We start from the raw sequence: 72,089 nt of genomic DNA, 5'->3' as shown, positions 1-72,089 counted from the left end.
AAAATACAAAATGAGAGGTATTTCAGGAATGGAAAGGGGATTTGGCCTGTGGATTGTTTCAGGTGGGGAATTCTCATCTGGAAAACACCAAAGGTGGTGTTGTGGAAGAATAATACTTTAATTAAAAGTTTCAGTTTGTTGGAAATAGAGGTTACATTTTGGGACTTCCCAGTTGAGATTAGTTATGAAGAATATGGTGAACTAGACTCTGTTCACCTAAAGCCAGCAAGTGATGAGGAAACTCAAAGCTGTGGGCTGGTGCTTCACATTTTAAAGATAAATATGGAATCTGGAGACAGAATATTTTAGTAGTCAAGTACAGTCATGCTTAGTATTTCAGGCAAGAGGTAATTCAGGGCACAGCTGAAGGAAAAATATGGGAACAGAGACATTGGGGAGGGGGAAATGTGCTGTTCTAGTGATTGAGAGTTTGGAGAGAAGAGAGAGATGACATAACTTCTTCATTTTATTAATGGTCTGTTTTCTTCTGCTCTCCCTCATGTCCAGGCAGTGGAGGTTATGTGAAGAGGGACGATACATGCAAAAGTCCATCTGGGCACATGCAGGTTTGCTGAGCAGAGAGTGAATGAAGGTCTGTGAAGGTCAGGGGTTGAGTTGATGGTGCTCTAGATGTGCAGTTAGGGTTTCTCAACAGTCTACTGATAGGGGGAGCCCGAAAGCATTCACCGCTAAAGGATAGTATCCTGCCTCCTCTCTTAGAGGGTTTGGAGGACGCAGCTCTCAAAATAAAGGTCTAGTGAATAGTGTTCAATGTTGAGGAGTGAGGAAGAAATGTGAAGGTATAAAAATGCATGTAAAAATAATGCCTCCATCATTGTGCTGCAAATCAAGAAAGGCAGCCAGCCACAAGGCATTTATTTTGAGTAAATATTGAAAGATAGAGAGTAGATGATGTTGAATGAAAGGTAAATAAAGTGTGGGGAACTCAGCTACATGCTAAGATGGCTAACAAAGAGTAGAAGTGGCACTGGACAAGGCTCAGGGTAACCGTTTGTGAACTGCTTTCAGAACAGCTAAGTGAGCTGGGTGCCCTCTCCTCTCACTGCACCTGTGTCTGTGCACATAGGCGATTCATCTTTTGAGAAAAATCTTTAGTATTATTCACGAAAAAATATGTGGATCTTTCTGGAGAAGAGTCCAAGTTGGGGTGACGAGGTCTTAGCACATGATCCAGACCTTTCTAAAAATAACCACAGTGAAGAGCAAAGGGAGGAAGGGAGGAGTTGGTAGATGCATCACCCAGAGTAGGGTGTGGGTACCTGCCTGCCTTTTATACACCAGGTATCCTGCAGGGAAGTCAGGTCCAGCCCATATAGGAAACGCAATCAGACTTTCCTTTCATGTAATGAAATCTCAATCATCTGAGTCAAAGTAACAGAATCAGTAAGGGGGAGGGATGAGGAAGATGAAGGGAAAGTAAGGACAGGTGACGAGACTGTGGAGGGAAGGGGGGAGAGGCGGAGTTTAAAGGGAAGATGGGTGGTAGGGAAGAAGGGCTGTGATAACATGGTCCCTCTTGTGCTTCATAATGTACTGTATCACCTGCACAGCTGGTTGAAACAGCTCTTGCTGGAGCCCACACCCAGGGTGCTTGGGTCACTGGCTTAGAGTTAGGATCTGAGAATAGACTTTTTCAATAAGTTGTCAGATGATGCTGATCCAAGGACCAACTCTGAGTGACAGGAAGTTAGGGGACTGGGAAGTTGTAAGCTGGGAGATGACTGTGAGCCCAAAGCCTGAGACCATGTTTTTTTTTTTTTTTTAATATTTATTTATTTATACAAGTACTGGGTACAGTCAGAAGTACAGGAGGGTGAGAGAATTCACCAGAGCGGGGAACAGAACAGGCAGACTGATGAAATACACTGCTGAGGGGAGCAGCGGGCATGGCAGGAGAGATCTGCGCACCATGTGGGACCCTCGCTGGCGGCCAGTGATCAAGCCAGCGCTGCAGAGGCCGCGGGCAGCTTCGCAGTCCAGTGCTCAACCACTGTGCCACCAGGAGAGGCCCCAGAGACCATGTTATCACAGCTGCTTCTCTACTGCCATCCACCATTGCTGAGCTGACAGGCCTTTGAGGAATGGGCAAAAAGAAGGCTATTGAGCGAAAGGATCTGGTAAAGAATAAAGACTAGACAGTCTCTTAAACATTGTATTAGTTTCCTATTACTGTGTTGTCTAACAAATTACCAAAATTTAAGGTTAAGAACAACACAAATATATTATCTTACTGGTCTGGAGGTCAGAAATCCTGTCATTTTCACTGGGCTAAAACCTAGATGGAGCAGAACTCGCTCCTTCTGGAGGGTCTGAGGGACAAACCCATTTCTTTGCCTTTTCTAACCTGTAGTGACAAGGTGGAAGCATCCCTTGCTTAGTGTGGACTCCTGCTTCATTTCAAATGCATCTCCTTCATCTCTGCTTCTACCGCATGCCATCTCTTCTGATTCTGATTTCTTCTATGTTCCTCTTCTAAGAACTGCTGTGATTACATTGGACTCACCTGCACAATCCAGACTAATCTTCCAATCTCAACATCTTTAACTCAATCACACTGGCAAAGTCTCTCTCTCTCTCTTTTTTTTTTTTTCCCTAGAAGCTAATGCTCTCAGGTTCCATAGACTAAGAAGTAGATATTTGTGTATGTGTGTGGTGGCTGAAGGGGGAGTGGAGGGGGGCTCATTATTCAGCCTTCTCCAAACACATGCAGTGAAATGGCTGCTCCACCATGCCACCCTCTGGTTCTACATGACCATCCTATACTGAGAAGAGGGACAAAATCATGTCAAACTCTAAATATCCAGAAGTTACCTAGTTCTCCTGACATCTTAGCTCAAGGCATGCCTGTCACTATCCAAGTGCCTTTTCTTCTGTTCAGTGTAGCAGTTACCATAGTTTTCAGTTTATTCCAAATACAGTGTGACTTAAATCCTGAGCTCATCTAACTGGAACACAAAAATTTTAGTTAGAAGTTTTAGTTCTCTAAATAAAAGGTAGAGAAACAATAAAACAAACAGTAGCCCCGTTGGATGGATTTTATTAATACCTTTCAGGGTCTAGCTCAAAAAAGAATGACCTGCTATTTCTACAGCCAATCATCATGAGAAAGGAACATGACCAGAAGAACATGCTTAAGTTTGGGTGTTGACAAAAATCTACAAAGAGCTGACAAGACTCAACAAAAACAAAGAAAATAATCCAGTCAAAAATGGGCAGAAGAGATTAAAAGAAACTTCTCCAAAGAGGAAATACAAATGGCCAACATATATATGAAAAAATGTTCAACATCACTCGCAATCAGGGAAATGCAAATAAAAACTGCAATGAGATACCATCTCACACCAGAGAGAATGGCACATACTAAAAAAACTAGCAACAACAAATGTTGGCAAGGATGTGGAGAGAAAGGAACTCTCCTGCATTGCTGGTAGGAGTGCAAACTACTCCAACCACTATGGAAAGCTGTGTGGAGATTCCTCAACCTACTAAAGATAGAGCTTCCATATGATCCAGCAATTCTACTCCTAGGTATTTACCCAAAGGACACAGAAACACTAATTCCAAAGAGCACATGCACCCCTGTGTTTATAGCAGCACTATTTATAATAGCTAAACTTTGGGTACAACCCAAATGCCCAAAAATATATGACCGAATCAAGAAGATGTGGTACATATACACCATGGAATATTACTCAGCATTCAAAAAAGATAAACACATGCAATTTGCAGCAACATGGATGGAGCTGGAAGGTATCATGCTCAGAGAAATAAGCTAGAAAGAAAAAGAAAAATACCGGATGGTCTCACTCATAGCAGGAATCTAGAAAACCTAAATAAGGGACCAGGAAAAAGACTAACTATAAGAAAGAAAAAATCAAAATCAACAAACAACTATGAACCAAAGACACACTATGGGGGGGGCGGGAAAGGGTTTGGGGTCAAAATAAGGGGGTTGCAATTGTATGGGGAATATAAAAATAAAATTTTTAAAAAAAGTTTAGGTGTTGAATTGAACTGTTGGGTTATTGAACTATCAGGATTATTGCATTTTTAAGCCAAGAGTAAGGAGCTCACCTGTAGTCACTAATTCTTCTTCTTATTATTGGATCATTATGTTATAGCCAGTTTGTCTCATGTGCACTCAGACTGGCTTCTCTCAACCCAGAGAAGCATTTGGCCATGGGGTGCTTGTATGCTCCCCTCCCCCTCTTCCATGTCCTGACTCATTCTGGCTTTTACAAACCCACTCCCTGTAATTCTTATTAGCAGATCTTTTCCTGTCTACTCATTTCTTTTTAGTTTTCTGCCCCTTAAAAGATGTTACAGTACCCTGATAAATGTTTGCATAATCTGATCACCTATGTAAATCATCTGACTTTTATACTCTGTCAGTGGGTGAAATCTGGCTGCTCACAAGCAGCCTGTCATACACAGTGTGGAGTCAGAGCTCTGCAGTGTCATGCTGCCTTGATCAAATTCCAATTCATTTCCTTACTGTCACTGCTACTTCAAAGAAGCAATACCTTACAGGCGGGGGCCCATTCTTCTCAGGTAAAATGGGATTAATCACCACAGTTGCTTCAGATAGTTGCTGCAAGGATCCAGTGAAATAAACCGTAAAGGCTGGCCGATGGCAGTTACCTAGTCAATTATTTTGAAGTTGGGAATGCCATCTTTTGAACATTCTCACACCTCTGTAGTAGGTGAGGTGCATAAGTACTTTACTCTGTGATCTCAACCATAGTACTATAATCACTATAGTCATCAGATTTTTTTTTCATCAGAGCACATTTAACATTTGAAAATACTGCTGAGATCTCCCAAAACAAGTTTCCCAGAACAAGTTGCATCATCTAAAATGATGTGATGGGCTCCTTCCATATCTACATATTTTTTCAGAATGATAAAATACAATCTTTGTAAAATAACAGAGTCCTTAATTGCTTCTCCCCACATGTAAAAAGCAGACATATACTCTAATCTCCTCCATAAGAGATGGATTTCATCATGACAGTATAAAGATACAGAAAATCTGGGAGGGGAATTAGAATTTAAATAGTAGCTGTCATCCAGGACTATCAAAGCACACATAATTCCTTGACAGTTTTTTATTATATTTAACTTATGATAATATTTTATTGCTTAAAATAAAACTCCTGAAGACTGTTCTCCCTCAATATAATCAAGAAGAAAAGGAAATAATCACATAAAATTTCCTCTTTTTTTCAGACAAGAAAATTGGTTAAGTTATCCAACCCAAACAAGATAAAAACTTTTCATGGCATAGCAATGCAACTTTAAAATTAGAAATGGGTGTGACAAATGCAAACAGAATGAAAAATGGCTTTGAATGATGCATTTTCTTTCTCTCAATTCATTTCTATATACATGTAACCTTTTATTGAAGGTTATGACTTGTTTTTCCTACAATTTCTAGTTTAAGTTCAAGTGATTTACAAAGGGATTTAACTAGATTTTCATTTTCTTCAGTTTAAGAGTTGCAGAAAAGAAAAAAAAAAGTATTTGATGTTGCTCAAGTCCATTTCTTTGTCTATAAAAAGTTGTCCAGTGACCTGACATATTAAATTAACACAATTATTACTAACAAGGTTTTCTGAAATTGAACTAATTTGGCATCTAAGGAAAACCAAAATGAAGCATCTCCCAATTAAATACCAGAAAGCCATACATTTTTTGAAAGAAAAAAAAATCTGTTATAAAACTACACTGCCTATGATGTTTATTGTTTTGGTAAATGGTTTTATTTTTATTTTTTTTAAATAATAAATTTTATATTCCCCATACAATTGCAACCCCCCATTCTGACCCCAATCCCTCCCCTCCTGCCCCCCACCCCCCAAAAAGTATCTCTGGTTCATAGTTTTTTGTTGATTTTGATTTTCACTTTCTTGTAGTTATTCATTTTCCTGGTCCCTAATTTAAGTTTTCTAGATTCCTGCTATGAGTGAGGCCATCCAGTATTTTCCTTTTTCTTTCTGGCTTATTTCGCTGAGCATGATCCCTTCCAGCGCCATCCATGTTGCTGCAAATCACATGTGTTTATCTTTTTTGAATGCTGAGTAATATTCCATGGTGTATATGTACCACATCTTCTTGATCCATTCATCTATTTTTGGGCATTTGGGCTGTTTCCAAAGCTTAGCTATTGTAAATAGAGCTGCTATAAACATAGGGTTTTAAATGCTGCACAGTTTTGAATGTTAATAGGAAATAATAGGAAATAACTTCAATTTCTTTTGATTCCAGATTAGCTCAATTCCAGAAAAATACCCAGATCCAGTTATGGTCTTTATGATCTGATGCTCAGTTGTCTCCTCCCTGTTCCCATTTCCCTTATTTCTTTCCTTACATCAATCTTTAAGGGAAAATTTGCATGTGAATCTATACTCCTCATATAATAGAAGGACAAACCCATAAAATAATCATTTGAAATGTAGGTGCCACAATGTGTTACCCAAGCAGGGACTCATGATAAATATCAACTGAAGAACACAGTGCTTTTCACAAACTCATGAATGAGAGAGGATCAGTATTAGGCATGTGGTTCAGGACCAGGTAGAGTAGTGGAACATTCAGTGGGGTCAGTTCAGATCCTGGGTCTGTATATTTTATCTCCCAGTAACTGAGTGGCCTGGGGAAGTCATTGAATTAATTCCCCTGATCTTCAGATTTCAATTCTGAAAAATAGACAAACCTAATATGTTGTTCTATTCTCTGTGCATAATAATTTTGAACAAATCCAAAGATAAGTATAGCATTTAATGCATATTTGCATACTTCTAAATGGACATTTTAGGCATGCATGTGCTCTTTAAACATATGTGACTGTTTAGTGCTAACATCCTACTGTAGTCAGTAAAGATGAAAAAATAATAGTGAAATAATTCTGTTATCAAGGCATTTACAGTCTTGAATTATAAAAGACTTCCAATGAAAGATGCTTTGACAAAATAAGAGTGAGATGGATCTAGGCTAAAAGATGAATTCAGGGTAAGAGTTGGGGGGTCAAAATCAAATTATAATAGATTAGTGACTAGTAGAATGTTATTCATTTTAAGTAGACAAAGAATATGAACACAGTACTGAAGCTTCAATGAGGTTGACATTTTGGGGGCATCAAAAAGTCAAATTAGTTTGGGGCCTAGGGGGTGCATGATCAGTCATTCATGTAGAAATCAAAATTATCTAGGTGGGCAATAAAGAAAAATCAGGGAACTCTTCTGTGTTGTGTGTACCTGCAGTGGGGCCATTAGATAGTCTACTGAGGCAGCAATCTGGGATGAGGTAATAGAGACCCACCTGAGACCATACGTGTGGTCCTCCAGGAAGCTCTCACACACCACACTGACTTTTTCTGTGAGAGATTTGGTCAAGCTGAGGTTTAAAATAGGAATCACATTGGGCAGATGCAGATGATGAGTGTTTATTGGCACCTTTGACTGTCTTCTTGGGCAATAATCAATGCTTCCAGCATTCCTTTCCCCCATAATGGATCAGATTGGTGCATATTTTAGGGCAGGTAGCTCATGATGATCCTGAGATTATGATTCATGGCCAAGTGGCTTATTAAGAGGAATTCTCTAGAGAAACCAGGAAGAGAGTAAAGAAAAAAAGACAAGGGATGGGAATAAGCCAAACAATGCAGTAATTTCAGAAAAAGAACCAGCCAAATTTGGATCTTGCAGAGGAACTCTGGACTGAGAACAACACCTGAATTTCTTCTGAACGCATCATGGCAAGGGAGATACATTTTCATTTGTACCAATTAACCATCGGCTAATGGATGTCCTGGGGAAGCATTAAGAAAGTAAATTTCCAGACACTAGTAGCTCTCTGTGCTGACAGACAATATGTAGCCCTCCTCTGAAAAGGATCTGAAGAGAAGAATGAAAGCAACACAGGAGCTGGAGGATGGATGCCCAGAAGTGGGATGAGAAGCAGCAGTAAATGCGTCTGGGGAGGGTCTTGTTGTATAAGATCATTCATTTTCAACCTTCTCTCATATTGGTCTCAAATTTCTATTTTATTGCCATTACACTCTCTCATCTGAGATTCTAACAGAATTTAGAGGCTCCTGATTTTCAAGATATCCACTCCCTCTTACATCCCCTCCAGTAAGAAGTGTTCAGATTTAATCCTACATTGCCAAAAATAATTAGGTCTTTAAAGCCTATAAATTACATTTGTCAGCAGCAGAGAAAACAAATGGACTTTCTGGTTCTTTGGTGGCAATGATGAATGGCAGCATCGAGCTTTTGCTGTAAGAAGATCGTGTGGACCTAGGAGCTTGTTTATTGACTCCTAATGAAAAAACTGTTAATCCAAACTATTTAGGCGGTGGTGGTCAATCTCTGTGTAAAATGGACACAGGGGTTGGGAAGTTCTCTATGGATAACACCCCCCACCCTGCCCCGCTCCATGGCAAGAGAAGATGCCACCAGGACCCAATTTAGAGTAGAATATGGGGCAAAGGCTACAGATTAACTGAGATTTATATGATGCCAGTAGGTATTAATAGGGTTAATAGTATCTGTATAAGACATCGATCCCCCACTAACATTCATGATGTAAAGCTCTTAGCTTCTGACTCCACACAGTGGTTCAAAAACAAAATTTCAAAGTTTAAGGTAAAATGTAATTGATTAAAAAGTGATTCTACAAGTATGGAGAGTGGAGGCTGAGAAGAAAAGCTAGCTTCTCTAATGACTGCTAATAGGGTCCTAAGACCCATCTGTGCTTTTTGCAGTGCTTCAGGAGCTCAGTCTTTGGAAAGGTCCTGTGTGCTCGAGGTTGCACAGATTCAAAGCCTAGGGACATGGTAAATCAGATTATTATGCTGTGCATTTTAAAGCTACTAAAAATAGAATAATCCCCCTCAGCACCCCCCCAACCCAGTCCTGCTCCCAGAGCAGTCATCAACTGTGTGGTTCACACAGAAAGACACTGACGTTGGCCTCGATCAACCACGCCTCCTGTCCTGGGGAAGGAACTTGCAGCAAATGACAGTATTTGGGAATGTGTGTCTGCAAGTTTTCCACCAATGTTGATTTGCATCCTGTAACATCATTAGTAGAATCAGTAGATAAATGCAATCCACAAAAGAAAACAGAACAAAAGAAGCAAAGCCAAAAGAAACACTTAGCTGCAAGTCAGCTTACCTCCTAGCAATGCACAACAGCAATCAACAGAATAAACTAACTCAAACAAGATGCTCTCCTGGCTTAATGTTCATTGAAATGGGGGGATTCAGTGAAGGTCCCCCTTCAGTATGGTTATGTGAAAATGCCTTTCTGAATTCAAGTTTCTACACAATTGAGTTACTGTGTCACCATCTAGAAACCTACATTTGTATTCATAAGTAAGAAATATTATTGTGAAATATAGGTAAAGTCTCCAGACTCTCTGGGCTCTATGAAGAAAAAATAATTCATATCCCTTTGAATCAATAAAAGGTCATGGTAAAGGTATCTAAAAAGCACTGCTAGCTTCCACATAATTTCTCATCACTCTGTTCTCTCCCTGGAGAGAAAACCACCCATGTGTCAAGCAATCACTTAGCCCCCTGGTATGGAAGGCACAGTGCTACATGAAGTTTGCAGATGTGGTTGAGGCTGTTCCTGCTTTTCTCTTGTGGGTGTTACCTGAGGTCCAGAATGCAGACAATACAGAAACAATTGTTCTAATATGTGTTCTGGTAATACTGACCACACTGTTGGAAGGCTATCTTGTATTTAGGGATTGGAGAGCTGGGGGTGATGGCAGCAGTTCAAATTGGCAAAATGCTAGTTGTGACAACAATGCATCCTATGCAAACAAAGCTGGCCCACGCATGTGGCTGGCCAAGCAAGTCAGTCAATAAGTCATCACAATTCATTTCCTAAATATTATTTAAGAAATCAAAATATCATTGCTCGAGGAAGTGACTTTTTTGCCAAAGAAAATTATATTCAGGGCCTCCTAGTGGCACTGAAGTTAAAGTCAGTGCTATGAAGCTATCTCCAGCCACTGCAGCATGAATTAGATCCCAGCCGGCCAGGGAGCTACCCACATGGTGCAGCAGACCTCTCCTGTCTCGCCCACTGTTCCCCTCAGCAGTGTATTTCAGTCAATCAGCCTGTTGTGTTCCCCGCTCTGTCTCTGGTGAATCCTTTCACCCACTGTACCTCTGGCCTATATCCCAGTTCTTATATGCATAAATAAATAAAATAAATCTTTTAAAAAGAAAATTACATTAAAGAATATTGTAAATAGAAGGGGATATCTTCCCACTAATTCACAGCCATTGAGAGAAGGTTCTAAAATCATGAGCAATGTAATTTCTGCTTTTATGCAACTTTTAGCTGAGCTTCAGTTTCCTTTTATGATTTTATCAACTGAATTTCTTGGGAAACATATAATGATAATGATATCTAACATTTAGTGAGTGCCCTTATGGGCCAGGTCCTATGCTAAGTGAGTGAAATTATCCTTTTAAATTTCAGAACAGTCCTATAAATTGAGACCTATCTAGCTTCCTTTAAATTGAGACCTAGCTATCTTCCTTTAATTAGTTTAAAATACAGAAATTAAAATAAATTACTGATTCCCCACAAAGAATATTAAGCCATGTATAAACTGTTTTGAGAATCACAGATGACAATGGATTTATTTAAAAGTTGCTAAAAAATCTCAAAATATAAATATTTGTACACTAAAAGTGAGATTCATTTCTTCGTATTTCTTTGGGAGGATGCTTTCTGCTATGTGGGAAACTTGATGAATTCAGTTCAGTACTCCTTAGAGGCTGGTGAATTGAACTTTAATTTGATATTGATGTCTATAAAAATCCCCCCAGGTCAGATATTTTTATTATTATTTGGAATTAATTAGTATGACTTGTATTTTAGTATTAGTCTCAGTGATGCTTTTTTTTCTCTCTCATAGGTTCATATGACAGTTATAATAATCTTGAGTTCTCAAAGACATAATACTTTTGTTATACTTTTAACCCTAAGGTTCTCTTTTTTTTTAATATTAAATTTTATTTTTATATTCCCCCATACAATTGCAGACGCCCCATTCTGACCCCAATCCTTCCCCTCCCGCCCCCCACCCCCCAAAAAGTGTCTCTGGTTCATAGTTTTTTGTTGATTTTGATTTTCACTTTCTTATATTCATTTTCCTGGTCCCTTATTTAAGTTTTCTAGATTCCTGCTATGAGTGAGACCATCCGGTATTTTTCTTTTTCTTTTTGGCTTATTTCACTGAGCATGATCCCTTCCAGCGCCATCCATGTTGCTGCAAATTGCATGTGTTTATCTTTTTTGAATGCTGAGTAATATTCCATGGTATATATGTACCACATCTTCTTGATCCAGTCATCTATTTTTGGGCATTTGGGTTGTTTCCAAAGCTTAGCTATTGTAAACAGTGCTGCTATAAACATAGGGGTGCAGGTGCTCTTTGGAATTGATGTTTCTGTGTCCTTTGGGTAAATACCTAGGAGTGGAATTGCTGGATCATATGGAAGCTCTATGTTAGGTCCAGAAATCTCCACACAGCTCTCCATAGTGGTTGGACCAGTTTGCACTCCCACCAACAGTGCAGAAGAGTTCCTTTTTCTCTGCACCCTCGCCAACATTTGTTGTTGCTAGTTTTTTTAATATGTGCCATTCTCACTGGTGTGAGATGGTATCTCATGGTAGTTTTGATTTGCATTTCCCTGAGGACAAGTGATGTTGAACATTTTTTCATATGTCTGTTGGCCATTTGCATTTCCTCTTCAGAGAAGTTTCTTTTTAGCTCTTCTGCCCATTTTTTGACTGGATTATTTTCTTTGTTGTTGCTGAGTCTCATCAGCTCTTTGCAGATTTTTGTGATCAGTCCTTTATCATTAGTGTTGGGTGCAAAAATGTTCTCCCAGTTGGTGGGGTTTCTCTTTGTTTTTGTTATTGTCTCTTTTGCTGTGCAGAAGCTCTTTAATTTGACGTAGTCCCAGCTGTTTATCTTTGTCTTCACTATCACTGCTTTGGGTGATGTGTCTGTAAAGATGTCTTTGATGTGCAAATCCCGTAGTGTTTCGCCTATATTTCCTTCTATGTATTTTATGGTTTCAGGTCTTATGTCTAGTTCTTTAATCCATTTTGAGTTGATTTTTGTGTATGGTGTGAGGTAGTGGTCAAGCTTCATTCTTTTGCATGTAGCGACCCAGTTTTCCCAGCACCATTTATTGAACAAACTTTCTTTGCTCCAATGCAGTCTTTGCTCCTTTGTCAAAGATTAGTTGACCATAAATCTGTGGGTTTATTTCTGGATTTTCTATTCGATTCCATTGGTCTGTATGTCTGTTCTTGTTCCAATACCATGCAGTTTTGATGATTATGGCTTTGTAGTATAGTTTGAAGTCTGGGAGTGTGATGCCTCCATTTCCTTCTTTTTTTTTCAGTAGAGCTTTGGCTATTCGGGGTTTTTGGTGATTCCATATGAATTTCATCAATAATTGTTCTATTTCTTTGAAGAATGCCATTGAGATTTTGATTGGAATAGCATTGAATCTGTATATTGCTTTTGGTAGGATGGCCATTTTAATAATGTTTATTCTTCTAATCCATGAGCAGGGGATGTCTTTCCATTTCTTTGTGTCTTCTTCTATTTCTTTTAACAGTGTTTTATAGTTTTCTTTGTATAGGTCCTTTATCTCTTTTGTTAGATTTATTTCCAAATATTTGATTTTTTTTGTTTTGATAATAAAAGGGGTGGTTTTTTTGATTTCTTCTTCTTCAGATTTATTGTTTGTGTATAGGAAGGCTACTGACTTTTGTGTGTTGATTTTGTATCCTGCCACTTTACTGAATTGATTGATGAGTTGAATTAGTTTTTCTGTGGAGATTTTGGGGTTCTCTATGTATAGTATCATATCATCTGCAAATAGTGATAGTTTGACTTCTTCTTTTCCTATTTGGATTCCTTGGATGTCTTTCTCTTGTCTTATTGCTCTGGCTAGGACTTCCAGTATTATATTGAAAAGCAGTGATGAGAGTGGACATCCTTGTCTTGTTCCAGATCTTAATGGAATTGCTTTCATCTTTTCACCATTGAGAATGATACTGGCTGTTGGCTTGTCATAGATGGCCTTTATGATGTTGAGGCATGTTCCTTGTATCCCAATAATTTCAAGGGCTTTTATCATGAATGGGTGTTGCACTTTGTCGAAAGCTTTCTCAGCATCTATTGATATTATCATATGGTTTTTATATTTCTTTTTGTTGATGTGTTGGATAACGTTGATTGATTTTCGGATGTTAAACCATCCTTGTGCCCCTGGAATGAATCCAACTTGGTCGTGGTGAATTATATTATGGATACATTGTTGGATTCTGATAGCTAAAATTTTATTGAGGATTTTTGCATCAGTGTTCATTAGGGAGATTGGCCTGTAGTTTTCCTTTTTTGTGTTGTCCTTATTCGGTTTTGGTATTAGTGTAATATTGGCTTCATAGAACGTGTTTGGTATTGTCCCTTCCTTCTCAATTTTTTGGAAGAGTTTGTGAAGGATAGGCACTATTTCGTCTCTGAATGTTTGGTCGAATTCAATGTAAATCCATCAGGTCCTGGGCTTTTGTTTTTGGGGAGGTTTTTGATTACCATTTCAATTTTGCTGCTTGTAATTGGTCTGTTTAGGTGTTCTATTTCTTCTTTATCTAGCTTTGGGTGATTGTAGAGTTGTAGGAATTTGTCCATCTCCTCTAGATTGTTGAACTTGTTTCCATATAACTGTTCATAGTAGTTACTGATTATTCTTTTGATTTCTGCTGTGTCCGTTGTGATTTCTCCTCTTTCATTTATGATCCTGTGTATTTGTGCTTTCTCCCTTTTTTCCTTTGTGAGCCTGGCTAGGGGTTTGTCTATTTTATTTATTTTTTCAAAGAACCAGCTCTTGGTTTCATTGATCTTTTGGATTGTTTTTTTAGTTTCAATTTCATTTATTTCTGCTTTGGTTTTTATTATTTCTTTTCTTCTACTGGTTTTGGGGTTTTTTTGTTGTTCTTTTTCTAGATCTTTGAGCTTCGAGATTAGGTTGTTTCTTTGAGTTCTTTCTTGTTTTTTGATGTGAGCTTCTATTGCTATATATTTTCCTCTTATTACTGCTTTTGCTGCTTCCCATACATTTAGGATATTGGTGTCCTCCTTGTTATTCAATTCAAATAATTTTTTAATTTCTTCTTTGATCTCCTCGTTAGTCCAGTGGTCTTCCAGTAGTGTGGCTTTTAATCTCCATGAGGTAGGATAGTTCCTTGCCTTCTTTTTATGATTTATTTCTAGTTTGATGCCTTCGTGGTCAGAAAAGATGGTTGGTATGATTTCAATCTTGGTGTATCTGTTGATGTTTGTCTTGTGCCCCAGTATGTGATCGATCCTGGAGAATGATCCGTGTGCGCTTGAGAAAAATGTGTACTCCGTTTTTTTTTGGGTTTAGTGTTCTATAGATGTCTGTTAAGCCCAAATGCTCTAGGTCCTTATTTAGAGCTTTAGTTTCTTTACTTATTTTTTGTCTTGTTGATCTATCCATTGTTGATAGTGGTGTGTTGAAGTCTCCCACTACGTATGTGTTTTCTCTGATGTCTGTTTTCAGAGAGGACAACAGTTGTCTGATATATTTTGGTGCTCTTTCGTTTGGTGAGTATATGTTAATGAGTGTTATTTCTTCTTGAATTATTGTCCCCTTAATCATAATGTAGTGACCATTGGGGTCTCTTTTTATTTTTTTGAGTTTGAAGTCTGTTTTATCTGATATAAGTATAGCTGTTCCTGCTTTCTTTTTTGGCCCATTTGCTTGTAGGATTGTTTTCCATCCTTTGACTTTGAGCCTATTTTTATCTTTTGTAGCTAAATGTGTTTCCTGGAGACAGCAAAAGGTTGGGTTTTGTTTCTTAATCCAGGCTGCAACTCTGTGTCTTTTTATTGAAGAGTTTAGTCCATTTACATTTAGAGTTAATATTGATATGTTAGCATCTGTATTTGCCATTATGTTTGTCTTTCCTTTGATTTTATTTATTCTTTTAATAACTTTTTTTTTTTTTTGGTCTTCTTTCGTTGTTATTCGTCCCTCTGAGGTTCTGGCTTTAGGATTCCTTGTAGTATTTTTTGGAGTGGGGGTTTATTTGTAATGAAATTCCGGAGTTTCTCTTTGTCTGGGAAGGTCCATATTCTTTCTTCATGGAGGAAAGAGAGCTTTGCGGGATAGAGTATTCTTGGTTGGCATCTGTTTTCTTGGAGTCTGTTGACTATGTCCCTCCACTCTCTCCTTGCCCGTAGTGTTTCTTCAGAGAAGTCTGATGTCAGCCTGATTGGTTTTCCTTTGAATGTTATCTGTTTCTTCCCTCTTGTCAGCTTCATTATTTTTTCCTTGTCCTGGATTCTTGGGAGCTTTACTATTATGTGTCTTGCTGTGTTTTTCCTTTCGTCGTGGAAGTTTGGTGTTCTTCTTGCTTCTTGTATATCAATGTTCAGCTCCTTCTTCGCATTTGGGAAGTTCTCTTCAATTATCTCCTGGAATATTTTCTGTGTTCCTACGTCTCTCTCCTCTCCTTCTGGAATTCCTATAACTCTTATATTTCCTTTCCTCATGGAGTCAGATAGTTCCCGAAGTCTTTCTTCATTCTTTTTCCTTCGTACTTCTCTTTCCTTTTCTGTTTTGGTTCTTTTTATTTCTGTGTCTTCAAGAGAACTTATTCGTTCTTCCATTTCATCTATTCTGCTTTCCTTGCTTTTCCCGGAGTTCTTTAGTTCCTCCATTAATTCTTTGATCTCCTGCATTTCTTTTACTTCCCTCTTTAGGGACTCAATTTCCTTCTTCTGATCTATCACTTTTTTAATCATGGCAATTTTAAATTCTCTTTCTGGAAGGCTCAGAAGTTCTTCCAAGTTGCTGTCGTTGCAATCTGGGGAGTGGTTTTCTTTTTGTGCTGTGCTTCTTTCCTGAGGAGTTGTTAGGTTGCGTGTGGTTCTTCTACTCCCTACTGTCTGTTTTCTAATTTGTCGTATGCGTTGGGACACTGTGTTGCTTGGACTGACTGACATCTTGGGTGAACTTCTCCGCTCCCCTCTGGCTCTTCCAGGAGCCATCTCTGTCTTCTGGGGGAGCTTTCTGCTGGTTTTAGGCAGTTTTTACTGAAGAAATGTCCCTGTTCTCAAATGGCAAAGCGGGATGCAGTCCCTGCGCTTCCGGTTTCAGGCACACTCTTCTGCGCACCCGATCTGCCCCGGACGTGGGTGGCTGCTCCCTCTGTGGGCTCAGACTGCTGGTCGGAAGGGGTCTGGTGTGGAATAACTTCCCGGCTGGCCACTGGGTCCTCCAGAAGCCTTCTGCCCTTTTCAAGCAGTCTTAAGAAATTTTCTGTTCTATGGGGTGTTAGTGACTTTTTTTTCCTGGTCGCTAGGTGGTGCCAGAGATCTCTCCTATTGTCCTTGGGGGGCTGTTTTTCGCCTCCCCCCACCCCGTGGGACAGGGAACAGAGCGGGAATAGTAGGGTACACCTCAACAGCTTTGGGGTGCTGTGTCTGCTTTGTGCCCCACCGTAGTGGAGAACCCACGCCCCGAATTTTCGTGCCCCGGGTCTCAGTTCAAAGCCCTCAGGTCCAGGACGCGTACTGTAGCCCAGTTCAGTGGTGCGGGAATGGCGCCTTTTGCACCGCTCCCGTGCCTGGGCACCTGGTTCCTGCTTACTCAGGGAGGGACCTTCACTGAGGACCTCCGCTCGTCTCCCCGCAAGCCTAGGTCTTCTCCCCGCAAGCCCAGGTTGCAGGCACGGGGACCTGGGCAGCCGCAATCCAGGTCTGCACTTGCTTTTCAAGCGCGCCAAGCGCCAGCTTACCAGCAGCCCGGGCTGTGTGCACGTCTCCCGGGGTCTTTGTTCTTCTCTAATGGCGCCCGGAGCCGTTCGCTCACCGCCGCGGCAAATCCTGCAGGGTTCGCCTCAGCTCCCATTCACAGGGTGTGGTGGCTGCAATAGTTCCTTTCCACTCACAGTCCCACTTGCTGTGTCCGTTTTTCTTGTTGGCCGTTTTGGTTTGTTGTTTCCCTCCTCTCTGCCGGTCGGAGAGTGCCGACTTTGTGGGCGGGGGAGTGGAGCAGGGTTCTGCGCTTCCCTCCCTTCTGGTCCTCTTTTATGGCAACTTTCTTCTTTGGGCAGTTTGCTGGAGTCGTCCGTTTATCTTCCGTGTCCCAGTTCTCACTGGGACCTGCCGCTTTTCCTCCCTATTAACTTTTTTTAATGGGAGATCTTACTCGCAGTGTCTCCTCACCGCCATGTTGCTCCCCCCCCCCAAGGTTCTCTTTTTTAAAGACTTATTTATTTATGCAGATGCATACAAGAGCTGGGGTACAGGCCAGAGATGTAGGGGGTGAGAGGATTTACCAGAGATAGAGCAGGGAACAGAACAGGCAGACTGACTGAAATACACTGCTGAGGGGAGCAGCAGGTGAGACAGGCGATGTCTGCCTCGCCATGTGGGTTGCTCCCTGGCCAGCCAGGAATGGAATTCGTGCTGCAGAGGCTGCTGGATTGCTTCACAGTATGGTCCTTAACACCTTGCACCACCAGGAGGCACTTAACCCTAAGGTTCTTAAAAGGGAGAGTGAAATTAAAAATTTTACCCAGATAAGCCAAGTCATTAACTTGCATTCTAACTTATCAAGAGCTGACTTTGAGCTTTTAACACATGGCGTGTTCTTTTTTTTTTTAAGATTTATTTATTTATTTATACAAGAACCAGGGTATAGTTAGAAGTGCGGGAGGGTGAGAGGATTTACCAGAGCCAGAGCGGGAAACAGAACAGGCAAGCCGATGAAATACACTGCTGAGGGGAGCAGCGGGCAGGGCAGGAGAGGTCTGCCACACCATGTGGGACTATCACTGGTGGCCGGGGATCAAACCGGCGCTGCAGAGGCTGCAGGAAGCTTTGCAGCCCAGCCTCAACCGCTGCACCACCAGGGGAGGCCCAACATATGGCATGTTCTTAGGGAAAATTTAATCGCTTTTCAGAACATGGGTAACAAATAGAAACTACACTTAGCAGATTATAACTCTCCACTTTCTACCATACCATACCACTTGCATCTTCCTTCAACCCCCTTTAGCACTCTATGGTCTATGGAGTTTGAATAAATAAGGAAACTGAGGCTTAGAAAGATCGGAATTCACACAGTAAGTGCAGAAGGCATTCATTCAAACATGACTCCACTAAATCATCAGCCATCAGGCCTTCCCTGGTCAATTGCAACCCATGGCAGTTTCATCCTAAGACAGTGAGTCTCTGCACACCAGCCTTGTCATAGGGTATGTAAGGAAAGTCATTCTAAATGCAGGATGACACAGAAAATAGAGGCTCAGGCTAGGAAGCGATCACTGATCCAGAAATTTCTGAACATATGATCTGCCTGAATCAGGACATTTTGTGAACCTGTACAGAATGGGAAATCCAGTTACTCACCTGTGCTCATTCACTGGCTTGGCAAAGAGAATGGACACAGCTAGCCTGTTTCATTACAGCACTTAGCACTCTGATATCTTCTTGTACATTCATTGAGGTATTGCCTCTACCTCCCCAAACCTTTCTACCTAGAATTTAAGCTTCCAGAACGCATTGACCTTTTTCAAAATGTTTACCACCACTGCACTAGCACAGTGTCTAGGAGATTCACTGGTTGGCTGAATAAAAGAGGAAAGGTATTGATCTCAAAGTCCCTGCACAATATAATGGGCTCTTTTATTAATGGAGATTGCTAGGATTCTCATAACACTTCAAGGAGGTTATGCGTAGTCCCCCTGCTCAAAGACAGATCTAGGCTTTGACTGAACAGAGTATTTGGCTCATGGTATAGGGCAGTTTATATACTTCTTTCAGTCAAACACAGATTCACACAATGACACACACTGGCATGAAATTCATCACTATGAAGAAGAACCAGACTTGCTGTCAGGGGCAAACTAGTTGTCTGGGAGATACTGAGACACACAGTGGAAAGTTTGTGGAGGTTTTGTTCTTCATTAATTTTATTTCTGGTAATTGACTACTTCTCCTCCTGAGATGAATTTAACTTCATTGCAGACACTGAGCCTCTAGGCAGCCTGTGGGCAGAGAGCTTAACCGGTAAGGAAGGGAGAGACAATGAAAGTCTTGCCTTTCCCCTTGATGGTTCATCTGTTTCCTTGCTTCCTGAAACTATGTTAAAGCACTTATAAAGCAATTAGTTTGTTGGGCTGCTAGAGCCATCCTAGGTCCAACCTTTTCATCAGGCAATTCATGCTGGGGACCAAACAGTCTGGAACCGGTTTAATAGAACACTATTAAGAATAATCACTATTTGAGTTCCTTACATCCTGGAAATCTCAAAGCATAAACACACAGGTTTTATTTAGATAAGAGCGCTGCCAGCTATAGCAACTTGGGAGAAGATTCTTGTCTCTATTTTCATAGATTCAGGATATCGTAAAGCTGAGATAACCCACATCCCCCCCTCCCCAATTTTTATGTACTTTTCATGAGGATTTACTGCAAGGTTCATTTACAAAATGAATCACCGAATCCTTGAAACACATCCTGAGGCATCCTGGCTGTGCTTGCAGATGAGAATAGGTTTTATTGAAATCACTGTAGGTCTTGCGAAGCCCTGCCTTCACCTCGTACGCACCAACTTCAACTCAAATTCACACTAGGGGAAGGAAGGCATACCATTGCTTCTTTATATTGATAATGCAATAGTATTTTTAAGAAATAGCTTTCAATCATCCACTCGTTCCATTTTACAAATATTCTGTTGGGTAAATTGTTCCGGCATTATCCCCCTACCCCCTCCCCTTTTTCAAGTGGAGAGAACAGTTTATAGCATCTAATTCTTGAATTGATGCTCCAAGTTTGTTTCAGAGATACTATTTCATATCACAGAGTCTAAAATAATTAAATCATATGCTGCTGTCAAATTTTAAACTTTCTAAAACTATAAACAATGACTCAAATTAACAGAAAGCAATCCCCATCTAAACAACCTATTAAATGCAAATTAAATCTTCAGAAATTTGAAATGTCTCATGACTTTAGAGTTTGCAAGGTGCTGTCACATACACTAGCTCTCTGAGGCTTGTTATCACCTTTTGGCAAAGGTTGGGGAAACATTCTCTTCATCTATATTGCAGAGTCCTAATAAGTTTCAGTGGGTTGAAATTACTTAGACTCTAAGTCCCACAGCTGGAAATTGGTCTGGCTGGGACAATCCCTAAAGGTCTTATTTGCTTTTCATAGGATTTATTATAAAGTTCTTTTAAATAATGAACCCCCTTAGTGCCTTTCAAGTAGAATTTGGTATGCAGAGATTTGATTTACATCCCACCTCTCCTAGCCCTGCTTTTGCTTAATACTAAACAGATATTCCAGGAGGCACTTGTGAATATTCAATTTGTGCCCAGTCTCAGAAAGTATCAGCAAGGTTCTTCTAACTCAGGAAAGAAATCAGATTTCTGAAGTTAATGTATAGGCCCCTCATGCTACCGTTGCTGAGTTTCCCAAAGGACCCTTGGGAGTCTTCAGGGTATTCATCTAAGATAATTCAGAATCCGGCAGGGAAACCATTGTGCTTAGTCCTCCATTAGCTCATGCTTCCTTTCTCTCCCTTCTCAACACACCATCTCAGCATTACCTCACCCCTGCCTCCTGGCACTGTTTTTCTAAGTTACTTGGTTTAATGCCCTTGTATTTGTTTGACACCTTCATGCATAAGAAACCTGGAGAGTCAAACTCTCCCTTTATCCCCTTTGTTTCTACTTCTCTCACCAGCATTCCCAAGGTAGGTTTCTTCTTATCCAATAGACTCTTCCCTTTTTGAACCGCTCTGCTGTGTCTTGACTTTACTATTTTGTCTTATTAATTTTCTTATGTTTTATATCCCCAAAATTTAAAAGTCAGATGAGAGCAGAAGTAGTTAACTGCATTATTTTGTTTCTGTGATACTAATTTGTATAGTGACTTCCAGATCAGAAATGCTAGTCAGCTATCTACAAAATGATTAGTAATTTTTGTTTGATTCAACCATCCCTGATGAGGATGCAGTCATTTTTTCTCAATGGAAAAATACTGTTGACCATAGCCTAACATAAAAAAAAATACACAATTAGCATTGTGTATGTATTTGTAGGGATGTCTAGGGGAGACTTCTAATGGATGTCTATTACTCAAAGTACTCCATTTGGGAAGCCACCTATGGTTATTGTATTTTCATATTAAAAGTAAATATTTGACACTTATTGAAAGGTTACTATGTGTATTAATCTAAATATTTTAAGCTTGAATATTAATTTGTGTAATCCTCACAAGAAACAAATCTTTGGAAAAGTAGATAATGAAGCATTTAAAAGTGTATGTGCTTAAAGCTGTCTGGAAGTTCCTCAGTCTGCTGAAAATGGAGCTACCATACAATCTGGCAATTCCCCTCCCAGGGATCTACCCACAGGACACAAAACCAATGATTCAAAAGAGCACCTGTACACCTATGTTTATTGCAGCATAATTTACAATAGATAAAACCTGGAAACAATCCAAATGCCCAAAAATAGATGTCTAGATCAAGAAGATGTGGTACATATACACAATGGAATATTATTCAGCATTCAAAAAAGATAAACTCATGCCATTTGCAGCAATGTGGATGGAGCTAGAAGGAATTATGACCAGATTTAGCTTCAACTGACCTTTGGACTTTTGTATAGTGTCATCCAAATTTCTTCTTGCCAGAAACACCTGTGAATCAGGTTTTCTAAATGGTTGACAATTGAGATTGGATAATTCTTTCTTGTATGGGGTTGTACTGTGCATTGTATGATATTTAGTACCCTCCATGATCTCCATTCATTCATGTCAACAGCATGTTCCTTTTCCCTGCCCTACCTGTGACAACCAGAGCTGTCTCTAATCATTGCTAAATGTCCAAGGGGTGTTGAGATCTTGCACATACTCCTCTCTGATTAAGAACCACTATCTTAAACCATTAAGATGATTTTTTTTTAAAAAAGCACCAGTGTTTGTGTGTTTAGAAGTTCTCTAAAATGATACTCAGGCATGACTTGAGAAATGACAGTGTCATTAGAATACATGGCGTATCTTCCTTAGAGAACTTTTTTTGAAAGGAATCCATAAGTTATTCTTTTGAGTTTGTATATATTTTTCTAACTCCTTATTTCACCATGACATAGCACCTCTTCCACTGCCAAGTCCAGGAGTGGTCCCTAAGGAACCCTCTCCTCCATCATTTGGCCAAATTGGCTGAGTTTCACCATGGCTATCCTGGCTCTGGAGACCTGAGTCTTTCCTTGAATAGTGTTCCTTCTTCTATGGCTCCTTCTACTTTCACTCTAGCCTCTGTCTTCAGCAATGTGATCTCCAAGAATTCAGAGTTTCTCCACCACTGCATCAGCTTTACAGTTCACCTCAGATGCCTCTCTGCCTGTCAGAAAGAGTGAGAACATCTCTCCAAAAGGAGCAGCCGGGTGCTTTTCCAGAGCATAGTCTACCCCACAATTACCAGCAAACACACTGACCATCCATAGTCATGAGAATGATGGGCTGCTGGTCCTGACAGGATGACCAAAATGTCAGGATAAATGTTCTTCCTCCTCTCCCTTGCAGACCTAACTGAAGATCAGATGGCTGAAAAACTCATGGCCTTTAGCTATCAATTTTATTTAGCAACTTCCCAGCAACTCCAACAGCCCAGCAGCCAATTAATGGCTGGGAATCATCAGCATTAATTTGTTCACAGTCCCCCTTGCAAATTGCTAATTGGTTGAACTGTGCAGTAGTTGGGCTAGACTGTGGGGGTGAAGAAGGAAGTTTGAGCTGTATCATTTTCTTGCTGAGTATATTTAGATTAAATGAGATGTTAAAGGACAAACTCCTTCTTCACAACTTAGAATTAATGTCCTTCATAGCAAGATGTTATTCATTCTGTATTTTCTGGATGGTGCTCCAAGTCTTTCAGTTTAACCAGCATCTCATTTGTTAGAATTGCTTGAAGAGTAAAGAGCCTCCTTCATCCATTCTTTTGATGCATTTACATTTTATTCTTGCAATTGAACATTAAAATATCAGAGATTGTTTTTTAATAGCATCAGTTTGTTGACTAATCTTTATCACCGACATCTTTCCTGCTTCCCAAAGCAAAGTTCTCTGCCTGGTTTGGTACCTTGGAGGACTGACTCCTGTTAAGTGTGTTCCTCATACTTCTGGTTTACCACTGGGTTTTGCCAACGTAAGTCTCAAGAAGGAGACTTGTGTAATTCAGGAAGATTGCCTTGCTCACTTCTCCCTTAGGTGGTACACATCTCTAATACTGGTGCCTGTCTTCCTCACCTGCCTTTCTTTTTGAAGTGACAAATCTTCCATGCCTCTTGGTATCATCAGAATTTGGTAATACTGCTCTCTGCCCTTGCTTTTCCAGGTTATCAATAGCAATGACTTCCCACTAGCACCAGTTTCCATTTACTTTGAATAGAGTTTGACGGTTTCTTCAAATCTGCCCTCATCTCTGCTGGCAGGTCTTTCATTAAATTCTCCATACATATCAGCTGATGATGTGATATGTTTTATGTGCCTGACACTTTCCTTTTGCTTTTATTGAACAATATTTACTTTGTCCATACTGTGTATTCAGCTGTGAACAAGACAGACTGGATTGCTGTCCTCAAGGCTACTAATGTAGCCTAGTGGGGACAATGGGTGGTCTAGTTGAGGTAATGGAGATTAAATAAATATATTACTGTTATCTCACAGATGATGATGCTTAGCACATTGCCCTAGATCATAGGCTGGATAAATTGTAGATTTACTAACTTGATCCCAAGTCTGTTTATTCCAAACCAATGTTTTTAGCCATTGAAGTATAAGGAAACTCTCTCTGGCATTGTTGATAACATGCTCCTTGTAAAATGCCATTTTTGATTTCTGGACCACCCCTTTTTCCTATTTCTCCTCTTCTGTAATTGTACATTTCCTTATCATCTACTCCATTGGTTTCTCTGCATCTTTCTGAGAGTCATGTAATAGAGATTCCCCAGGTAATTACATGAAAAAATATATGCATTCATCTTGATTTGACAAGTCCAAGATTTATATCTTTGAACATATCATATGACTATACCTTTATATACACTGCCTTCTGGATATCATCACTTGGATGTTTAAATGGTGTATCAACTTAATATTGTTCAAAAATGACTTCTCTGGCTCTCCTAAAAACTGTTCCTCCTGCAAAATCAGTAAATGAAAATTCCATCTCTCAAGTTGTTCAAGTCAAAGAGCTTGAAATCATTACCTAGGCAGTCCTTCACCTTCCACTTAAACATATTTTGTCATTGTAGTCTTTAGAGTATATTCCTAAATCTATTCCTAGTTTTTAGCCCGTTTATTCCTGCCACCATGATCCAAGTTACCATCATTCTCTTGGTTTATTGTAAAAGACTCTCCTCATTCCTCTTTCATAAAAATAGACTTTATGAAAATACTCTTGTCTATTTTCAACATAGCACAATGGGAATCCAAGAAAACATAAAATGCATCATGTGTGTCTGAGCTCAAACCTCCCACTTCATTCTTAACTGACTCAGAATAAATGCTACAGTTTGTACAATGGTCCACAAGGCCCTTTGTGTTCTAAAACCCTGGGATTTTTCTGAGTTCTCTCACAACAGCTTCATCAAATGCTCTAAGAATGCTTCACTGAGAGTGTTTCTTCCTCAGCAACTTTGCAATTCCTTTTTATTTTTGCCTAAATCTCTTCTCTTTAGATAGTAGGATAGCTCACTCTATCACCCTTCTCAAGTTTGTTAAAATGTTATTATATTGAGAATTTCCATTATCACCATCTGCCAACACTGGCCCTCTGTCCCCTTTACCATGGTTAATGATCTGTCACTCTATATGTGTATACCCTTACTGTCTCAACATTCCCCCTGGAATGTAATAAGTTCCTTGAGTGTAAGGATTTTGTTTTACTCTTGCCTGTGGCTGTGGTCTCAATGCCTAAAAAAATGTCTGAGTGGTAGTACAAAAAATATGTTGAATGAATGAAAGAATGAATGTTTGATATAATTGATAGAATTCTTGGAAATATGGAATTAACACACACTCATACAGTGTTACATAAAGGCCAGATTGGGGAGCAGAACATGTGCAGACTATACATTGAGTTTCCTTTGGCTTCTCCAGCCTTCTCTCTTTAGTCTACCCCTTCTCTCTTACCTTTCATGATGTTTTTCTAAAGATTTTGGCTTTGCCATAATTCACAACATCTGTCTTCCACTATTTGCAGTAGAGAGAGCATAAGGAGAAATGAGACCAATCTGTTTTCAAATATGTCTGCGACACCACATTGTACCAAAGTCTTAACAAGGTCGTAGAGACATAGGATGCTTTCCCTAACACACACATAGGATGCTTTCTCTCATACACACCTGGTCCAGAATACACTCTTGCAAAGGATAATTGACATGGGTCAATCATTCCACCTGAAGAAAGCTGTGACACCTTACAGATGTGGCTGTCACTGGCCCACACAATGCCAACAGGGTTTCCAAGGAATATAAATATGAGACTGTTATTTAATTTAAAGAGCATTGATGAATTATGGGTGATGTAGTGGTGAGAGAGCTATGGGTAGTACAACAATATAAGAAAAATTAATAAAAAGGGTAAAAAATAAAGAGAACCAATAAGCTCTTGAATGTAGGGATATTTAGCATTAGATTCTGCAGTGTTAGATGAATGTGTAATGGGGGCACGGAGGAGACTGATGACGAGGGAGAGGTTTGCTGCTTTGTAATGGGAAGGTATATCAGTCAGGAGAGCTAGACCCTTTGATGAAGGGCTTTATGTGCTGGGTGAAGGTACTTTGGTTTGATTTAGTGGGCAGTAAGCAAGGCATCATTGTATTTTCTTTGATGGTGGAGAGGTGGTGACGCGGTGAAAGCATTGTTTAGAGTGATTGAGAAACCGGCTGTGAACCATATTAGAATGTAGGCTGTGGAGACCCTGCATCAGAGTCCCACTAGGATGTATGCTTTTGTGGGTCTGGAGTAGGTCCCAGTAATCTACATTTTAATCAGAGTCTCTGTGGGAGAGGCCTGAAAATATATATATATTTTGAAATACATCAAGCCAAATGAATGCACACTAGTTTATGGTCTACATTAACGTGATTTTTTTTTTTTCCAAACTGAAGGCTGCAACCCATTAGTGAGCTGTAAAATGAATGCATCAAATAACACAAATGAGTACATGTGGCGTGCATCCTTCTCTATATCGTTCATGCACAGGAGTAGCTAATATCTGGTAAAAGAAATGGTAACAGTTGCTGTCTGGATGGGAGAGAAGGCTGCCTGGAAAGGTGCACAACAAAAGTTCTCCTGCATTGGAAATGCCAGCATCTTGATTTGGGTGATGACTACCTGGTCCACATACCTGTCAAGACTTATGGTGTGTGTGTCTGATCCAATGGAACAGAGGGAATCTGTGTGTAAAAATATTCTTCAATAATAACAAAAGTGAAGAAATGATCTAGATAATATCAAGCATTATCTGAAGTAGGGTTATGTTCTCTGTGTGTGTGCATGTGCGCATTTGTACTAGGTCCTGATTTACTCAACATGAGGTGACGTTAAGTATCCTTTAAAGGTATGTGTTTATGTGTGTTTGAACTGCTGCAATGGGGAGGTACAGGCGACCAGCATGTTCATGATTCTTTCCTCTATTTTCTGTATTTATTTTAATTCCTTGCAAATATCTTGCTATCAGTATTGCAGAATTTTTTTTTTAATAATTGCATGTTCATTTGAGTTTGTTGTTATCTTTTCTTCCAAACAACCCAATCTGAGTCTAATTTCTGCAAAGATTCACTGTTGCCTAACATTCTGTGTTTCTGATGCATGTGTAGTAGTAGTAAGACTTGGCTAAAAAAAAAGAAAGTGTTGGTCATCTTTGTTCAATAGGTCAGTTGAATGTTTCTGAAAGCTTTGCTTTAGTGGTTTGTAGATTTATAGCAGACCATGGTTATCTCCTACACACACTGCATTTGAAAGCAATTAATCTCTGTAAAAGGGAGATGTTTGGAGACTGTTTGTATCCTGCTTATAGGATTTTAAAAAAGAATGCCTTGGGAGCACTAGAAATCTGAAGGCTTATGCAAATGGCTTGTTTACACTTGTTTTCTGGTCAACCTGTCCTTTCTGTAAAACATCATATAATTTATGATGATTAAGTTCATTTTCTTGGGTAAGTACACTACAGTGCTCAAAACAGTTTTTCTCTGATGACTCTGTATATTGTTGATTTGCAGAATGAAAATTCTTTTTGTATAATGAGAATTAATGACATATTACTCTGCTAATAAAACATACCATTTTTTAATTTTTTTAATTTTTTAAAAATTTTATTTTTATATTCCCCATACAATTGCAAGCCCCTTATTTTGACCCCAATACTTCCCCTCCCCACCCCCCACCCCCCATAGAGTGTCTCTTGTTCATAGTTGTTTGTTGATTTTGATTTTCACTTTCTTATAGTTATTCATTTTCCTGGTCCCTTATTTAAGTTTTCTAGATTCCTGCTATGAGTGAGACCATCCGGTATTTTTCTTTTTCTTTCTGGCTTATTTCGCTGAGCATGATCCCTTCCAGCACCATCCATGTTGCTGCAAATTGCATGTGTTTATCTTTTTTGAATGCTGAGTAATATTCCATGGTATATATGTACCACATCTTCTTGATCCGGTCATCTATTTTTGGGCATTTGGGCTGTTTCCAAAGCTTAGCTAATGTAAATAGTGCTGCTATAAACATAGGGGTGCAGGTGTTCTTTGGAATTGATGTTTCTGTGTCCTTTGGGTAAATACCTAGGAGTGGAATTGCTGGATCATGTGGAAGCTCTATGTTTAGTAGGTCCAGAAATCTCCACACAGCTCTCCATAGTGGTTGGGCCAGTTTGCACTCCCACCAACAGTGCAGGAGAGTTCCTTTTTCTCCCCAACCTCGCCAACATTTGCTGTTGCTAGTTTTTTTAATATGTGCAATTCTCACTGGTGTAAGATGGTATCTCATGGTAGTTTTGATTTGCATTTCCCTGATTACAAGTGATGTTGAACATTTTTTCATATGTCTGTTGCCCATTTGCATTTCCTCTTCAGAGAAGTTTCTTTTTAGCTCTTCTGCCCATAATCATCAAAAGTGCATGGTATTGGAACAAGAACAGACATACAGACGAATGGAATCGAATAGAAAATCCAGAAATAAACCCACAGATTTATGGTCAACTAATCTTTGACAAAGGAGCAAAGACTATGCAATGCAGCAAAGAAAGTTTGTTCAATAAATGGTGCTGGGAAAACTGGGTTGCTACATGCAAAAGAATGAAGCTTGACCACTACCTCACACCATACACAAAAAATCAACTCAAAATGGATTAAAGAACTAGACATAAGACCTGAAACCATAAAATACATAGAAGGAAATATAGGCGAAACACTACATGATTTGCATATCAAAGACATCTTTACAGACACATCACCCAAAGCAGTGATAGTGAAGGCAAAGATAAACAGCTGGGACTACATCAAATTAAAGAGCTTCTGCACAGCAAAAGAGACAATAACAAAAACAAGGAGAAACCCCACCAACTGGGAGAACATTTTTGCACACAAGACTAATGATAAAGGACTGATCACAAAAATCTGCAAAGAGCTGATGAGACTCAGCAACAACAAAGAAAATAATCCAGTCAAAAAATGTACCATACCATTTTAATGAGGTTTTTTCAAAAACAAAAAGAGTCAAATCAAATTAGAAAGATCCATGCTGAGTATCCAGCTTATAAGAATGTTTACTGCTTAGATCCTGCTTTTCTCCTGGTTTGAAACTCCTTTAGAGGCTGGTACCTCCCTTAACTTATATTTCCAGGATAATTTTGTAGATTTTTTAAAATATTTATTTATTTATACATACAAGAGCTGGGGTAAAGGCCAGAAATGCAGGGAGTGGGAGAATCCACCAGAGACAGAGTGGGGAACAGAACAGGCAGACTGACTGAAATACACTGCTGAGGGGAGCAGTGGGCGAGACAGGAGAGGTCTGCTCACCATGTGGGTTTCTCCCTGGCTAGCTGGGGATCGAACTTGTGCTGCAGAGGCTACAGAGTGCTTCATAGTGCAGTGCTTAACCCCTTGCGCCACCAGGGAGGCTCTGGATTGTTTTTAGTTGAAGACTAATTATAATTCTGTCTTCATTTGCAGTCTGTTTGTTATGGAAGATGTATAGAACATTGTTACAGTCTCATTGGCAATTCTTAGAGGGAACTACTATTAACTGAGCTCAAGTAACTGTCTCCAAGATAGTTTATGTATCTAGATTAATCTGGAAAATTTAAAGGCTTTGGTGCAGACAAGAATATCAGGGGTATCAGAGGCATGCATTGGGAAGAAAGCAGACATAGTTTTCCTGAGATACAGATGCTGTGGTGAGGGAGTGGGGGTATGTGGGTGGAGGGGACTGGTTGGGGAACTGGAATATTAGAGAGGACCCTTCAAGGAGGGAAGAGTAAGAGACATTACACTTTTGAACTTGACGGAGACCATCACGGTGCCCACTGCCATGATACCAGGAGACACCATGAGGTCAACAAATTTTCATGGGATGCTGTGAGAACAACTAGGTCCTTTTTGTTCTAATCACCCCATAATCCTAATGAACTCATGGTTAAAGTGAGGCATCTCAAGAGGAAGTTTGCTCTACTCACAGAGGTCTCAGATCATTATTTTTAATACAGTACTCAATGTGACCCATCTTTGTTGCCTTTGTTTCAATAATAACAATAGCCTCCCCCATTTATCAAAAAATTCTGGGTGATTTTGTTCTAAGCATTCAACTTTCTATGTATGGCTTTCTATTCCTGTAGAAGTGTCCCAAAGGGCTTGAAGGAATAACACAAACACTTAAGAAAATGTTCATCCTGTGTTTTTACAAGTGTCAAATTACAGAAGAAGGTTGCACCAGGTCTGATGGGAACATATGAAAAGCAAGTGCATCCAAGTGGTTAAAGAGGCAGGGGTTCATTAGAATTCCTGGTTTCAAACAAAAACCAGCTTTGATTGTCTAAGCCAAAGGATTATTGGGATGTGATCAGGTGTTGAAAATTTGGAGGAGAAGACTTGAGAGGAGTGGGAGTAAGGGAGCACTAAAGTTTGGGATGAAATAATCTGGCAGGTGATGGCATGAAGTGTCCTAGATATGTTGGACACAGCCATGTCTGCTAGATGTCACTTCTATTTATCTATCACCTTTGGACATCGTGTTCCCATGAGCACTCATTCCAGATTTATAGTCCTGTGCAGGAATACACTCCATCCACTCTTAGTTCATGTGCTGAGCTCCTACTTGGAAGGGATCTGAGGGAGCATCTCTCATATTCCATTTGTATATTGAGAACTAGAGTAATGTTCTCTGTCACCTGCTCCCTTTCTCCAAATTAGATATACTTGAGCAAGTATATTATTATGTAGAAAGAAAGAAAAATGATGAATGCCCACTGTGATGTGATAGTATGTCTATCAACTGGGAATTTTTAGACAAAAGCTGATTTTTAGACAAAAGAAATGCTATGTATACTGTTGCTGAACTCAGGGAAGTTAGAAGATAATTCCCTCAAGCCCCTGGGCTACATCAAGGCTTCTAGGAGACAGGGAACCTTGGGGTGATTGCCCAGTTAAAAGAGATAAAGGTGAGAAGCTGTGTTCTCTCTTGCAGGAATCTTCAAGGTGCTTGATAGCTGGCTGATTAAAAGGCCACCCCCATCCCTCTAGAGGTGCATTTTAGACACTGTAGATTGGGTTTATTTCCACTAGGGGTCATTCTCTTACATGTGTCATCCAGTATCATCTTATTGGAGATGTTTGATTGAGACAATCTTAGAGGTTTGTTTTCTTTCCATAAGCTCTCAGTACTGCTTATTTGGTCACTCAGAGATGAGGTACAGGCCTAAATGCTGTGGAGCTTGTGATTCCCTTAAAAATATATATAGATAAAGGGCTAGTGAATCAAACTGACAATTCCTATTACAGTCTGTGCAATTTAATTTTCCATAAAGGATTTCTCCCACTTCTTGTTTCTGACCATATCAACACACACAGTGATTTTTAAAAATTGAGTGAGGTTTGTGTTAGTTATAATGTTAAGCTTATAGTAAAACATGATGAAATAAAAACATCATGAATTAAGAGTTTAAAAGTGTTAAATATATAAAATAGCCCATAAATTTACATTAAAGCAAAATGATTCTGCATACCATCTTCTTTTTATTCAAGATATAAATTTAGATATAGTTACTTATATCTAAATTTAGATATATTTATAAATATAAGTTTCTTTGTGAAGGCAGGATGAGCACTAACCCCTCTACACCTTAGCTCATCCCCTCCAGATGGTCCTGTGGACCAGCACACATGCCTTGTATCACCACACACAAGCCTCTGGCATAACAGGATTTATAGGTTCTTGAACTATTCCTTTGTGAGTATAAATAAAATTTAATATACATTCTTCATTTTATCACATAAGTTATGCTTTTGTTCTTAAATATCATTATCCATAATCATCATGATTAGATCATAAATGGAGTCAGTGAAATGCACTGTGGGATGGAATGAGCTTCATTGTCAACTACCATATTCTCTGAACTTTACCACGTTTTCCTACATGCTGATTTTTTTGCCCTGTTTGTATTCACTTGTCAAGTTTGGTTGGGGAAGGAATATTTCACCTGGTTGAGTCATAAGTGGGGGAAGAACCTTCCTAAAGATCAAAGCGCCATTGTCACTCCAGACCCCAGCAGTCAGGGTGCTGGTCTGAGGAGTCAAGCCCTGACCTGATCACTCAAGTTCATGGAGACTGTCACCCTGCAATCCTGCCCTCATTGCTCCCCTCCACCTTCTCCCAGATACTCAGCATGTCTCCCAGATACTTTTTTCTCCCATTCAACAATCCTACTCTTCCCCAACCATTAGTCTTTGTGCTGAGGGGGGAAGGGTTTTCTACTCTTTCCCCTCCCTCTCTCCTTCTTATCATGACATTGGTGGTTGGTGGTGGCTGTGGGGGACACACAGATACACTTGATTTGATACTTAAGAACACAACAGAGAGAGATTCTTCTGATCATTTTAATGTGTCTGTTTTCCCGGAACTGCAGAGAAAAGAAATAATAGATAGTATGCAGAGTTCCTGTTTTTTTTTTTTTTTTCTTATTGCTGCCATAGGGATAAAGATCAAAGTCTTTATCTGTGATTATCCATCAGACAAATGCAATAAAATGCCCAATTTGCAGTCAAGGCTAACCGTGAGCTGTCTTTCAGAACACATTCATCTCCTAATCTTCCTGAAAATCATCCCTCCCTGAGGCCCACAGGGCAGCAAGAAGTATTCCTGCCACTAGCAGCTCCAAAATCTATAGATTGTTATTAAATAATAGGTTTTCTTTAGGCAGGGACCTAGCTGTGTGCTAGGTATAATGGGGGCTTAATAAAAGCTTCAGGAGCATTGCTGCTTAAGGAATCCCTAGGGCGTGCTGGATTCTTATACAAAGAATAATTCAATAATCAGACAACATTGACTGTGCCCTTTGGGACCTGCTTGAAAGATGGGGCTCAGAGGTGGGGTAGGTCATCCACATATGAATCAATTAGTCCACAATGCAGAATGAAATAAGAAGAAGTGGTCTGCAGGGTTGAAATGTAGCTGCTCAACTTGGATCCTCATAACTTCCCCAGCTCCCCTTTATGTGCATAGCCCTGGAGTCACTGGGGACGGACTTGGATCACAAAGTGAAGAAGATAATCCAATATTTTCAAGTATCAGATGTCTAAAGCAAGGGAAGTATTTGTTGTACATCTAAGAGGCTACAGGAAAAGCAAAGGTTAAAATTGGTTTCACTATTTGAGGGAAATACTTATTTTCAATTCTCTCTTTCATACCTCCCTATTTTCTTCCCCATGGGGTCAGAAGTATGGGGTCCTCTGGTGTCATTACTAAGCCTAGAGAGAACCTGACATTTATCAAGCATTAAGGAGAGCCTGTAGGGCCGTGAGCTGAAACAGACATTGTGGGGCAGCTCTCTCTTGGTCTCCTTGATACTGCTTACTACTTCTTGGCTTCTTGGATCTATTCCTTCAGTAAATGAGGGTTTGCCTTGCTTCATGTGATAAACAAATCAAGCCAAGATTGGTTTTGGGAAGCCAACTTGTCACTGTTTGGCTGGTTCTAGATTTTTCTACCTACCACTGTTCACTGAAGCTTGGGTTCTACTCAAGCCTACGGTGAAGAGGTCAAGAGGGAGATGGGAAGTCTCGCTGAAACTCTGACCAGATTTTCAGTGGTAAATCCCTGTTTAAACCCCCATGTCTTTCCTCAAGTGGTTATCACACAAAGGGGAGCCAACTGCAGTCCAACTTCAGGAATGCTTCTTTGGGATCATAGTGTATTATGCCTGGAATAATGGTCCCTCAGAATTTTAGGGTCTCAGTTTTATCATTTTCCAAATAAAGCCAAGTCAATCATTTGCTGTTATGGTGAAGTCTATATGACTTGCAATTTGCTGTTTTAAGCATTTTTCAGTCTATACTTCACTAAAATTAAATACATTTACAATGTTACCATCCTTAACATCCATCCACAAAACTGAAATTCCAAACTCATTAAATGGTACCCCCTGGCAACGGCCATTTTATTTTCTGTTCCAATGAGTCTTACATAAAATCTCACTTATGTGAGAATCACAGTGAGGGGTTTATATCAGTCAGCATAATTTTCTCAAGGTTCATCCATGTCATAGCACCGTGTCAGAATTTCTTAACGTTTTATGATTGAAAAATATTCCACCAATCCATCCATTCATCCAATACGGGATAAAGAAAGGAAAGCCAAACTTGAATACTCACATGTATTTTTTTTTTTTTTTTTGGTCCAGAGGACCATTGATGCCTATTGTCTCAACAGCATTGATGTTAACAGTATCACCTCTCTCTCCCAGTGTAGACTATGAATTATGTGGAATTACATGATTATCTCCTGAGAACAGCTCTTCCAGAAGCTCCAGGTCCCCCATAATTCATCTCAAGTTCAGTGCAAACCCAGAGTTCTCCTACCTTCTCATTCACTCACTTCGTACCAATGAAGCATGCATCCTCTGAGTGCAAGCTGGTCGTGTCGACAGGTGGTCTTTTTCAGTCTGAAGGAAGCAGAGAGGATTGCTGATTTTCCAACAACTGTATGATTGTCTTACAGACATAGCAATTAAGGACACCAGACGGCCCAAGTCTCTCTGAATAGAAAAGCACCCCTAACATGCTTTAGCAGCATCCAGAAAAGGTGCCTGTCAATGTAACTTTCTAATAGCTGCTAGAAAACAATGGGAAGCCAGCAAGGGAAGGGGCACGTGCCTTTATTTCCACTCTGATCTGAAACATCTGTCAAAAGCTGTTAAGGGAAAAAGGGGTGTGATTTTGACTCATAGTGATCTTTTCCAGAGAATTTGCTTCTTTTGTTGACTCCATAAATAGGAGAAATGTTGTGATTGCAGGGCTGCAGAGTGAATTTATTTCAGTGCAATGGATAAGATTTGATATGTGAAAAGTTTGATGGCTGAAGGTGAACTGTTGGGTCTCTGAACCCCCGGGCTGAAGACCTCAGTAAGAGTCTTTACTCTGCCACCAGGCATTCGCCCCAGGATTAAAGCTCCTGATGAGCCCAGGGCTTGTTTGTCACCAGCCATATTTACTGCACATGGATGATGAGTACCCAAAGGTAGACACTTTCGAAATGTTAAATAAGTGACCAACTTTGAGCATGTTGGTCACTTGATAAATCATTTTTTTCAACTTAAAATAGGGATAATACTAACTTCTCTGTCATCATTTTAGGATTGTGCTGGTCAATTTCCCATTCATTTTTCATAAGAGCCTTTGGACGTTCCTTTATAGGAAAAGTCAAGACAAGTTGTAGTTTGTACCTTCAGTGAAATTTTATAATTAAAAAAATGCCGGGTGTATATAATCTAACCCCTGTCAAATTCAAATGACTCCATCTTTTTTGTTTATTTTTATAATTTTAGAATAAAATCACAGTTGCAACAGCGAGTTCTATGTAAATTTAGTATAAAGAATCAAATAGATTTTATTTGTTGTGACTGGAATGCTAACTGTTCACCAAATTCAGTGTCCTGTTTTATGATGCACAGGGAAGTTCCATTTTCCAGCCTGTGTGGCTGTGATGAGGGCCATGCAGTTGACCTCTCTTAGTGCAGTGGGACAGAAGTAGTGTGACTCTCAGTCTTGACCTTCTGAACTTCCTAACATGTGAGACTATGTGCTCCTGCTTCACACTGGCAGATTTGGAAGCCATGGACAGTGGTCCTCTAGACTTAGGTGTGCAGGTTGCACGTGGAGCTTCTTCCTGGCTGAGCCCATGGAAGAGAACCATACCCACCATTCAGAAACACTCACTTTGGGTGGTTCAAAGAGTGGAGAATAAAGCCGCATTGTACTTGAGACCATCATAAATTGAGTTAGTTTGTTACAGTGGTTAGTGTCATATTAATGATAATAGAATGATAGTAATCTCATGCCACTCCCATTATCTTTTTCCAAGAGGCAAACATTTTCAACTCTAAATTGTGCATTTTGTTATTTACATCAAAATCTCTAATAAGCTTATGTTTTTAGGATTTTTTTTGTCTTTTAACTTTTTTCTTAAGATTTATTTATTTTATACAAGAACCAGGGTACAGGACAGATAAGCAGGAGATGAGAGGATTCACCAGAGACAGAGCAGGGAACAGAACAGTCAGACTGATGAAATACACTGCTGAGGGGAGCAGCGGGCATGACAGGAGAGGTCTGCCTCGTCATGTGGGACCCTCCCTGGCTGGTAGGGATCAAACCCACGCTGCAGAGGCTGCAGAAAGCTTCACAGTGAGGCGCTCAACTGCGTGCGCCACCAGGGGAGGCCCTTTTGACTTGACTTTATGGAAGGTAAGAATGTAATTCTCTTTTAATAGTTTGCTGTTACATTGTTTTTATCATCCATCCTTCTGACATAGTTGTAATATAAAAATAGGTCAGTATTTATTATTGAATTTGTATTTAGCATGAGAGCATTATTCATCACTGAGACTTGTAGTATATTACCTGGTTAGTTTTCCTTTCTTGTAGAAGATTTTCTTTTATCTGGAATTAATAATTTATTAACTCTTCTTCCTCATCCATAAAAAGGGAAAAGGATGTTTTCTAGTTTTCTAAATACATATCATTATTCCAAGCCTAAATTTTTCACCCACTGGGTAAATCTTTCAGTACATTCAAAGACATTAAATTGTTATCAATTTCCTTTTCTTAAAGCAATATCTCCCCTCCAATCACTTCCAATCTAAAAAGTAGCTCTCTAAACCTGCCAAATAATGTGTCACTTTGCAAAGTCCTTTTAGTTATATCCTAAGAGACATTTTTACCAGTCTCTTTTATTCACTACTCTATATCCTTTATAATGTTTTGTCTTCTTTTTTCCCTTCATTTTGATAGAACATATTTTCAATCATTTCCTCTGATAGACTGCATGGCAGGTAACCTTCTTGATTTTCTTATACAACTGAAAATATCTTGACAGCTAGTTGAATATACAATTCTATTTTGAAGAAGATTCCTCAGAATTTTGAAGATATTTTTTCTTTCATCTTACAGCTTCTGAAGTTGCATTATGGAAAGAAATACTGAGCCATCATTATATCTAATTCTTTATGTGAACTGTTTCCCCTTATTTGGAAGCTCCTAGAATTTTCTTACCACTAATTTCTTCAAATTTATACTAGTCAACCAAATTTTCAGCACATGATCAATTATTTTATTTTTCTAATATTTTTTCTTGCTACTGCATCTGCATTTTTAATTATACTTTATAATGAAATAATTTATTTTTCATGCTTTATTGATATATATTTACATAAAAATATTTGTCAGAAAAAATAGTATGGCAATAGACTGTCATTTCTATTTTCTGGGTACATATGTCTCAGTTTATAAAAAATAAATTATATCTTTGATGATACCCTACTTCCTTTCTCTCTCTCTTGCTTTATTTTTTTTTTGAACTACTTATTTTTCAGACAATGTATTTCCTGAGTTGATACTCTCATTTTCCAATAATTTACCTTCTATTTTTCATCATTCTTCAGCTTTACTATTGAGGTGATTTCCTAAACTTTATATTCTAAACATTCTATTTCAATTTTTTTTTCTGTCATCAAGACCTCATTTATATTCTATATGTGTTTCTTTATAACTTTCTGTTCTTGTTCCCTACTTTTCTTCTGAGAAAATAATGGCAACTATTCAGGATACATAAAAATAAAGAAAATTAAGTTGAAAGAAGTTGGTTATTTGGTTTTGGTCTCTGTTTTCCATGTTTAATGCATGTCTCAGAAGTCTAGTAATGCTTGTTTTTGCTCATGTTAAAGAGTGAAGCATAAGGAGTGGAACATAAACACAGGATTAGATTGGGACTGTTCATGTGGTCCTGATTCTATCATCTAGATGAGATGTTTCTTTGGGGAATACTTAATCTTAGTATCTTTATATATATATATATATATATATATATATATATTTTTTTTTTTTTTTTTTTTTTTTGTGGGACCCTCGCTGGCGGCCAGGGAACGAACCAGCACTGCAGAGGCTGTGGGCAGCCTCGCAGCCCAGCACTCAACCGCTGCACCACCAGGGGAGGCCCACTTTATATGTTATTTTTTTAAAGACTTATTTTTTTATACAAGAGTGGGGGTACAGGCCAGAGGCACAGGAGGGTCAGAGAATTCACGAGACAGAGCAGGGAGCAGAATAGGCAGACAAACTGAAGCAGTGGGTGAGACAGAGAGGTCTGTCGTGCCATGTAGGTATCTCTCTGGCCAGCCAGGAATTGAAACCGTGCTGCAGAGGCTACAGACAGCTTCACAGCACTGTGCTCAACCTGCTGCGCCATCAGGGAGGCCCTATCTTTGTGTGTTCTTAAAGCTGGTCAGACATCTCAGAGGAGAACTGCTGGAGTATTTTTTTTCTCCTTTTACCCATATTATTTAATTGTTTTTATTAATTTTTTACATCATTGTTCATTTAAAAAAAAATATTTGCCTCCCCTCCGCTCTCAGGTATAGTTCCCATAGTTTCCATCCCCAATGCAGCACCCGTGCACCATCACCTCAGTCTCCTGTGCTCCTCCCTCCTGCCCTCTGACCCCTCTCCCGCCTCCTCCCCTGCAGGATGTCTCTGATTTATAATTGTCTGTTTTTGCTTTGTTACCTTTTGTACTATTGTTACTTTTTTTTACACCAATGTCTTATTTGGTTCCCCTATATTCCTGCTATAAGTGAAACGATGTGGGTATTTTTCTTTTTCCTTCTGTCTTATTTCACTGAACATAATTCCCTCTAGCTCCATCCACATTGCTACAAATGGCATGAGTTTATCTTTTTTGATTGCTGAATAATATTCCATTGTGTATATATGCCACGTCTGGAGTATTTCTATTTGGATGGTATGAACTAACTTTCTGGTAGCCATGAAGGAAGATTAGATTGGGGGAATTCAATATTCAAGGTGATACTTTCACTTGGTTCTCTCTCTCCATAACTTGGTGCCTCCCCTTAAATGCATCTGGAATCCCAAATCTAGACACCTATCTATTTCACGCTCTCTAGAGAATAAACTCTTAGTTATCATCTTAGGTTGAGGCGAGTCAGCCATGTAACTATAAAGAATGGGGGAGATTTTCTGTGGCTCTTCCCCCTTCCCTAAAGAGACCTTTGAACAACACACTTATTCCCATGGGCATCCCCATGCTCAAGGGTGCCATTTCCCCCAAGTCCTAGGTTTTCAGGGATTCATCTATACGTAAAGTCTCTTTCTGGCTTTCCTACTTCAAGCACATAATTCAGATTTCTTGACTGCTAAGTCACTTTACACTTTGTTCATTTTCTTCTAGCTTCCAAAATCTTGTTTTTGTCTTATTCCTCAGTATTTTATTCTCTTGCGTTTCATGCTTTAAAATGTTTTTTTGTTGTCCTCTTATGGCTCAAGGAGTGGATTAAATATAAATCCATGGATTCAACTCACTAACTATAAGGTACATGCAATTTATTTGTTTTAGGATTTTTTTTCTATTGAGGTAATGTTGGTTTACAACACAGTATATGTTTTAGGAGTGTAGCTAGGAGAAATTTTAGACATCAGAAACAAGCAAGAAAAATATATATTTCAGGGTTTCTGGGTGCCCCTGGTGACACTAAGACAACAGTATGTACGTAACCTAGATCACTTTCTTCAGAAAATAACTGTCTTCCCAGAAACATTGAGTATCAAGACAAAGAGATCATTTTGTGAAATTGGTATCAAAGTACATTAATTTCTCTGCTGCTGGAGGAAAGACTAGAAATGTCTGTGGGTGGATGGGACATTGTTGTTCTACAAACAGTTAGCACTTTTTATAACATGCATATTAATTATGTACTGAGAAATTCTGTGAAGTTGTGTGCTAGGTTAAGTTTACAAATATATTCTGAACACTTATTGTGTCTAAGAAAATCCTACATTTTAAAATATAAAAACCTCTAGTCCCTCATATTCTGATAATGAATATACTTTGTTTAAGGGAAATCTTTTGAGTACAATATTTGTATAGGGCATTTTTAATTGAAAAGACCTACGACAACTAAATTTTCAGAAATGGGAGATCCCTGTTCTAACCAGTTCCCCTCCCACCAAAAAAACAAACAAACAAACAAACAAAAAAAGATTACTACATTTAGAATTCATTCCCACACCCATCTCAAAGCAATATACAATAATAGGTTTATATATTGTTGATACATGGAAGTGAAATCATAGTTTTTAAAGTGTTTTGTCTTGCTTATTTCTCTCAGCATTCTATTTGAGAATTTTTACCAGGCTGTTATATATGTAGGTTGTTCAGTCATCCTCACTGCTGTATGATTTTCCAATCTATAAACTTACCATAAAGTTATTTGTCTATGCATTGTACACTGCTGTATTCCCAATGCCTGATCCCCCATAATTACTAAATAATTTTTTGTTGTATAAATGTGGAATGACTTTGTACAGTCCTATAAATGTTTATGTATTCACCTTACCATGAATAACTAGGCTGTTAGGAAGGAGTGAGTTTCCTGGACAGGGTGATAGGTTAGAGCTCATATCATTCAAAGAATATTCCTGCATTGGAATCTATGATTCAATGCATTATTAATAAAAAAATTAAATTGCATTCAAGGTGCAATCCAAGGGTAGAGTAGCTACTGTGATCTGAATGGATAAGAATTGAATGCATATTAGAACCTAATATTTCCAAAAGATGGAAAGAGAACAGTCTAGTCAGATAAAGTAGAAATAATGAAATTTAGAGATATAACAGATCAAGTAAATTTAGGGAACATAGTATAATGCTGGAAAAAGATGATAAGAATAGACAGAAAGCTTGACATGAGTCAGATCAAAAGGCTTGAGCCAGATTAAGTGGCTTAGAACACCATGGCCAATGATCAGCCATAGAAATATCTTAGCTGCAATGCAACAAGAAAGTGAAGCCATGCAAACACATATACACACACACATAATTGCACACAACACAAACAGAAATAACCACTAATGATAGTCCACAGTTGCCCTCTCTGTCCTTCACTATCCAGCTTATCTCCTTGATGTCCCATGATTATTGATCTACTTGTGTTATAAAAAGAATTGCATCCTGGGGCCTCCCTGGTGGCGCAGCGGTTGAGTGCTGGGTTGCGAAGCTGCCCGCAGCCTTTGCAGCGCCGGTCTATTCCCAGCTGCTCCCGGCCACCAGAGGAGGGTCCCACATGGCGCGCAGACCTCTCCTGCCGCCCACTGCTCCCCTCAGCAGTGTACTTCGGTCCTTCTGCCTGCTCTGCTCCCCGCTCTGGCTCTGGTGAATTCTCTCGCCCTCCCGCGCTTCTGACTGTACCCAGTGCATGTATAAACAAAACAAATGAACAAACAAACAAATAAATAAATAAATAAAGCATGCCTCTATATAAAAAAAAAAAAAAAAAGAATTGCATCCTGGTTGTAACCAGCAGAGCTCATCTGTTCATACTTAGGGCACCAACAAAACTCAGGAACTGTGACTGAACATTGTGTCTTATCCATTTCCACTCTGGGAAAATATGGGGCAACATCATGAAGCATGGGATTTGTTCTAGAGCTTTTCTAGTCAGTGGAATGGTGCTAGTTCTGATCCAGTGCTATGTTATTCGAATCTGGAGCTAAGAATTCAGTCTTAATTTAAACCATTTTCTCTCTTTCAGTTCTGTGGCTGTAGATCATAAGTTAAATAATTTCCAGTCATCCAATTGATGAGAAGCTTTGTCCTTTTTTTTTTTTAAGATTATTTATGCTTCAAGAACTGGGATGTAGGCCAGAGGTTTGGGGGGTGAGAGCATTCACTAGAGACAGAGTGAGGAGCAGAACATGGATCTACTGAAATGCACTGCTGAGGGGAGCAGCGGGTGAGACAGGAGAGGTCTGCTGTGCCATGTGGTATCAGCTCCCCAGCCAGGGCTCAAACATGTGCTGCAGAGGCTACTGATAGCTTCACAGTGCTGAGAGGTAACCCTTTGCAGCACCAAGGAGACCCAAGTTCTGTCCTTAACCCCTTTCCAAGCATCCTTCAGCGTTTTGAGATGTGTGAATGTCCTTTATCACCATGTCATATTAAAATGTCCTCTACCAAATGGGTATACACTATCCAAGATGGTTGGGAATGGTGAATCTTAATCTATTATTCTCCAAATAGTGCTGTATGAAATAGACTGGATTGAAATAGGCTGGGCAGACTTAAATTGAAACTCTAGCTTCAAAACTTGCTTATTTTTACTATGACTATGTAGAACTAAGTATAGTATTATGTTCTGTACAATGGGAAAATAAATACACAACCACTGTATTTGATATGTAATGTAAGTAGAAGGAACTATTAAAATTTTTCATCTTACTAATTAATATTGGACATCATACCTAGATAGCTAAGTCTGTATCTTCTTAATATCTGTATTTCTATTGACCCAGTACAATTATTTATCATGGTAAAATACACCTAGCATTTACCATTTTAAACATTTTTAGTGTACATTTCCATTGTATGAAATGAATTCATTACATTGTGCTGCCTTCTCTACTCCCATTTCCACAAGTCATTTGATCTCGTAAAACTGGAACTATGCACTTGAAGCGATAATTCCCCATTCCACTTTTCCCTTAAGTCCTGGCCACTACCATTATACTTTCTAGGTCTATGATTTTGACTACTCTAAGCATATGGTAGGAAATTTTAAAAATAAATATATAATGAATGAACAAAGCATCTCTCCTGCCTAGAGTTAGCTAGGATTTAAACAGCTCCTGGGGAAACTGTGAGCTCAGTAGGATTCTCTTTGAACTCTGCAGGTCTTCATGTCCTGCTCCCTCTCATCCATCCAGTCCTTGTTGTCCCTTTGTCATCCTAGGTCCTTATATGTTCTTTAAAGTTTTCTTCCTTATGTTAAAAATTAATTGCAGCAATGATTTCTTAGTATTTAAGTATAATTTCCTTTCCAACTTAGAAATATTTTGACTGAAAATATCAGTAATCCCTTCTCTAACTGCTTTAAAGATCATGGAAATGAATGTTTAAATATACTAAGTCCTGCATTAGGACAGGATTCAGGCATATCAATTCTACAATTCGGTGGCATTATTAGAGAATCTCTTTTTCTATCCTACTAATTATAATTTGACTTAATCTTCGCACAGGCTGCAGTTATAGAAAGATGGCTCCCTCTAAAAACTTGACCTAGCCACTTTTTCATTAACAACAAGCAGACAAAAATTTGAATTTTCAAAAAAAAGAACAACTTATTCTGGAGTAAAGATCTTTCTTTCAATTTTATTGGTTCAAGTTAAATGCCAAATTCTAGATCAAGCACTGTTTTGAGTGCATTACCTTCACCTACCATTTATCTCTATCTTTGGAATTTTTATTTTTTTAAAGATTTATTTATTTAGTTTTGTATAGAACTGGGTGTAGGCCATAAGGTGGGGAGCAGAATAGGCAGATCTACTGAAATACACTGCTGAGGGGAGCAACAACAACGGGTGAGACAGGAGAGGTCTGCTGCACTATGCATGGGTTAGCTCTGGCCATAGCAGTGATAGTGCTGAGACTTAACCCCTAGACCACCCAGGGAAACCCCTTATCTTTGGAATTCTGAATGAGGTCATCTTCCTCTAAGCACCAAGGTTATCTGGGCAGATTTGTTAGAAAGAAGGAATGGGGAAATGATGCCACATTTCACATCTGATCCACTTCTTCCTCTAAAAATGACTTGTCCTCATAAAAGCCTTCCTGCTCCAGTGAGCAGATAATAGGGTTAATTAGGAGGAGGCCAGAGTCACCTTCTCAACCAGATGTATGCATCGTGCCTGAAGTCCCATACAGAAGAAAGTCAGGAGATTATGTGCTGTTGGGAAGAACACCCATTTCCTGTGAGTGTGAACGGGAGCAGACACTGATAGACGGTGTGTTTATTTCTTCTACTGGCCCTCCACTTTGTCCCAGGTTAGTCAGTCCCACTGCTCTGCACCCTAATCTCTTGGAGACCCTTACACAAGCAATCTGAAACAACCATGTTGATTTATGTTTCGGAAAACTTTAAAAAGAAAAAAATAACTTCCAGAAACAGATCCTAATCTTCCAAAAAATATGCAATAAGATCTCCTTTTTAGTCCTCTTTGCAATCAAGTCTGAGTTGGAGAGAGCATCTGGGATTCACTAATAGGTCTGTACACATCCTTTCTACTCAGGTTGATCAAAATCTGGAGGCAGCTCTTTGGCTCCAGCTGTTTACCACTTTCACTCCCATTGCTGCTCCCTTGCTCTAATTTCTTTTTCTCTGTCTTGTTTTGTCTCTCTCATTGTTCTGATTGAGAGGAATGTGAGTGGTGAAGTCTTCAAGGCAGGCAGGCCAACATGGAGAGCTGGGCTCCCGGTGAATCTCAAACTAGTAAAAAGTGAAATGTGGCCCTCCCTGACGACACAGCGGTTGAGCCCAGTGCTGTGAAGCTGTCCGCAGCTTCTGCAGCATGGGTTCAATTCCCAGCCAGCCAGGGAGATAGCCACATGGTGCAGCAGACCTCTCCTGTCTCGCCCACTGCTCCCTTCAGCAGTACTTTTGGCCCATGTGTCTGTTTTGCTCCCCACTCTGTCTCTGGTGAATACTTTCACCCTCCTGCACCTCTGGCCTGTATCCCAGCTCTTGTACAAATAAATAAATCTTAAAAAAAAAAAAAGTGAAATGCACAACCTATGACTTTTAAATTTGGGAGATAAAGATTTGTCTATATATTTGGTATTATAATAAAGTGACTGATTAGTGGCAGATATCAGTAAAAGTAGGACTTAAAGGGGAAGAAAGATGAAAAAGAAAAATACTTATTTGTATGTGATTTGTGAGATTGGACCATCAGATTGGATCAACATTTCAGAGATCTTAAACATTGTGTTAGCATGAGTCCACTGGGAGGCAAGCAACAAGATTCCAGGTCTAAGTAGATTACAGAGAAGTTAGGGGACTTATTAGAAGAATACCTCAGAATTGAGTAAGAAATGATCAAATTTGGGAGAGCCCAGGACCTGAGCAATAATAACATTTCAGGCTAACAAGCACTATCATCACCAGGCGATAGTCCTTGAACTTTATTTTGACTCGTTAAATTAAAAATGCAAAACATTGTTTTGGTTATCTTGATGTTTAAAAGCAAGTATCACTTATTTTTTTTTTTTCTCAAGACAGTAATGACTGGGGATTTTTTTTTTTTTAAAGATTATTTAGTTTTGTATAGAAGAATTGGGTGTAGGCCGTAAGGTGGGGAGCAGAATAGACAGATCTACTGAAATACACTGCTGAGGGGAGCAGTATATTAGTTCAGGCAGGGCACGGCTATGAATTAATTTCACACAGCATTGGCTGAAGTCACTGGTGGTTTCCACTAAGGCTGAGCAGGTGTGGAGTGTGCAGGATGGTTCCATGCACATCCACAGCACCTTGGTAGGAGTGGCTGGAAAGCTTTTCTCAGCTGCACCCCTTTCAACTTCCATGCAGTTTTAGAACTTCTCCATATGATCTGTCCAGTAGAGGGATGAATTTCTTACAGGGTGTCTCAGGGATATGAAGGGAGTATTCAAAGAGACAGAAAGTAGAAATTTAAGTTAGAGTCCTAGTGCTCGGGGAGTAAACTGGCAGAGTGATATTCCCTGTGTTCTAAAGCAGCACAAGTCCCCTAGATTCAAGAGGAGGGGACAGAGACTACCTCCCTCTGAGGGGAGCATCAAAAATATGAGCCCAACACTTAATCCTCCATAGCCCCACAAGGTAGATGCAATCATCCTCATTCAACTCTAGCTACAATGAACTAAGAAGCAGATGACTTTCTCAAGTTCTCACATTTAGTCGAAAACTATGAATTTGGACTCAGGCAGTCTGGCTTTAACACTTTTTTTTTTTTTAACTACTTGGGGGCCTTTAATCATTTCTGGACACTGACATTCTCATACAGGGAAACTCTCTCTACTTCTCTGGGCTAACTTGCTTCCTTTTAGCAATGGGCAGAGTCGCTGGCAACTTCAGGCTCCGAACAAATCTTAGATTCCAATTTCAATTTCCTAGGAATTACCTTGACCAATACAGCATGAGCAATGAGTCTATCCTTGGATCAATATATATGGTCAAGTAAGAGAAATAATTCCATTTGGCTTACATTACTTGTTGGTCAAATCCCATAACCAAGCACATTAGGTCTGTTTCTGGAAAGAAGGAAGAGGGGATGTAAGAAGTCAAGCACCCAAAAACTCAGGTAAATGCGCATCTAATTAACTTAGCCTGATACCTGAGTCACCCCTCACTCTCTGTTCCAGTTAAACACTTACATAACTGGGTTGACCAGAGAGCTCATTGTCTCCCAAGGATGCCTATTACTGTTTAAAGAGTTTCAAGCTTCACAGAGCAGATGAGGGAAGTGGTGTGGAATGCTGAGACCATTCCTATCCTCTGCATTAGAATTGGGCTACAGAACCTCATCGAGAGAGTATCTGTTCTACTTAAACCTTTCTATATTTCACCATGGTGTCCCCAGAGTCTAGCATAGATGGATGGATGGGTGAATAAACTTGGTTCAATGCAATTTAACAAGCACTTATTGAACCATCAGGTTGATTGATTATATCCCCAGAAAGGCTGATAATTTTGGCATTGAGGGTAATAACAGGCACAGGAGTTGTGAAAGAATACTTAGGAAGTTGTGATTTCCAGAGTCAACAATAGCTGTGTAAATTCTCCAAAGGAAGGGAAGTCCTGTGCAGGAAAGTGAACATTAGTCCAGGCTGTCTCTCTAGGTATGTGACTAACTCCTTTATAAAACAGAATCTATCAAATTAAAGTTTCCATGAGGTCAAAGGAAACTGTAGCTGGTTACTGCTCCTCTTTAAATACTTCTGCTCAGAGCTAAAATGTTAGAATTTAAGTTGTGACCAATGAGGTCTCTCCTAACACTAACTGCCTATAATTTATAATTTTAGTGCTAAACAGAGTCATTTTCTGGAATATTCTGTATTTTTTTAAATTAAGTTATGTTGTAAGTGTACTTAGGCAATGCAATTGAAAGGAACTCTCATGAAATCCACAAAATGAAGAATTATTTTCTATAATCTGTCCATTATTTAGCATTTGTGTAAACCCAGATTTTCAGAGATCAAATTTGCCTAAGCTGCTCTACTTCCTGCAAAATAAGCTTTTCCTGGAGTCTGTTTGGCTCCACAAAGAGGCAAGAGGAAGTTGATAGCTTTTAGTCTACCAGCACCACCTCCATCAATGGCACTCACATAATTTAAGGAAATCCATTACTCTGGAGCAGCAGATGGACTCAGAAACAACACAAAAGGGAGCCAGCCCTTTCAAATCACCCCTGCAGATGGGAAGAGCTGAGTGATATATTTCAAACACAATGAGACTGGGCATTGTCACAGACAAAAATTATCATGTCAGAAATCACATCCATTGTTGCTTTTGGGCACAGGGTCAGTATGCCCTGTCAGATATACACAGGTGGTGCCAATTTTAGATTCAGAAAATGCAGTTTCTGACTTAATTCACCTTCTCTTGCCAAGACAGAGAATTGAACTTCTTTGAGAATATTAAAATAAATAAGCATAATTATTGTAGAAAATAACCACCAGCTATTTATAAATAGGTATATTCTTAGAGACACATATATATTATCACACAGATATATGAATGCATTTATGACAAGATTATGATTTCATTGTGTCATGCAAATAAAAACAAAACACAAAACAAGTGGTCTTGTAGGTACATGATTCAAAGTAAGTTAGACATGAGTTATTCCCTTCCTCGAGTATTGCTGTTCATGAGTACTGCTAGGAGTGGGAGGTGCAGAAAAAGAGGAGAGGGGCAATTACCTCACTGAACAAAATAAAGTCATTGCCCAAAGAGAAAAGTTTGCTTTGGTCCATCTATTTCCCTTCGAACTGTTCCTGAATTTATGCCACCTAAGTCTGCTTAGATATTTTTTTTTAACTTCTAAATTATAGGACTTTAATTGAAATGCATGAAATCAAGGAAACAGGATATACTTCCTCTAGAAGTATATTGAAGAACAGCCAATATAGTGTGATTGAAAGTGTATCTAGGCATATTCACACACACATGCATATGCACATATGCAGGCACACACGTGTACACACAGAATTAACAAATATATTGATTCTAAGCAGGGGCCCTGAGCACTATTAACATTTTGAACCCAATAGTTCCTGGTCATGGGGAACTCTTCTGTGTGTTGTAGAATATTCAGCAGCATCTCTTTATCTCTATGTAGTAGATATCAGTAACCTTCTTCTCCCACCACACTTAATCACAAACAAAAATATCTCCAGACATTGCCAAGTGCCCTTTGTTGTAAAAAAAACCACTTCTGGTAGAGAAGCACTGGTCCAAAGTAAAAACCTAAATTACCTGTCCATTACGAGTAGTCTAAACATCCTTATCTACTATGGATATTATTTTCAAAGATTTATTGTCAAAGCACTTAACACTATTCTCTCAATCAACACTGAAGGTTAGATTTTATTTCATAGCAGGGCCTAAAACAGGGCAAGCACTGTGTAAGCAATTTGTCCAATGGCTGCTCCATGGAGAAATCTGGGAGGAGGGAAGCAGATTAGGGAAGAGGAAGGAACAGCAAATATATGGATTCAGATGCAGTCTAGCCTCAGGCTGGTCCCTAGAGAAGCTCTGAGGCATAAATTGCATCACTAAATTTGTCCGGCTTGGAGACGAGTACTAGGCTTTTGTGTCCCAGACTGGTCAATCTTTATCTAAGTGCCATAGGTCTGAAGGTTAAAAATTGACTACATTAAACTGCACCAAAACATCTGCTATAGTATTTTTTTTTTTTCAGAAAAAAGATTGGATGAGCTTGGTTGGCTTAATATATATTATGCAGAGATTAATATGATTGTAAACATAGATGCACATCAAGAGTGACAAATAGTAGCATTAACCCTGGTCTAGCACAAAACAAAACAAAACAAAAAATCTTTGATTTACAATATATTTCTTTTGAAAGAGATGTTTTAATAGAAACTAAATTAGAGACATTTCTAAGTTACTTTTGATTAAACTATGTGACCAAGCATAAATTTATAGACATCTCTTGAATTTGTATTTTTCCACATACAGTGTGTGTATGAGTCTTTACTTTCAGAGTGACAACACAGATCGCCAAGACATGCGTGAAGTATGTCTTCTGTCCTTTTTTCCCATTAGTTTGTGCTCAGGGAAAGTGGAAGTGATGATTAAAACAGGAAGAGCAGCAGAAACATTACCTACAACAGATAGGAATGGTTTAACTTAGGAGAGATAAGAGAAAATTTGAAAGAAATATACTTCATTAAAAAAGTCAATACAAATAACTTTCTGATTATTGTACAGGGTCATTGTATGATTACTTCCCTGTTTATTGGTGAAACATACACATGTGTGTACATGTACATGCACACACACAGAAAGATGTCTAAAATCAAATATACCTTGTTTGAAAAAATGATGTACATATTTCTGCATAAATGCAAATATCTTTTAATGTATCCATTATTTAAGTATATTTACAACTGAATCAGATATGTCATATTGCAAAGATGAACAGGAATGAAGCTGACAGAGACACGGCTATCTTTGTTTGGAAAATGGCAGCACACACACTGGAGACATTTAAATTGTATACCTACAGATCCATTAAGTACTTTCTAATTGCTGCCAGGGGACCCTTTGCCTTTCCAGTGTGCAGTCTGTTTGGTTAGGCAGAATCAACACACAGGAGATGATGACAATTACTTTCAGGTTACAAGTAGTTAAGTTCTAAGAGATGCTCTAAGAAATTCCGAAGGGAGAGATCCTGTTCTTTTGAGATAAACAAGATAGACTTTATGGAGAAGATGGAATTTAAATTAGGGTTTGAAACTGGATCAGTCCCCTTTTCTATTTGTATGTAATATTTAGCTATACAAAAATTCCAATATTTATTTATGATTTTCTAAGTTCAGTAAGTGGTGCTGACTTCCTTAGGCAACACAAAGGATACAATTAAGGATTTTCCTTAAATGTGTATTTTTTTTTCTGTTTGAGAAATTATATGTGCTTATTTTAAAAATGTGGAAAGTCTAAAGAAGAAATTTAAAATGGTCCATAACCCCAACACCTTGTATAAGTGATGGTGAAGGTCTTAATAAAAATGAAAGGATTTCTTTTCTAATTTTGAGAGGCATGACATTGTCAAACACAAGTAAGATTGGTCTAGAAGCGAAGTGAGAAGTTATAGTTCAACTATATTAGATGTTTTAGCTCTGATTCCCCTACAAATAGCTGCATAGTGTCTTCTCAAACATCTCTGTGAGAAGAAGCTCATTAACTTCAGGAAACTCACACTATTTTCAGAATCTTATTGTAGCTTGGAAATGCTTCAATATATTATATCTAAATCTCCCACCTCTCAGTTTTCCTATATGTTCCAGATTTTGGGTATCTCAAGAACAAATTAAATCTCTCACTGGTAAGTTTTTTGGCTTCTTTGTTCTTTTCTCCTAACTGAGACATTGTTCACTTTCCACTGAATATTCTGGAAGGTATTCACAACTATGCAGCAATAATATTGTGGAAGCAGTTCTAGGTACACTAAATGGTGGACAAATAGATCAGAACTGCAATGTCTTTAAAAAATGTACTTAACTAATAACTAATAATTGTGACACAATAGGAACAAAAATCATGCTCCTATTCAGGAAAGCCTTCATTATTTCTGGATCTCTTTCTCCCTCCACCCCTCAACAGTCTTAACAATATCTTCTGGGCTTTTTTATTCAATATATAACAGAAAATAATTATGTGTATCAGCTTTCAGCTGTCAAAAAAGAAAGAGAGAGAAGAAGATTTATCACAGAAAATTGAAATTCCAACAGTTGACATTTTTATGAATTCCTGTATTTTTAAAGGAGCATATGTTGCTAAGCAATGGCTTGAAGCCTTTTGAAATTTCTCTCTGAGTGTGCCTCCCTGTTATCTCAGTGGCCACCAAGGATGTGTAAATGCTGGGTACAAGAAAGATAAAGACAATGAATTCTCTCAGTGTTAGTGTTCTATGAATAACATTGAGAGAAAAAAAAAATGATGTAAAGACACACTTAACGCGGGGGTGTTCGTAGAGGACACTGTTCCTTGCTGAGTGGGTGGTTCTCTTACACTTTTTGTAATCTACCTTATATAGGGCTCTCAGACTCACGTATGGGCCAGACATGAGCTTAGTGAGTAAAATGGTCTGGGTGAGGAAGATGGCAACAGGAGAGGTTGGGGCCCATCTAAAGGCAGATGGTGCCTCTCTGCATGGAACATTTATTCATCTTTTGGACTTTGGCTTCACTCACTGTGTTTTTTTGTTTTTTTTTTAAGATTGATTTATTTATTTATACAAGCACTGGGTACAGTCAGAAGCGCAGGAGGGTGAGAGAATTCACCAGAGCCAGAGCGGGGAGCAGAGCAGGCAGAAGGACTGAAGTACACTGCTGAGGGGAGCAGCGGGCGGCAGGAGAGGTCTGCGCGCCATGTGGGACCTCACCAGTGGCCGGGGATCAAACCGGCACTGCAGAGGCTATGGGCAGCTTCTCAGCCCAGCGCTCAACCGCTGCGCCACAAGGGGAGGCCCAGCTTCACTCACTGTTATCAGATGTTCTGATCTTTCAAGAGATGTCCCCAAATGCTTATTTTAGTGTAATCTCTCTTGATATGCTACTGTTGATAATTAACATTTAAAAAAGCATAATGGGGCCTCCCTGGTGGCACATGGGTTTAAGACGCAACCTATGAAGCAATCTGCAGCCACTGTGGAAAGAGTTTGATCTCCAGGCAGGGAGCTCCACATGGAGCAGCAGACCTCTCCTGACTTACCTGCTGCTCCCCTCAGCAGTGTATTTCAGTAGATCTGCCTGTTCTATGCCCTACTCTGTCTCTGGTGAATCTTCTCACCCCCCACCCCCCCCCACACACACTTCTGGCCTGTACCCCAGTTCTTGTATGCATAAATAAATAAATCTTTAAAAAAATAAAAAAGCATAATGTGGGTCAGACAAAAACGTTCTGTGGGTAAATTTGAACAAAGGCAGTTCCTGTTTGAGATCCCAGATGAGGAGTTTCCTTTATTCCCACTGCTGCTCAGCTGAAATGATCTAAGAAAGATCACAAAATATTCCTTGAAAATAAATACAGAGTTGGGGGGAAAAAGAGGAAACCCCCCACAGGGAATGAATAAACTTATCTGCAGATGGAGAAATGGTAATAAGCAGTAACATGCAGATGTAAGTAAGGTGGCGTGAAGTTTGAAGTTATGCTACCAGGTGAAGAGGAAAGGGAAGTGTTGCATTGGGTGGGGGGTGGGGGCTTGACTGTGGTCATAGAGGACATTAGATGGCAGCCAGAGGAATAACGCAATAGAAATGATGGGGAAGTGGGAAGCATATGTGCTGCAATAGAGAAGGGCAAAATATAAGTAGCATTTGATAGAGGTGTTCAGGGGCTGCCCAGCATGGTGACCAGGACCATTTGGAGATGCTGCCCTTGTCTTTGCTGACCACCCACTACTGACCCAGTAGAAGCTGTTCAGCCTCCACAGGGTGTGAATACCTTGGCTAACTGAGATCTGGAGAAACTCATTTTTTAGGATAAAAATGTGTAAGTATCATAGATATTTGCTGAACACCTGTTCTATATACAGAATCATACTAAGAACCAAAGACTTCATGAGAAAATAAAATGGAAGTGAATAAATGCAGGTGACAGTGGCATTGAAGGGTAAAACCTGTGAGGATTACAGGGGGCTGCAGGCACACAGACGCCTGGCACCTGGGTCTGGGTTGTGGGGGATTCAGGAAACATGCCCCAGAAGCAGCATCTGAGCCAAGATGCAGATATGAGGAGGCAGTCAGCCTAAGCACAGGGACCAGACGAGAGGGTTCTTGGTCAAAGGAGAAGGTGGTGTTTTAGAGCTGACTGGGCACTGGGAACACTTAAATATGTCTGGAATGTGAAAAAGAAAGGGTGAAATTGGCAAGATGTGAGTTGGGAAAGATACTTAGGAACCACATTTTGTGGGTCTCAGAGGCTGTGTTGAGGAGTTTTAACTTTTTCAAACAATTCAAAAATGATTCTAAAACTGGAGGAAAATAAGATCAAATTTTTATTTTATAAATAGTTTGCCAGCAATACACCTAGAGGCAGGGCAACAACGGAATGAGTGAGAATTTAACTTGTTCTTCAACTCAGAAAATTGACCCTGGCAGCCAACTGAAAAAGCCTCATTGGCCTGTGGACACAGAGAAATAAACCGGAGTTCCCAAAACTGCCCAGTGCCTGGGTGCCAAGCAACCAAGGAAGGGTCTTGGGGTGAGTCTCGTGACCCAGGTTGTCTGAGTAGAGACATCTGAGAGGCCATTGCCACTTACTCTTTATGTCAGGAGAGAACTCTTTATGCCAAGAGGAAACTAGGACCACACAGCAAGTCAGTGCACCCCAGCACCCAAGAATCCTGTTTGCCACTGAGTGCAAAGTCCACACTTTAATATAGAAAAGACCTCAGCCTCAAAGTTTAGTTGTTGGGTTCTCTATCCAGGAAGAAAGGCAGGATTCTCCCAGTGAGTCCACCAAACCAGTTCACAGACCCACAAAACAAAATAGGTAATTAGTGCATATAAATGTAGTGATTGCTAACAAGTAGAGTTTATGAAACATTCAACTACGTATTTTTCCTGGTAACATGGAATCAAAAGAACACAACACCGTTCCATTATATTTGGTATCTATTTTTTTTCCCTTGGCTAAAATTAGGAATGAAACAATCTTCAGAGAAAATAACATCTCCAGACCTCAGAGCAACTTTTGTTTGAGGACATAGGAACTGCTGGGGTGTCAGCTTCCAGTCCTTGCAGTCTTAATATACAGAACAAAAAGGGGGGCTGAACTTGAACATTCTACTTCCATTTCAAAGCTTCATTGAATGCAGATGACAAAAGGCAGAGCTTCTCATTCTTTTTTATATACCTGATTTTTCAAGCAAACAAGGTATTTGCAAAAAAATAAATTTTTTATATATCACTGAGTAGGATGGGTATTAATCATTTTGGTAAATAGATTTCAGTTTACTCCCCAAACATAGAATTGAAGCTGCATGCAAATTATTTATAAATGAACCAAGTGAGACAAGGAAATAAGTTCATGGAACTGCTGGTTGTTAAAACTGTTCATGAATTGAATTCAAATAAGGCCGGCTCTGTTACTACACCAGGGTAAATTTGGCATGAAACTCAGTATAGTCATCTGCTACTGCAAGAGCACAATGAGTAGAATGTGTTCCAGTACGAATGCCACCTTTCTGGCAGCTAGATACTTGGCACTTAAGAGCTACTCAGTGCTTGTGAGTTGAGCAAACCAATCAACTGACCAAGAGTTTAGTAGCAGTGTTCTGTGTCTCTAGTGACATGTGCTTCTGATGGAGAGCAGCAGTGTTTCACAAAATAACCCATTTAGTGGTAGAATTTTAAGACTGCATTTTGAAGAAAAACTTGGAAATTACAGGTGCAGTCCAGTGCTGTTTGCCTAGGCGGCTGATTACAACAAAACTTGTGTTTCTTACATAGTGACCGAACTGATAGATTTTTGTCTGCAAGATCATTTCCATTTATGCAGGAAAAATATCCTGGAGGACCACAAATTTGAGAAGAACTTGGCAGGAGTTTGGAAGATGTTAGGAGCACAGATGCTTAGGATGAAGAGCTAACACCTTCTGGCTTATCTTCTTATTCCCAATCCACTACTCTCCAAAAATAAATGATCATTTCCTGTGAATTTTACAGAATGGCTTAGGTTCATCCAGTATAAAAGCTAGGCACTTTAGAAAGCGAGGACACTGTTTTTCTGTAAACTGAGTAGTAAGAATAAATACCTCTATTAAAATATTTTGGCATTCGCTGCATGTATTTTTAAAAGTAGGGTTTCCAAGCCTGCCTGCATAATAAGAAATCATGAAGAGATTCTCTTTCACTACACAAAAGTAATAATAAGTTGTAAAGGTAGGTGGGTGCACAGGTCTGAATTATGTTAACATGAAAAGACAATTATCTACATAAGACTGAAATGTAATTGTTTCCCTCAGTGGAGACAGGATAGTGCATTACACCAAGAGTCATCACTGCAAATTTTAAAACACTTTACATCACATTGAATCTGGCAAACATCCAGCACAACTGACATTCTTCCAATTTTAATACTTAAAGTATACCTGGAGCAACTGCTGACAGTCTATATGCAAGACACAGTAATGTGGAAAGATATAGAATTTCTATTTTTAGACATTTCACCTTCTATCACCTGGAAAATACCCAAGTAGGCTATCTACTGCATTTCAGATCCATAGACGAACAGTTGCTGGCAAGTGAGAATGCTCAGGAAATGATTTCTCTAAATGCACCTTCTAATATAGACTATTAGTTCAGCAGCAATAAAATTCTATTGATTAAGATAAAAGTCACCTCCAGCTTTTCTTGCTCACAAGATAGTAAGATGCATAAGCAGAACTAAGTTAAAAACTGCAGGTTTTTGTATTCCAAAGTTGTAGGAGCAACAACTTCACACACAGCAACAGCCAACCATGGGGCTTCTCAGACTTGGGAAGAATTTCTGTTGGTTGACACCAACTAGAGGAAGGTCAAGTGTATGGATGTTCATGAATAGACAACATTCAGAGTACAGATGAGAACTGGAGGGAATCAAGAATTATAAGGAATCTTGTTGGTCAACAAGATCAAAAATCACTTGCCTTTCTGGTTATTCCTCCAAACCTGGGAGAGTCAGCTGGAGATTCTGGATAGACAACATTAGAGAATGGTACAAATTTAAAAAAAAAAATCAAAAAACTAACAATAACAAATATTGGTGAGTATGTGGAGAAAAAGGAACTCTCCTGCACTGTTGGTGGGAGTGCAAAATGGTCCAACCACTATTGAGATTGGTCCAACCACTGTGGAGATTCCTTAACAACTAAAGATGGAGCTTCCATATGATCCAGCAATTCTACTCCTAGGTATTTACCCAAAGGACACAGAAACATTAATTCAAAAGTGCACCTGCACCCCTATGTTTATCGCAGCACTATTTATAATAGCTAAACTATGGAAACAACCCAAATGCCCAAAAATATATGACTGTATCAAGAAGATGTGGTACATATATGCAATGGAATATTACTCAGCAATCAAAAAAAGATAAACTCATGCAATTTTCAGGAACATGGATGGAGCTAGAAGGGATCATGCTCAGTGAAATAAGCCAGAAAGAAAAAGAAAAATACCAGATGGTCTCACTCATAGCAGGAATTTAGGAAATCTAAATAAGGGACCTGGAAAAAGACTAATTGTAATAAAGTAAAAATCAAAATCAACAAGCAACTATAGACCAGAGACACACTACGAGGGATGTGAGGGGTGAGGGGAAGAGGGATTAGGGTCAGAATAAGGGGGGTGGGAATTGTATGGGGAATATAACCAAAATGAAAATGCATATGTTGTGCAAAAATGAAAAATGAAGTAAGAATTATATGAAATAAAATAATTTTAGAAAGTAAAAAGAGAGATCAAGTCAAACAAAAAAGAAGGAAGCTCTCTTTGGCAGATCTGGGAGTTTACTTCAAGAGTGTCAAAGAGCAATGAATCCTCTGTCCACACACTCCCCTTGCCTCTGTTGAAATCCCCTTGCCTCTGTTGAATCCCAAGGGGCCTTCTAATGTGGGTTTATCAGTGCCTCAAAGTTACCATTGCATTATACTGGCCTCTCAGATTAGTAGAGTTGCACATTTGTCAAGTATTGGTGTCTCCATGTTTATGCCACTAGTCTAACAGGTTTGATAAGTACAATAAGTTCAATGTGCAAATATTTACTATGTGGTCATACTTTTTAATTGTCATAGTCATCTTGCAAAATAGGTCTATCATTACCCCCATTTTTCAGATGTGACACTTACAGCATAAAAAAGCCCATGCACAGTCTTGGAAAAGATGTCATGGAGAAAAGATGAAATTTAGAATAGTGAGTGATATTCCAGTGTCTCTGACCACAAATATTTGCCTAAGTAACCATGCATGAGGCAAATATTTGCCTCATGTCCCATCCCCATCTGGCCTTCCCTGGTTTTAGATTTGGAACTGGGTTTTGTATGATGTTGCTGCATGATATCAAAAATGATTACAGAAAAGGAATGCTAAGTCCCTTGCTATCTGTCTCATCATTGAACAATGATTGAAATAGGTGTGGTATATAAACGAGCTGAATAGGTCTTTTGAATTTTTATAAAGTTTTATGAGTGCTCAATAGACAGTTTTACTGGTGAGAATGTTCAGGCTAATGTTCAAGACCAAAAATAGAGGTTTTGAATAAAAAATTTTAGCAGAGTGTTATTGGGAGTTAGTGAGTGAGCTCAATGGCTACTTCTGGAGAAGACCTACTGAGAGGCCATCCTGGGATAGTATCTGTGGCCTTTGTCCTCTGGGCATCCAGACCAGACTTCATCATCACACAGGGATGTGATGATAATATCTCATTAAAATGATGTAGGTCAGATGCTAAATCATTAATTTGCAATGAGAAATATAGACATCCTGTGGACTATAATACTTGCATCTGTATGGCCAGCACAATCTTACCATGAATGTAGACAAATGTGGGAAACCAAATTATAATCAGATGGTTGCTTGATTAGTATGGAATTAGAAAAAGGAAAGTGAGTTACATGATTTTTAGGCTTAATGGTGTGAGACATAAAACAGCCTGATATGCCCATCTCCACAGCAGGGATAGACTCAATAGCAATATAATACTCAAATTTCACTGACCTAAATTCCCTCTGCCCTAGTGGAGCTTGGAGAAATACAGCCAACTTTTTTTTTTTGTGATTATGATTTTTCTTTAATTATTTTCTGGCCAATCTCTCTTCTGTTAAACAGTTTTTTATTTGTTTGGTTTAATATGCTGAATATTTTTGGTTTAATTTGCTTGAGCCAAAAACTATCCTCTTTCTTTGAAATTATTGCTACCAACAGTTCTAATTCATTTCTGGGTTCCTGTTCAGAAAAATTTTCAAGTTCCAAGTATTCCCATGTATTATTAACTTACAGACTAAAAACTTCAATAGGAAAAGATGACTTCCTACTTACCCTAGTTATATCTACATTTTGCTGATTAAAATTAACAGAAGTCAATAAACAAAGAATTTTAATGAGAATTTAGCAACTGAGGATATATCCTGGATTCAATTCATATTTAACTCAGACTCCTAAATATTTTTCTATCCTTAGTTCATGTATAAAGAGATCTGACTCTCAGGGTGATTATTTTAATGGCTTATATGGTCCTAAATATCTGTAACTATTCACGTTTACTGGACTATTCGTATTAAAACAGTTAAAACTCTGACTGTGAAAAAATATATTTTCATCAAGTGTTAAAACCATAATAGAAAATTTATGTTTTGTGTAACTTGAAAATTCCTTTAAGCGGAATCTCTGAATCCCATGTTTTTGGTTCAATTGCTATACTTCCATATATGTCAAGCCAATAATATAAGAACTCTTTCGTTTTTGACCCTGGTACAATGCCCAGAGATTGCTTTAGGCTTGTAAACTCCTAGAGTAACGAGCTACATTCATGGATCCATTCTTCCTAGATGATTCCTAAGTTCTCTATTAGCTCTGAAGTTCTATGACTATATGTGAACAGAAATTAAATAAGTGGAAAGCTAATAAATGTTCACAGACATATTAGTTTTCATCATTATTTTTAATGATTTTAAATTGACCATATCAAATGAATATTTATACATGTGGAGTGTGTGTGTGTCAAACTAGGTAGGTAAGTAGGTAGATGATGGGCAAATACATATGTAAATCAAGTAAGCGCCATAAAAAGGGGACATATATGGGAATGGTTCAAAGATAAAACAAAAATGCCTGTGACACCTATCATTTAATACTAAATCACTCATAGTGTATATGTATATTAAGGTAGGTTTCTATAGGTAAAGTTTCAATTTGACATCATGAAAGCTAACAACAAAATGAGTACTACATTTTCATCAATAATTCGCTTAGGAAGTGGTCTTTTTTTCTTTTTCTGCCCTTCTTTCTACAGAATAGTATATATTTTAATAACACTCAGCAAGATTGAATTCAAAGTCAAGATGTGCTAGTATCTAGTTGGATGACCTTAGAAAATTATTTAACTTCTCTGTCTTATTATAAGTAATTATAATGACAGATCTTACCTTGAAGGGTAGTTTCAAGGATTAAATGGCATTTTGTATAAAACTGTTAGAACACTGGAAGAAGTTTGTATGTGATAACTTTTAAGAGTATAATTCATATAGAGTAATTAATATTTACCTTTTATAGGTAGAAGATATAATCAGAAAAAAGGAAAGATTTTGAGATGGGACCAGGTTGAGCATCCAATAGCTATTTAGGTAGCATTGCTTTGTAGGCAGTTCAAAACTTCAAATGTAACTAGGGAGCTACATAGGTTGGAGGTTTATAATTGTCAGACTACCTACACAGGCAGAAATATCACATCTAGAAATCGCTAAATTGTGTGAGGAGTGAAAAGGGTAAAAGCAGAGGTCTTTCTTTTGATGCCTACTCTTAAAAGGATCAGGATAAGGCAGAGAACTCTTGGAAGATACTGAGGAAGATTGCTCGAAGAACTGGAATAAAAGCAGACTCAGTCCACAAAAGCCAAGCACACTATTTCCAACAGGAGTTACTCAAAACAGTCACATTACATAGGCTTGAATACAAAAAATCACAGCATCTGACTGCTCAACAATCCTTGCTAACCTTTGAGGGAGCAGTCTTAGAGGGAAGATGCAGGAAAAGACTAGATTTCAGTTGGCTAAGGAATAAATGAAAGGTGTAAAATACGAAGCAGGGAATGTCAGAAAAATGGAGTTCTTAGCCTGACAGAGCTGAAATCAGGAAAACTATAATCTTCATTGTAGGGTTTGTATTAAGAACCATATGTTTTTTTGGGCCTCCCTGGTGGCGCAGGCAGTTGAACGGCACTCTGTGAAGCTGTCCACAGCCTCTGCAGCATGGGTTTGATCCCGGCCAACCGGTGAGAATCCCACATGGTGTGGCGGAACTATCCTGTCTCAACCGCTGCTCCCCTCAGCAGTGTATTTCATCAGTCTGCCTGTTCTGTTCCCCGCTCTGTCTCTGGTGAATCCTCTCACCCTCTCATGCATCTGACCTGTACCCCGGTTCTTGTATAAATAAATCTTCAAAAAAAAAGTCATATCTTTAAGACCTAATTTAGTTTTTGTGTATTTAATCTTGGGAAAATCTTTAAAATGCTATGTAATCAAGGTTTCACTGGAAAAGAGTTTTAAGCTATTGTGATTAATATACAGAATTTTAGGAGATTAATCTTAAGTCGTTAGTAAATATAAAAGGGCAACATATTTGTTTGTCATGTGACCAAGTCTTCATGAAATCCAAACAGTAACAAGTAGGAAAACTTGAGTTAAAACCTGAGCCTGAGTTTTAGCTGCCTTTACCAAACAGCTGCTTTGACTGATGTTCTCACTAGATTGACTCAATGGAACATTCATGATAGCATCATTGAGAGAAGACCAAATATTGAAGGAGGGCTTTGTTTTTCTGAATTGTGCTACATAACTAGGTTTTATTCATCCACAAAGACAAGATTATGTATATGCATGCGTGTGTATGCATATGTATGAATATATGCATACCCACACTTACAATCTTCTTACAGCTTTTAACATTTGGCTGTTTGATGTACTTTCAAGTTAAGGATCTTTTTCCTTAATGTTCTCAGAGTAGCAACTTTGTATTGTCTATGTTATTGGTCATCTTTATCTGGGTCAGAGCTGACTGAGTCAGGTTACTGTTTATTAAGTTCACTCTATTTGAGTTGGTGGAAAGTGAGGGGCAGGAAGGCAGGAGGGAAAGTGCCAAGGACTAGGGTTGTGAGGAGGATAAAGAATCTAGAGACAAGAAAACCAAAGGAGGGAAAGAAAAAGCATTGCTTCTGAAAACCAGAAGGAAGCTAAGGACAACTGAAGAATTTCTTGCTGATGGAGTTAGTTCTTTTTACTTTTTTATTTTTTATTTTTTTAATTTTATATATTTTTACATCATTTTGCATTTTTGCACAAATGCATGTATTTTCATCTTGGTTATATTCCCCATACAATTTGCACCCCACCTTGTTTTGATCCTACTCCCTCCTCCCCTCCCCATAGTGTGCCTCTGGTTTATAGTTACTTGTGATTTTGATTTTTACTTTATTACAATTAGTCTTTTTCCTGGTCCCATCATAGCAGGAATTTGGACTCAGTTCTTATCCTGGATATCTTTTTCAGCTATCAAGGCAAGACATTTTGAGGAGGATTTCTGGGGTCACAAGTGAAATTTCCACTTCAGGATTAGTTTAGATCTCCAAATCTCTGACTGTGACCTCCTAAACAGAATATGAAATTTGTTCTCAGAAGAAAAAGAAGGTGAGTTAATCTAGTGGAATGCTTTAAGTAGCTCCCAGGAAGAAACATTTTATCTGTTCTACTTAAACAGGAGAAAAGGCTAAATTTAACTCTAACAGACCTTTGAATTGTCCAATAAATGTCATTGTGACTACTTTCAAATAAAATAACCTGAAACCAAATAGGGAAGGCCAAAGAACATAGTATGGATGGCATTATTATAAAAGTGAAATTCAATTTATGTCACTATCCTAGATGATCTCAGCAAGGGGAGACATGTTTATTGAGCATTTGTCATTGCAAATAGTTTTTTATGAAAAATCACATTCAACATTGATTTTGAAAATTGTGTATAATGTTAATCTATGATACAGTATTGTCATGAGAAATGCAGTAGGTGAAGAAAATTCATCAGTGGGGATGATTCTAGTTTACAGATATGTGAGAAGGTGGTAACCCACAAATGTGAATTGATTCCAGCGTCCCAGTGTTTTCTATCATTCCAGAAACAGGGATTCACTGCATAGTTGTCTTGAAAGAGAGAAATTGCCCCATTTTTCTCTTTTACCCAAAAGAGCAAAAAAAAAAAGAGGCAGAAACTCCAAGAACAAATTATAAAGCATTACTCTCTCTTCCCTTCTACATTCACATATTCCTGCTTTCTATACCCCAATTAGGTGCTTATTCTGGGTGCTGGTTTTTAAGGATTCTATTCTCAACCATGAATCAACAAAGGTGGGGACTAAGTACCCTTGAGCATATCTGGACTTTAAATAATCCAATCAACAAATACTCACATGTTTGTAAGTGAATTTTTGTTGATCTTATGTGTATAGAACCATGGGGCTTATAGAACACCTAGATACTGCTCAAAGCATATTAACTTAGTTGAGAGGGTAAAAGATGGTACAGAAAACAAAGAGGATGATGCCTGAGTATGTGTGATTGATAGAATCACTTTCCTAGAGCACTATCCACCCCAAACCTGATTGGTCTTTAAGGAATGGGTCAGAAAATGGAGTATAAATGTATTTAATTAATGGTCAGACGGTGAATATGGCAGTGTCTCCAGACCCTAAGGTAGACACTGTGGGATGCAATGAAAGTTCTTGAACTGATACTCAGAATAGGAAGTCCAGATTGCTTCTCTGTCTAATTACATTCCATGGTGGATTGCTTTACCTCCTCACTAAATTCTTCAGAACAGGTATGCAGAGGGAATATCTTGATAGTGACTCTAGTGCAGTTTGCAACAGTATTTGTCCTCCATGAGAGTTGTCTGACAGGAGAATAACCCTGTCAAGATTTCTATCCAGCGTTCTTTCAGGTTTAACAGGTAGGCATAAATACAAGGGATTCATCACATCTACTTAACTTTACCGAGTCATCTGATAGGTCAATAGCTGTCTTTTTATGCACCAACGGTAACTGTTTTCTTCATCCGGGAGTCCAGATGGTTACAGAGGAAAGGCTAAAAAACATGCCAAAAGTTGGTGCAAGAGTCCCAGATGAGGAAGGAAAGGAGCAATAGGTATGACATTGAACCTTAATGCAATGGCAATCACTTAGTTCAGTGACAGCAGTGAGGACATTTTTCTCCACCAATGTTAGGAGTCAGAACTCTGTGAGTCTGAGTAGATGAGGTAAGGAAGCTTTAGTTCTGAAGGAAATACATGGTTTAGCACCTAAGATGAGAAGAGCAGGCTATAACCCAACATTGGACTAGCTACTTTGGAAGAGTTTTCTCACCTATGTCCTTGCTTGTGACTCCCAGCTTCTCAGTAAGTATGTCCACTCTCTCCATGTGTTGATATTTTACTTGATCTTCCAAGTTATATTGGAATATAAACTGGGTTCTCTATCACGACCTACAAAAAACAAAGGCAACAATAAAGGGTAGGAAAAATACATATAAACTCACATAATTAAAATTCACAGGGAAGTCAATGGTGGAAGCTTAACTTCAAGCATAGTGAGGCTCAGTCATTAAACTTTTCCATCAACAATGGTGATGAGAGGATAGCTGAGCAGTGAAAAATACAGGCTTCATGGGAAAGGGAGGCAGATTTCCTCTTGAGTTGAGCAGTACAATCCTCATTGGTCCAATTGTCTTGCTGTGGACATCTCCTGGGTCTACTCCTGAGCTGAACTCTCTGGCATGTGGACTCTGCTGAGTGGCAGTGACCTTGCCTGGTGCTCACATACCATCAGACAACAAGGATTGAGATCACAAGATTCCTGTAGCAGGAGGGAATAAGAATACTGTGTTGTTGTTGGGGGGGGGAGTAATGCACCACCAGAGAAAATACTGTGTTCATATTTTATTTCCTTTGGGAATGTTCTTCTGCCATACCAGTGAAGGTCAAGCCATTCTCTCCAAACTCTGTGAAGACCTGTTTGATCACCTTGTCATGTTTACTTGCGCATAAGCCTCCTGTCTCCTTCTATCATTCTTGATGAATAGAACTGTGTTTTATTTGCACCTGAATTAAGCATAAAATATAGCAAAACACTTTACATACAAAAATATGTCATGGAGAAAGAGTGAAATGGCTGAAAATGTGACTAAAATAGAAAAAAAAAAAGAAGAGGGGGTGTCTGTACATAGATGGGTTTTGGATAATGAGCAGGTTATATCATTTTAAGAGAAATAATTTTAAGTGATAAAAAAATCAATAATGAGCAGCTTTGGGGATTTCTCATATCATCAGAAATGATTTGCTGGTTTTGTTTAAGATTTTAATAGATTCTTAATAGTCCATTTCTTCATTTTCTAAAAATAATACTAATATTTGTTGAATGCCTTTTATGTATAGGAAATAAATAAGGGGATTTTGCTTTGTGATTTTAGTTTCTCAAGAAAGCTACTATTATAATTTCCATTTTATAGGTTTGGACTCTGAAGTGTAGAGAGATTAAGATATTCGGTTTAACTGCAGAACCAGGTAGAGACAGGATTTGAATCTATATGTGATTTAAAAAAAGAAAATGCGTGCTTCTCTCATGCCATGTATAAAATTCATGTTTAAACTTTTATGAGTCCTGGATTCTATCACATAGAAGTGAGCTGATACTTTTCTGTGGCATTTGTCTAAAAATGAGGACATATCTTGATGGTTTTCTTATTTTTTAGGACCCTAATACTGGGTGATAATATTTTTTCCTTCCTCCCTCCCTTTTTTCTTCCTTCTTTGCTATTTTGTTATTATCTTTGAGGAATAAGTAGTGGACACTTCTACATTTTTTAAAATAAATTTATTTATTTATTTATGCATTCAAGAACTGGGATATAGGCCATAGGTGTGGAAGGTGAGAGGATTCACCAGAGACAGAGTGGGGAGCAGAACAGGCAGACTGACTGAAATACACTGCTGAGGGGAACAGCGGGAGAGTCAGGAGAGGTTTGCTGTGCCATGTGGGTTGCTCCCTCGCTGGCCAGGGATCAAACTTGTGCTGCAGAGGCTGTGGCGTCTGCGGATAGCTTCATAGTGCTGCGCTTAACCCCTTGTGCCACTAGGGAGGCCCTGAGATGTCTACATTTAAAACACAGATTGACATTGAGGTTCTTTGCTGACTTCTTGGAGTGGGAAGATTTAGGCCCAGTTACTGCTTCCAACCACTGAAAATGCTATAATCTTGAACAAGATAGTAAAACTTTGTTTCCTTTTTCTTAAAGTGGCAATTGATAAGAGTACTTGCTCCTTTAGAGTTGCTATGAGAATTAAATGAAATACTTTATGAACACAATTAGCTTTGAGCCTGGCACATAGTAAATATACAATAAAATTTTTACTCTCTTGGCTGCAATTTATTTTATGAAGTAAATTTGATCTCCCAACTTTATGATCTTTGAATTTTTTTAAAGCTGACTATTTCAAGCCTAGAAAGTAGAACTTTTGGAAATAACCAAGATATATCAGTTAAATAAAGGTTATTGAGAAATAGTTATATACATCATTAAACATGTAAATCCGTAATATCAGAATCTGTGGCAGCAGATTTTCTAGGGAACAAGGATCTTATAGAAATTTTCCTAGGTTATTATTCTGTGAACTAAAAACTCACAGATTCAATTTCTAATGAGGTCAATCCTGTACTATGAGCAAGAGTATAGATCTAAAATTCAACTGAAAATTGGCCAGTGAAAATATTTTGTTTTCAGTTCTTTCATTATCACCTGAAAAATGTGAAGAACACTGAAGATACACTATCCAAGCAGATATTGTTATTTTTAAACATAATATTCCCTCAATTCTGTGAAAGACCCACTTCCTTTAGTTGGATCATATCATTGGCTTGAAGGGTAAAGGATAGATTAGTGGACGCTGATTTCTGGATCTGAAATGACCCATAGGTAACAAAAAGACAGAAGATAGAAGGTGGATTGTATTTAAGCTCTGCAGAGCTAATGATAGTTTCTTCTTTAGCAACCTGCTCTAATATCTCCCTCTCGCCAATGTCCTGTGGTTGCTAAGCAACCTCTCCTGGAAGTAGTGGAGTGAGCAAGATCTGTCAACTTCATTATTTTTGCCTTAAAGAGGCAGTGGCTATGATGAAAGCAAAAATACTATCCTGTATCTCTGTTTATCGTAGAATTGGCCAAAAAAAAAAAAAATCTCCGATTCTCTCAATACCACCCCTTTCTCATATCCTGTTTTCGATATGAAAGTCCTTGAGATCTAGAAATAATTTAAGGTAAATCAATGTCTGTTACAGAGAAAGGGAATAATTGAAAAAAAAAGGATCCCGTTGAAATCATAATTTTTTTCTCCTTAATTTCCATTTTCACTTACTTTGGAAGTAAAATCACACAAAATCTTGAAATTCAGCAAACGGAGAGCAGAAGGGAATTGAATGATTTTCTGTCCAAATTTTTATACATTTCAAGGGGAGAAGAAATTGCAGCTTCTCTGATCTCGCCATTACATATTTCTGAGAATATCTAGTGTATTTGCCATGTGTGAACTATGAATCTAAGAATTGCAGCCGTGCAGTGGAGGCAGGGGGTTAGATCTGAGATGGCTGTCAGACACGAAGCCTCAATTTCTCTATGTAACTTTCCTGTTTGTGTTACATTGGCATTAGAATTTCTTATGTTTGATTTCTTCCACGGGAATTAATTTCTTTGGAGATGAGTTTCATCTGTGTTTCTCCCATGGAATCTGATGGATCTCTTTTAGATGAAGGCTTGGTCTCTTCCTTTGGAAAATATAGCTGTGCCAAATAAAATACTGGTGAATCGCATTCCCTTGAGGAATATACAACCAGGAAACTATAACTTAGTTGAAATTTACTATTTGTGTGATCTTGGATGAGTCTATATAATGAGGACATTAAAAATACTGTCTCCAGGAATGGTTGTGGAGATTAAATGAGGAAATCTGTGTAAAGTACTTGGAAGAATGAGTCACAAAATACAATTGTCGACTGAGTATATTCTTGGTATTATCTTTAATTTTCATTACTCCTAATGCTTTTGAATTGTCTGACATTTTATTATTCTACATCACTTCTGTGACAATGCCAAGTATAATGTTAAAATGATAGAATCAAAGTCAATCTCCTCATTCAGTGAAGCAGCATGTCAACCCCATCCTCCAGAAATAGGATTTTTTTTTTCATTTTTTAGTAGCCCCCCAAATTAATATTGAAATGCTAAATATTTTAAATATTAAGAAGGTTGGGCCATTTTTCAAGTTCTCCTGAATGTCAGAGATTTTGCTAAGAAGCATTTGCTCTACTGACATAAATATAGGTGCAATTGGTCAAGGTGGAGATCAAGTGTCCTTTCCTCTACCCAACTCCAGTCCTTGGGGAACCAGTAGGAACAGTAGTGATTGGTCTTACCAGTAGACAATAATGCCAAAGAAGTATTTTGACTGACAAAGTATAGTCTGGGGAGATGTTGAAGTGAAATGAATTTCAAGTCTTCAGGAATTTATTAAATTTGCAATATAACTGGATCAGGTTGGGAAATCCAGAAGTTTTTAGAATGCCTTCACTATTACAAATAAAAAGTTGAGCATTTCATTTTCCCTCTCTTGGTTTTATACTACCATCATCTGAGTCTTTAAACTTTGATTTTCTCTGAAGCCACAGGTTATTCAGAAGCATGCTTGGAAAGGCAGGAACACATTATTTTCCTGATAAATTTCAGAATGGTAGAATGTAGAACTGAAATAATTGTTAAATAGTAAAAAGTATATATGCATAATACATATTTTCTATTTTTAAAAAGATTGACTTATTTATTTACTTTTTTGCATGCTAGATCTGGGGTGTTGGTCAGAGGTGGGGGGGGGATGAGAGGATTCACCAGAGGCAGAGTGGGGAGCAGAGCAGGCAGATTTACTGAAATACGCTGCTGAGGGGAGCAGAGGACAAGACAAGAGAGGTCTGCTTCACCATGTGTTGGTTACCTCCCTGGCTGGGGATTGAACCCAGGCAGTGGTAGTGATAGCACTGAGACTTAACCCCCTAGGCCATATAACATGTTTTGAATGAGGCATAAATATTGGGGGGAGGGTGGAAGATGACTAATGTAGCAAACTAGACTGAGATTTAGGTAATTCAATCATTGACTTCCCTGATCCTAATATTCATTTTGTTTGTTTCCTCATCTACTATATGAAACTGATATCCCCCTGACACTGTGAGACCTTTAAGAAAACTGTGATTGTTAAATAAAATCATCTCTAATTATTTTGGAGAAAGAGCATCAACAAAGACTTTTGAAGAAATTTCCATTAATCCAATTGAATATTGGGTTAAAGTCTACTCTAATTTATTTAGGTGTCACTATTTTCTATTGATTAAGAGCACAAACTTTGGATAGGTCATATCAGAATTTAGATCTGGATTCTCCCATGTACTTACTTAAACTCTCTATGTGCTGATTTCCATTGTAAATGGAGAATAGTAGAGCTGTTGTGATGACTGTGTGACTAGCACAGTGACTGGAACATAGGTGAGCTTTTATAGCCATCTTCACTGTCTTCATCAACACAACTCTTTTCCTTACATGTGCGAACTTGCTCCAGCTTGTGTGAATGCTTTCTAAATGAGCAAGTATTCTGAAAACATTCCTGAGCCCAGCATCTCTCTGTCTGTAGGGGAGTAGCCTTATATGTCTACATTTTAGAGAAAGCATAGAACTGCTACAAGAAGATGCACACCTACAGATTTTTGTGACTTAAGTTAGGTGGAATAGTAGGTACAATTTAAGTGAGAAGGAGCACATGTTGAGAACCATGCCTACTGACCAAGAACTATGAGGATTTTGCCTTCAAATTTTTTCAATACTATTAGCTCTGGCTGCAATTTTCCAGTTCAGAAATTAGCATGGCCAATGAGCTTTGAAAGATGAGCCAGAAAATGTGGGGCTTAGGATGAGACTGATACTTTTGTGGGTTTTGATTTACTCACTTACATAATTATGCATTAATTAAAGGTTTATTTGGTGTCAGGCATAAGACAGGTGTTTTATATTCAATAAGTCATAAAATCTTGCGGTTCTGACAGAGCACACCTATGTTCTTACCCTTCCTTTTTCTCTCAATTTGGACTAAAAGTTAAAAGAAATCAGTAAATGTCATGCCAAAGTATGGAGAGTTATCATCCAGTATCTATCAAGAGAATTGTCTATTAGCCTATGAAATACAATGTGCTGCTGGGATTGTGCTTATAGAAATTATCTAATGGGGCTCCCTGGTGGCACAGCGGGTTGAGCTCAGCTCTGTGAAGCTGTCTGCAGCCTCTGCAGTATGGGTTTGATTCCTGGCCGGCCAGGGAAAGACCCACATGGTGTGGCAGACCTATCCTGTCTCACTCGCTGTTCCCCTCAACATTTATTTCAGTCTTTCTGCCTGTTCTGTTCCCCCCTCTGTCTCTGGTGAATTCTCTGACCCTCCCGCGCATCTGGCCTGTACCCCAGCTCTTGTATAAAAATAAATAAATCTTTTTTTAAAAGAAATTATCTAAGATTGTGCCATTAAAGTCTCCTTTGATTAAAATGCTAGCAGAATATAAAGTAAAAATGCATAATATAAACACAGAACATCTCGTCAGGGTCTTCTTTCAGCTACATGGGTTATATTCAGGCACTGATTTCTTGTTTATTTGTAAGGGCAGGTGATTCTAGCCATTAAAATTTCTGCTCTGCAGGTGGTTTTTCACCACTTGCTGATCTTTGTTCCATTTCTGGGAATGTACATCTTTCAGGACCAATTCCCTTGCATTGGTAGTGATCTTTTTTCCAAAAATGCATGAATTCTAACTAAATAAACCGTATTGTTCAAACCATTGCAACTATACACCTCTTATATAATTATCCCCCATCTAAAATTAATTTCACTAGAACAGCATTTATTTTGTGCCTACTGTGTGTCTAAGTGAGTGGCTTTCCTGGAATTAAAAAAAAAAAACACAATAAAGTATATCACTTGGATATTTGGATCCATCTTTATTTACTAAGATCAGATCACTTCTGTCTGTCTGTGAGTCACATGCATCACAGACGTATCGCAGACGTTATCATGAGTTATCCTTTAGAGGGACGGTGGTTGGATGTGTGGTTTGCAAAGCTTTCTTCCTATCCTGGGTATAGATTGGTCTACTTGGTAACACATGGCCCCTCCCTCCCTGTCTCCTTCCCTCTCACTTCCTGAATATATATATATATATATACATATATATATATATATCCTTATTGCTCCATCTATATAAATCATCCCTTACTCCCTCCAATATTATGTGCTGAACACATCAGGCTGTGTAGCTTTAATGCGTTTCTACCATAATTATGCAGCTTTAACCTTTACACATGAATAAGTTGCTGTGTGGGCGGCAGGATGAACAGTTAAAGAGTACTACTGTTGCAGAACAGAAATGTGGGAAATAGAACAGCACAATGACTTAAAAACTTTACGCTCTCTTAAATAGCTTTCTGTTGTGGTTACATTAGAGCCAAGTCTCCAAAAGAATTACGGTATGTCTGTTTATCACAGCTGCATTTCTTCCATCCTTACAGAAGGCATTTCCTATTCTCATTCAAGAAGACCTATGTAATGGAAAGCTCTCCTCTTTTTAAAATCTTTTGTTTGCATCACAGCTTACATTTATCTTTCTGGTTGACTTTTATCCTGTTCAAATTAAGAGAGATGAAGAAGAATAAACACTTCTTAGTGTTTATGTGTTTACATTGTCTCTTAGAGGTGCTAGAAGCTTCTTGGTGGTGGTATCTTATAGGATACATGGAAATCTACATGAAATATAAATAACTGCCATTTTTAACAGCGTTTTTTCTGGTTAATATATTTTATTTTATATATATTTTTACATCATTTTTCACTTTTGCACAATGTATGCATTTTCATCTTGGTTGTAGTCCCCATACAATTCCCACCCCCCTTGTTTTGATCCTACTCCCTCCTCCCCAACCCCTAGTAGTGTGTCTCTGGTTTATAGTGGTTTATTGATTTTGATTTTTTCTTTAACGGCATTAATAACAAAAAATACCAAACTCTTAATTTGCAAAATGTCTCACTGTAGCTCAGGGTACAACTGTGTGTTCATACATGTGTACACTGAAGTGGAGCTGGATGGCTATCAAAAAACTAGTACATCATGTTCCTTTGTTTACCAGTTCCATTAAATGTCACTTAATTCTGAACTGTTGCTTCCAAGAGATGGCTGAAAGCTTGTTCTGAAATGTAACACTTGGTTTCCTTTCTCCATCTGACCCTGTTATGATACACTTATCGGTTCTGTAGACCTGGCTGTCTGCAGGGGATCTGAATAGAGTTTAAGGAATCAATATATCCCTTTTATTTCAAAACTTTTATTGATGGTGTTCCACAGAAGGTAGCCAGGGAGGTCAGAAGGGACAGGAGGGATTAAGAGAGAAGTGTGGAAAATGAAGCAGCAGCATATGAATGAGAGCAAACAACTCTGCAAATCAGGCCAACTACATGTCCTTTCTGAACTGTGCTTTGTCGGAGGTGTCAGTGAATTTGGCTGTGGACTGAATATATGCGTAATAAATTGTTCCTTATGAATTCCCATGACAAGGCCACTGGTGACCACTGACTAGTAATGGCTATATTCTAGACAGGGGGTTTCATTAGTAACACTTACATGGGCCTCTCTCAGGGAGCAGGAGAATGAGGAAAATGAGAATACAGCCCTCTATATGTCATCATAAACGTACATTGGGAAACAGTCTTTCACTTTGAGGTTCAGTGACAAACCGACGACAATTTTGGTAATAATTTCAAAATAAATTTTACAAGGTGGATTGATAGTTTGCCATGCTAAAATGAAGAAATCACTATGTATTTTGACCAAATAAGGTCATATAGAGTGTCAATAACTGTTTTTGTTTTAATATCTATTTATTTATGCATACCAGAACTGGGATGCAGGCCTGAGGTGCAGGGCATGAGATGATTCGCCAGAGTCAGAATAGAACAGGAGGATTGACTGAGATACACTGCTGAGGGGAGCAGCAGGCAAGATAGGAGAGGTCTGCTGTGCCATATGGGTCAGCTCCCTGGCCAAGGATCGAACTTAGGCTACAGTGGTTGCGGATAGCTTCATAGTGCTGAGACTTAAACCCTTGTACCACCAGGGAGGCCCAAGTGCTAATGACTGTTATTCTTTCAGCATAGATAGTTAATCAATATGATGTGTGAAAGGATGGAGGCAGGACCCT

This window comes from Talpa europaea, assembly GCF_964194135.1.
Source record: "Talpa europaea genome assembly, chromosome: 10".
NCBI lineage: Eukaryota > Metazoa > Chordata > Mammalia > Eulipotyphla > Talpidae > Talpa > Talpa europaea.
This window is presented reverse-complemented; position numbering follows the sequence as displayed.